At 35.1% G+C, this 65,255-nt stretch overlaps 5 protein-coding genes and 1 non-coding gene across 6 annotated transcripts; 2 read left to right on the forward strand and 4 right to left on the reverse strand.

Annotated features, from left to right (window-relative positions):
* Nucleotides 1-1,206: 1,206 nt before the first annotated feature.
* LOC113335632 (ethylene-responsive transcription factor ERF021-like) lies at nucleotides 1,207-2,105 on the reverse strand. The gene has a single exon (XM_026581659.1). The coding sequence runs from the start codon at nucleotides 2,060-2,062 to the stop codon at nucleotides 1,466-1,468; it is 597 nt and encodes a 198-aa protein (XP_026437444.1). The 5' UTR covers nucleotides 2,063-2,105; the 3' UTR covers nucleotides 1,207-1,465.
* Nucleotides 2,106-19,053: 16,948 nt separating this feature from the next.
* LOC113335685 (transmembrane protein 87B-like) lies at nucleotides 19,054-22,505 on the reverse strand. Its single transcript, XM_026581703.1, has 5 exons — nucleotides 22,207-22,505; nucleotides 20,475-21,390; nucleotides 19,985-20,080; nucleotides 19,741-19,877; nucleotides 19,054-19,578 (listed from the first exon to the last, which is right to left on the reverse strand). The coding sequence occupies exons 1-5, from the start codon at nucleotides 22,398-22,400 to the stop codon at nucleotides 19,410-19,412; spliced, it is 1,512 nt and encodes a 503-aa protein (XP_026437488.1). The 5' UTR covers nucleotides 22,401-22,505; the 3' UTR covers nucleotides 19,054-19,409.
* A 526-nt stretch (nucleotides 22,506-23,031) lies between these two features.
* LOC113335687 (sm-like protein LSM1B) lies at nucleotides 23,032-26,480 on the reverse strand. Its single transcript, XM_026581704.1, has 5 exons — nucleotides 26,217-26,480; nucleotides 24,327-24,395; nucleotides 24,035-24,150; nucleotides 23,883-23,945; nucleotides 23,032-23,462 (listed from the first exon to the last, which is right to left on the reverse strand). The coding sequence occupies exons 1-5, from the start codon at nucleotides 26,278-26,280 to the stop codon at nucleotides 23,385-23,387; spliced, it is 390 nt and encodes a 129-aa protein (XP_026437489.1). The 5' UTR covers nucleotides 26,281-26,480; the 3' UTR covers nucleotides 23,032-23,384.
* A 6,853-nt stretch (nucleotides 26,481-33,333) lies between these two features.
* TRNAW-CCA lies at nucleotides 33,334-33,405 on the forward strand. Its single transcript has one exon. It is a non-coding gene; the product is annotated as a tRNA-Trp (tRNA).
* Nucleotides 33,406-33,800: 395 nt separating this feature from the next.
* LOC113335684 (cytochrome P450 71B10-like) lies at nucleotides 33,801-35,080 on the forward strand. The gene is made up of 2 exons (XM_026581702.1): nucleotides 33,801-34,294; nucleotides 34,392-35,080. Exons 1-2 carry the CDS (start codon nucleotides 33,932-33,934, stop codon nucleotides 34,752-34,754), a joined length of 726 nt encoding a protein of 241 aa, XP_026437487.1. The 5' UTR covers nucleotides 33,801-33,931; the 3' UTR covers nucleotides 34,755-35,080.
* An 8,763-nt stretch (nucleotides 35,081-43,843) lies between these two features.
* On the reverse strand, nucleotides 43,844-46,399 carry LOC113335558. Its single transcript, XM_026581593.1, has 5 exons — nucleotides 46,186-46,399; nucleotides 45,923-46,004; nucleotides 44,659-45,236; nucleotides 44,299-44,485; nucleotides 43,844-44,201 (listed from the first exon to the last, which is right to left on the reverse strand). The coding sequence occupies exons 1-5, from the start codon at nucleotides 46,189-46,191 to the stop codon at nucleotides 44,182-44,184; spliced, it is 873 nt and encodes a 290-aa protein (XP_026437378.1). The 5' UTR covers nucleotides 46,192-46,399; the 3' UTR covers nucleotides 43,844-44,181.
* Between the last annotated feature and the right edge of the window lie 18,856 nt (nucleotides 46,400-65,255).

Raw genomic sequence — 65,255 nt, forward strand, 5'->3', positions numbered from 1 at the left:
TACAAGCCGATCCTACTCACGTGCAAAATTTCTGAAATTCACAAAACATATTCGGCACAAAACTAACACCATCGAATAAGCCGATTCTAAATATAAGTCTCTGTGTCACTAAGTTCAGCTCAAAACGGATCAGATCTACGCCGAGCCGTTCATATGCACTTTCAGGGTTCAGTTCCAAGAACAGCTCGGCGCACATTTAACATTTGTTTTACGCCAAACCATACCCTGTAACCGCCGCAGAACACATGATTTTGACGAATTAAATCGACCAAAACAATCAAAAACATCAAATATGAGATGGGTTTGTAGAACTAACCTTCTTATTCTCATTTCCGGAGTTGGTTCTTCTTCAATCTCTTCTTCCGGTTGATTTTGTGGTTGATTTTGATTTTGTTCTTCACTCTCTAAATCTTCTTCTTCATCAATAGGTTGTTCAATCGATCGATTTGAACGAGATACTTCCTTACGACGACTCATTATATAGATGAGTTTAATTGTCGATTAAAGTTTCACGAATCAACAATTAAATTTCCGCGATGAAAAAAAAAGAAAGGGAAGGGTGAATGAGTTCGGCTGTGGAGAGGAAGAAGAAGAAGGTGAATGAAACTGATTTTAGGTGTAGTTGATTATAGGTTTTGTATTAGGGTTAGGGATAGATTAGTAGTAATTTAAAGGATTTAAGGGCATATAGGTAATTGAACCATCCCATAGGATACCCCTTATAAGGTCACCCAAGTTAGGACTAGTGCTTTGTATGCTTAAGAAGATTTTGGTATGCCCAAAATCAGTGTTCAAAAAAATGCCTTCATTTGCAAAGTTCCATATACTTATCATATTCATCAAATTTGTATGTAAGTAAGTAACCATCAAAGCCTTGAGAATGTGACCAATAAAATTAATCCATACTATCATAATCCTGTAACTCTATTTGCGTTAATAATAAAGAAGAACTCAGATTATCATGAACAGACAATGATTATTGTCGACGGAAAAGAAGAACGACCAATGAATAACATACTGGTTGACTTATTTTGACATTGTAAAAGAAAAAGTAAATTGTGTAATTTAGGTTATATTTAAACTAACCATGGGTGGTATATAGTCACTGCCTTTTGGAAACTCCAATATCATTAACAATCAAAATAAAAATATAAGGAATTATTTTATTCCCATTACATTACACAATGAATAAGCCAGATTGGGCTAAAGAAAAGTACATCCAAATCAGGTTAAAACTTCAACTTTGATCCTAGAAAAGTAAAGAAAAAATAATGCGAAATTTCTCAATTTCTGCTTGTACCTCCCATTCAGAGTACAAAAAGAAATGAAATGAAAAAATATACTTGGGCTTCATAATATACCCTAGTTGTGGGCCAACCGAGCCCATATATTTGTAGAAAGAAAAAATATTGTCATATATTGCCATTAGTACTGCGCCATGAATCATTCTCCAGCTAGTTAGCTCTTATCCCCAGAGAGATTCATGTTCAATATCTTCCCAATCACTGATCTTGTTAACATCATGAGTCCAACTAAAAGATGACTCGGTTAGTAGGTTATCGTTAAAATTGCACCTCATTGTTGGCGAGTCCAGTGGTGCCTCGTTAATTGCTTGAATTTGACTCGGCGAGAGCCGAACCGTTTCCGGAACTGAGTGACTCGCACTACTACTACGGCCACGACCACCACGACTTGTTTTTGTATTCGGATCACCCATAAGCCTTGAAGCAGCTGCATGAGCGGCTGATCGAATATCCTCAGCCTTGGAACTACCCGGACGAGGTAAACTACTCATTAACTCAGGAAAGTTAAGTTGAGCTGCATGACCTTTAAGCTTCAAGGCGGCCACATCATAAGCAATCGCTGCCATTTCCGGTGTCGGGAAACTTCCTAACCAAATTCGTGATTTCTCTCCAGGTACTCGAGTTTCTGACACCCATTTTCCCCATTTCCGTTGTCGAACTCCTCGGTAAATTGGCACTCCAAACTGATCACCTTCGGGTATATTGTCGACCATAGTACTGCTGCTGCCTCCAGTGAGATTACCATTATCATGATCCATGCAAGATATTAAAATACTGAAGCTATAACAAGGAAACCTGCTCTCTTTGGTGATACTGAAATAAGGTAAGATTGCATTGTGTGTTGGTAGAAAACTGATTTCATTATATAGTGCGGGAAAGATTAACAGTACTGGTGATGAGATGAGATGAGATGATTGTGGGGTACGTTTTCAGAAATAGAGGAAGTGAATGAAAAAGATGATTGTTATTTATATTTTTTTCTAACATCTTTTGTGACAAGAGGTTTGCCAATTCCGGGTGAAACGTAGAACCACATTGGTAAGTCTAGAATTATTTAGAAACGTAGAACTGTATTGGTAACGGTGGGTCAACCTAAAAAAAACTTTAACGGCCGGTATTGAATGGCGGCATATAAGCTTGCTTGGGCGAAAAACAGAATTGGACTACAAGAATGGGCGACCAACAGTGTTTTTCCTATGTAACAACTGACAAACTAACCATTGGTGTTAAATTCTGTGTCGGGAACATTGGTGTTAAGGTTGGATGATGACTGATTGACGTATATTGAGGTAGGTAAATCAGTTTTTAACAGACCAGCTAGATTAGTACTGTCCTCCATTTTTGTGTTTTGTCATTATTTATTCTTTTGAAAATGCTTGATACTCAAGTCACCTTTTGAAGCCAAGAAGTTTGACTGTTGCCCCTACGTACACCAGGTTGATTGTATGGCAACAACAACCCTATGAAAGAATATCGATATACCATTTGTATACCAAAGAGAGATTTAAGAGAGTTTTGTTCTTTTATTTACCTTCTCGTGTGAAGTTAAACTTCTTTTGTGGGAAGTCGTATGTTGTCTACAAGCCCGCGTAGCTGGCCAAGAAATAAAGAAATTTTTCTGATATTCCAATACAAGTGGGATTTGAATTTCATACCTTTTAATTAGTATAACTGTCATGTGTCTGATCAGCTCAATTCTAGGATGCTTACATATCAAATTTGATGATTATTTGGTGGTAGAGGATCCGTTGACATAGTTATTCTGACATTATGTCACAAAGAGACCCCGATTATTTCATAAAATTCGAACGACAATATATTTGAAGCTAAGTCTTTGAAAATATATTTCTCTTATAAAACTCTACATTCTTAATTTTGAATATAATTGTTATATAAAGTTTAATGGTTACTTAGTTGTAGGAGGACATTTCTCATAATTTCAGCACCAATAATTTCATAAAATCCAAACGACAATGAACTTGAAACTAATCTTTTGGTGACGCATAAATCTCTACATTCTTAGCAGAATTTAGTGCATTTTGAAATGTTAGCACTGAACATTTACTATTTTTAGTTTTGATTGTTAGTTTTTAAGGGTTGATTTTGTAAATGGTAGATGATGGGGTTATGCGTCCCAGATCTTACTCATTTTTGGTAAGAATCTAGAGCATTGTAAGAGAATATATATACTACCTAAAAATTATGTTTAAGTTCATTATCCATCGGGTTTTATAAGAAAATTGGTGTTAATATTGTGAAACAATGCGAGAATAACAATGTATAGTAGAAACTCTATAAATTAATGTTGTCGGGACCATCAAAATTTATTAATTAAGCGATATATTTTAGATAAATTTCATGTCAAATAATTGGTTTCTACACAAACAGAATATCATATCAAATCTTTTATATTTCCTATATAAATACAATACCAATATCAAATCATATTTTTATAAACATAATATGCAATTATATATTTAATTTCTTATATAAACACAATATCAATATCAATGATAAGAAAAATTAGAGATGAAATTCAATGCGATATTGATTAGCAAAAAAAAAGGAAGACAATTAAACCATTTTTCAAAAAGTCTTTGTAAATCATTAACGTACTGAATATATATAATGCATTATTAATTTATATTTCAAACGGGGCTTACATAGGTAATCAAAAAAGTATTATCTTATAATTTTAGCGAATTATTAATTTGGCACGTTGTCTCCGACTCGGGACCGGCCAAAAATATTATTTAAGAGAGTTTATTAAATAATCGAGTATTAATTAAAAGAGTTTCCACTGTAGTTGAATGCTACCCCTTACTTTTTTAGTAAGGTGGTCGAAAACTGTAGTCATTTAATAAGAAAATACGTTAAAATGTTTGATTAAATTGTAAAATGTTTTAAACATGCAAAAACTAAATTAAATATAGATCTAAAGGAAAATGGGTCATTTGTCCAAATATTTTTGAAACATGGTTCAAATGGACGAGTAAAAATTAGTATGGGTGAAATGGACACCAAAAAAATAGCAAGGATGAAACTGGATTCATCCTGACTTAAACTTAAAAAATAGCAAGGATGAAACTGGATGCATCCTGATGTAAATTAAAAATAAAAAAAAATATTTGAAAATGGGTAGGATGAAACCGTTTACATCCTTGCTATTTTTACATTTTTGTCTATTTAAACAATATCAAAATTTAAATGTCCTTTTCACCCAGGAATTGTTGATTTTGGTCTTTTTAACCAATTTTGTGTAGATCTAATTACTTAACAGTAATTAAAGTGCAAGAAACTTAAGTAATCTCAGAAGATAAAACAATAGTTGGAAGACGAGCAACGAGCTGGGCTCCAATCCCCTTCTGAATATAGATTTATTTATTTTTGTGTAGATTTTATGGCATTGTTTACAATGTGAAATTAGTCTCATCTAGTACTTTATTTGTGTTATCATACTCAAAATATACCAAGGAGGCTCGTGATTAGTTTTGATGCAGCTGACCAAGTTTTATGAGTCTATTTCAAAGTACACTTTGGTCTATTGTCGCTCTGTCATAGTTCTTGTCGCAATAATCATGTCCCCAGGTTTCAGCTATCAGTGCGGTGGTTATCCCCTGAGGGAAAGTTGTCAGAGTCGTAGTCGTGGAGTCTCGGCAGATGAATCTGGTCCCGACATGCCCCGACTTCCCTCTAGACACCTCGTTAGTGTTTATTCTTACCCATTGTAGTATCGGGGGGAGCACACACTGCTGAAATTATTGTTGTGATTCATCGGTTACAGTTTGGATTTGCAGCTGATGGTAAATCTTGCAAAATAGGGGATCACACCTTTCTTTCCCAAGTGAATTCCTATTGCATCTAGGGTGGTATCTGAAAAACAATTATCGGATGTTATTGTTTTCGGCGATAGATAAACTCGTTTCCGGCCAGACAGGAAATAACTCGGCTGATGGGTCGTTAGCTTTGAGGCACAAAAGAAGAAATAGAAAGAAGTGACGATGAAAATATGTGCTTTTGTCAGCAAAATTTGGAGTGTTGTCTGTATGAAGGTTTAGAGGAGTGGAATTACTACGAGTATAATCACGATGGTTGGGCAGATTGGTGACAAGGATATTTCAGGCTGCCTCAGAAACTTGGAAATGGAGAAAAAGATGTATCGTTGTTTCTTTCGGGGAAAAGGTGGGTTTCAGTGAGGTGGATTTTTTGAATATGATGAAGGTGAGTAGTCCTTCATCTAATGGTATCCACGACAAAAGTTGTGTATTTGGTGGACATGATAGTGTACAAAAGAATGTGTTGGTTATGGTTTTCAGAGTAAGGCACTTGCAACCAGAAATAATTGTGTATTATTATAATTTTGTGGATGGACAAATAATATTATATGGGTCATATTAAGAAGTTGAATGTTTAAGATTGTTATAATGACCTGATTATCCACCGATATTGTTCCTACTTAGACACTGCGGTTATCTGACAGTGTGGGTTTTCAATGGGCAACCCTGCGGTCATCCACCAGTAGCTTCCCTGGAGGTCATGCATCCCTAGGTTACTCATGTCCGAGCACGCTTAACTTCAGAGCTTTTTTACAGATTCTGGAGCCAATTGAACTGAAAAGGCCTCGGTGTTTAGAAAGGACGGATATTATTTATATTCAATTCGACGAACCCTACCTGCTGAGTCGATGTATTACAATACCACCAATTAAATTGGAGTTTTCCTCGATTCTGGAATATATCCAAGCCAAGATCTTCGACGTTTGTTTCCCCACATAAGACCAGTACCTAACCATATCCGTCCAGCGTACTCTCTCACCTTCGGAAGGTAACTTAACGTCAGCTCTGAAAAAACGAGAGTACCCAAATACACCACAATCTTTTAAATATCAACCGATAAGTCTGATACCAAGTGTGATCGTCTATGGACAAAGTCGATACAATACGACATTTATGTTATTCACTTGATGTGATCGTCTGGGGATATGAAATCGAGACAATACGACAACAAAGTGATCACTTGATAATAGGTACGACGTTAAGCCGAAACTTTATAGGATCAATATCAAGTGACTAGGATTAATGTACGTGTGTAATTTACTTAATTATAATAACAATTATAATACGAAAATAAAGTAAATGACACAACAAGATTTTGTTAAAGAGGAAACCGCAAATACAGAAAAAGACCGGGACCTAGTCCAGTTTTGAATACTCTCAGAATTAAGTCGTAATACAAAATATAATACCAACTTCTTATAGTTGAGACCAAGTAGAATACCCCAAGCTACTTAGTTTCTTCGGTATCCATGCGCCTTCGACTTATAGGGTTACGCACGTGAGTCACCAATCCTTTTGATCGCATTCCAAACAGTAAAGGATATATCTGTTTGGTAACCACTCTATTCAATCTTGGTAATAAGGTATTATGAGTCGTTGACAAAGGATCTTCCATTGAAACTAATAAACTCCTTTATCTGTTTAGATCAACCTAAACTTTGATAACCGAAATAACCAAACTCTAGATTTGAAATCAATCAATATAGAACTCAAAGAGTAACTATAAGGTGATGCCGATCTCACGCAACTAGACAATCAAGTCTATCAAAGATAAATACGATTCGAGTTGGATCCCATCCAATCAAGGTTTGTGCACACAATTAACAAGATACGAAACTAATAAGAAAAACCTTATCGTCTTCAGATCTTCGTTTGTCTTCAATAATAAACTGCACAACACAATCGAATCCTTTTGTGATCAATCACACACAGAACGGAGTCTGTTAATAATGGATTATCACAAGATGTCTTTAGATCCGAAGATGGTTCTAAAGATCACGTCAATACTTTGATCTAGTTTGAGTGAACCTTATATCAGAAGAGAAGGTTCTCAAGAATAAACAAACTAGGTGCAATGAAAGTTTCAACAACCGTTAGTTAATCAAATTAATAAACAAAAATTAAAATAACAATGAAATTAATTAGTTTCCCACCAACGGTACTCGTAGAGCTTCTTGATCCCATAGAAGTCTTTAAACGAGCGGTCGTAAGAGATTTCTCCTAATTAGGGTGCTTTCCTCTCCGAATAGACGGCTCCACCAGAGACAACAAGAATGAAGTTTTCCTGGCTCTTAGGATAGTTTGCAAGAAATACAAACTCAAGGATTTATGGACCAAGGTTGTTTGGACAACAAGGAAATTCCAAAAACGAAAATATTCTCAAGATATTCACATTAAAGTACCTAATTTCGGTTTTCCTATTTCCAATTAATTACCAAACCATATTTCCGAAAACTCCCTTAGAAAACTTCAATTATTAATCTAGCATATTAACTAATAATATTTTCCAGAGGATGTGCATTAATTGTTGGTAATTAAAACATACAGTATGAAAATCATAATTAAATGTTTTTCAATTTTTCGGTATGGGGTCACCTTGAGTATCAACGAATATCATTGAATAATTAATGATAAGAGTTATGTACATGTTCAAATAATGTCGACATCTAGAATTTTCTTAGCAAACCCTAATTTCAAGCTTCACACAAAACATAAAGAGATATGTGAATATTGGAAACTCGATTTTGCTCCTTGGGATCGGTTCTACCATGACTCACAATGTAAGTTGTGATCGGTTATACCATGTTTCCCAAACTAGGTTGTGACCAGTTACACCTTTCTTCCCAGAGGTAGCTTGTGATCGGTTACACCTTACCCGAGTTATCTTGTGATCGGTTACACCATGGTTCCCGAAGTAACTTGTGACCGATTACAATATGTACACAGTATAGGCTATGACCGCTTATATCTCAAATCTCAACAAGTAAAGATAGGTTCTACTTTATCATCTTATATTGGTCATTCAAAAGATATTCAATAAAGAACCTGGCCTATCATGATTTCCTTTCGATTATGAAACAAGTTCATATATGTACTTCCTTTAAACAAATGTAATAAAAAATTGTTTCCTAGGGTGAAATCATACCTATATCTTACACATAATCAAGTAACAAAATACAAAGATTATTTTGATGTCATATTTACGAAGTTCCGAAAGATAAGCCTTTATACTTCGTAATCCAATAAGTTCCTTGACACTTTGATCATATTGATACGACCAAGTCTAACCATTAGAGTATTTTTTATATATAGCTTTGCATGTTATGTTTTCAATATAATCCGACTTGAAAGATACATTAGGAATGGAAACAAGAACAAACCAATATTACTAACCTCAAGTAGAAGGATGATGTCCTCGTTGTAGTAGTTACATCTTCACATTCTTCAAGTCTTCGGAGTAATACTTGTACGTCTCAACATTCCTAAACTTTCTAGTCTAACCTAAACGGAGTTGACTGTAATATTTAATCAAGAGACTCTACATGAATTTTAATATGAAAACCAAACTTGACATACCAACGCTTGGTGGGGTCAAACGATCTATGTCCTAACAGGCAATGATACCATTTGTAGTGACACGACCATCTGCCGATATTGTCCCCACTTAGATACTGCGATTATCTGATAGTGTGGGGTTTTTAAAGGGCACCGCTGCGGTCATCCAGCGACAACTTTCCAAGAGGTCACCCAATCCTGTACTACATACTCCCCCCCCCCCCCCCCCCCCGACCATGCTTAACTGCGGAGTTTTTTACCAACTCTGGAGCCAATTGTGCTGAAAAAGTCTCGTAGATTGGAAATGACAAACTATTACAATTATATTTCATTAGACGAACTCTACCCGCCGAATCAAGGTATTATAATTATTGTTGTTGCTACATGAGGAAGGTGGTCCAGCTTTTCATGGATCCCCGGTATGGGAATTGGGTCAATAAGTTCGGTTACTATGGAAAATTAGGGATTCATTTAGTTATTATAGGTATTGTGATGTCGTTCCTACTACGGTGGTAGGATATTCTTTGGTCATGGTAGGTATGTAGGAAGACAATTATTTCCATTAGAGACTTGCCTAGGTTGGGATTGGATTCATGTTTGAGGTATTTTTCTCTTCAGAAGGTTGTCCAAGTAGATTCTGGTTAGTCGTGGATGACCTGGGTTGTTTTCATTAGCACTGTTTTATATATATATTTTGTATTATTTTTGATGCCTAAACCTCCCTGTATTTTGGGTTTGGTTAATTTATTACATATCAACGGATGAAGGTTCCTATAGCAGAGGAGTCTTGTCCCCAGAGAAAATTTATGGTGATCTAGTTTATATACATTGTTGTTACATGGTTAGCAAGCAGTGTGTCTGCATTAGATGGTTAGTAATAGGAGTTGGGAAAGAATATGTAAGTACTAACCTTCCTGCAAGTATTACGCTTTTAGCCATTTAACTTTTGCTTTTCGAGCTACCCATTGAAGCAGGGGTGTGAACATATGAGTAGAGGATCTCCTTGTTTCAAGTGGCCGAGGTAAAGTAGAGGATTTGGTGTGGTCGATATGTTGAAATTTTTTTGTAGTCCATTGACCGCATTCATTGTTAGCTTTGGATAATCATTAATGGTATACTTTGTCATGTTAAAGTGGCCCATTAGTTCCCATGATTTTTTGGAATATCCTCCAAAAGTATTTATACGTTAAAGAAGGATTGTAATGAATCGTACAAAAGATGAATTTACCAGGTGTATTGAAGCTTCTCATATCTTCATACTTCGAAGTGTGTCTTTTAAAGCGCGACGCGTGTAACACCGACAGGAGGAGCTTTCATAAGAAAAGAAATAATAAAAATTGGAGATAATAAATGGAAGTTTTTATCCTATATACCCGTATAGAGGATAAGCATTAATTAGGCGTTAAACATTTTATTGATTCTACCATCTTTTTTTATCAGGAAAGAATATTTAAGTATAAAGTGTATTACTCTCATAAATATCACATATATTCCCTAATGTACCCTTATGAGTTAGAGTTTTATTTAATTTTCTTTTTTTATGTGGACCCCAACGACTAGGATTTAATAGCTTTTCTAATCCCTTCCATCTTCCTCCCTTCTCTTTATTCACGGTTAGGAAATAACTCCATTAATCTTAAACAAAAAAATTTCTGAAAATCCATTCGTTTAACTTAATTAGACTACCCAATCAGACTAAAAAATCATTTATAACTTATTTCAAAACTACCCAAATCAAGTTTTTTGATTTCTCAAAAACATGATTTATGTTGACAAAACCCTAAAAACATCTCAAGCAATTACAAATCGCAGTTCAATGCAGCGTCTTCCAATTTGCTGGTTCACCTTTTTCATCTTTACGATAGATAACCTCTACTGCAAAAATCAAGACCACAAATTTTTGGGAAATTTTAGTGAATGATTTTGCAATGATTATTACTGTTCTAATCTTTTAAGAGATGGGAATTATTTATTTTGCTGAACGATTGAAGTAACTGAAAGCAGAAAAAAAAAATGTTTCTGTGAGGGCTTTCTGAGTTCTCATGAATCTATCAATGGCAGAAGGGAAGATTCCCAGTGAGCTTCAACAAAAACTTTATCATACAACTTATTGTATGATCTGCATATGGAAAAAGGAAGAGGCAAGCGAGAAACATTAAGAAGATGAAGACAGTATAAAAATGGAGATGATGTCGACATTCAGAGAAATAATAACGGAGAAGAAGAAATATTTAAGGAAATAAGAGCGTCGGAATTGCTATTTTTAATTCTCTTTCATTAATAAATCCAAAGGTATCAGAGGAACATTAATCTCACGTACAGAGAAAATAAAATAATTATCATCTTAATAATTGATTTCTGTTCCTTATGCATTTTCAAGACGGCTATACCTCTGTTAACTTCTATACGGGTATACAAGTTAACGGGATCCATAATAAATTATGGGTCGCATAAAGAATCTTGGATAATAAAGTGAGGTCAGGAAATAATCTAATGCAAAATCAGCATCATCATTATCATTTAACAGCTATATTGCATTTACTAAGGGAGTATGATGTGGGGATTGGGAGTCACACAAACGCCGACTAATTTATTGCGAGTACTGTTGGTAATGTTGTTTTCTAAGAATAGATTAAAGCTAAACCATCACTTAAAGTGAGTAACATAAATTTATAGACCTCGCCCTCACTAATTGGATGGTGGAGGCCACCATGAGAAGTATGTTTTATCGGGATATAAAGCTAGAGTTATCGACTAACGGGTTGGGATAGGATCGGTTGACATGGTTATTCTCCCATTTTCTCATTATAGCTTTAATGTATTCTTATAAAAGCAAATAATAATGAACTTGAAGCTAACTTTTTAATGATATGTTTTACGTATAAATTTTTGCATTCATATCAAAAATTAGTATACTTTATCAATTTTTATTTTAACCGTTAATTTTCAACGTGATGGATGATAGTGTCATATATCTCAAATTGTGTTCCTATTTTTTTTGTAGGAACGTAGAACACCGTAAGAAGAACATATTGGGAAAACGTTATCTCCAAATTTATTATCGTTCGTGATTTTACAAATAAATTAGCATTAAAATTGTGAGATGGTGTGACTCGTGTGAGAATACAATATACTACATAATTGATTAATAAATATCGTTGATTTATAACATCTTTGTGTCCTGATTTCCAAGAAATTGCCATGTCTCTGAGGCTGCATGGTGTCTGCATTTCGTGTCTACACAGTGCTTCAAAAATATCTATGCGGACAAGACAACTCCAAAGACAAAGGAAACATATATATTTTAAGGTTATAAAGTTGGTTCACACCAGCTAATCACTGTCACGTTGATAGAAATAGATATCACATCATTTTGAAGGCTATATTCATAGTATCACTGAGTCACTGACTATCAAGAAAGAATATAAATTGAAAAGCTAAGCTTGATTATGACCGAGAAAGAAGAGGAAAACAGCTGCACACGCGCTTATGAAATTTGTCTTACCTTAGCATCTGATGATGATTGGTTTCAATATTGAAAAGCAACAATTCTTGTTATCATGACTAAAACTTTTGAATCAAAATATCATGTTTGACGATTTTTGTTAGCCTATGAACCCTTTTTTTTTTGTTTTTTTTATTTTATTTGTGAATGTTTGACCGGTTTCAGGGGGAAGAACGTTGGGAGAAACCGACAGGTATTCTTCATAAGGAAATTCTTGCTGGGGAAGGGCGGTGATAATGACTACACCACCATTGACATGCAGCTACGTTAGGGGAGAGCACGATTTCATATACGCGTTTTGATGGGATATAGGTTTTTGTTTTCCTCGACATCATCTTCTTTTGGGAAACATTGGATAAGGCCTGATTACTTTTTGTCGTGGGACTACGTACATTTTTCAATAGGTTAATGGTCTCCATTTTCTTCGATATGGTCTTCCTTTGCCCTTTAGCATGCACTTGTTGCAGCTAGGCCAGTCACATTGCTTATCCGATTGTCATTCCTAACAACGAAGTTGAACCTTGGCTTTATCCGTAGACAGGACTAGAAAAATGAGGAAACCAACTCTCTACAGTAGAAAATGATGCACGACTGGGCTTAATTCTTCCGGGCAGAGCCAACCAGCTAGGTCACTTCCAACTAGAGGTGTAAATCGTGCCCGCGCGGCATAGCCCACCCCACGAAGTCACGTACTTAACGTGTTGCGTGCTGGACTGAGCTGGGTTGTGAACCGGAGATTCATATGTGTTGTGTTGTGCGGTGTTAAATGGCGTGCCGTGCTAGCACACTTATTTTATGTTTTCCAAAATAAATGTTTTTGAGATATTTTAGTTAGTACATGTATTATTAAAGAAATAAATTAGCACAATGAAAATAAAATGTCAGAAATTAGCTAAAACAAAGATTTTTTTGTGAAATATGCATCAAACGTAATATATTGTGAAGTATTTTACAAAGGATGTGCGCGCGCTTTCTTCGTGTGCCGTGTTGTGATGTGCCGCGTGTTGTGCCATGCTGATGTACCTATTTGTCTGGCACAACACAACATATTAAACAAACATGACGTGCCCGTGCTGGGCAGGTCACGTGCTGTGCTCGAACTTTAACGTGTTGTATCGTGATGTGCTCGAACTTTAATGCGTTGTGCCATAAACGTGCTGGCCCCTCCCGGTTACACCTCTAGTTCCAACTGTCAGCCCCAACATACAAGAGTTTCAATAAAAAAAAGAAGGGAATCCAACCTTCCCGATGGAAATTGATCTCCTTACCTTCTCCTGCATTATGAATGAAAAAACATAATTGCTAAAGATGGGTACCAACATTAATGGGGTTGATACTATTCATATAAGATAAAATAAGACTATAAGCAATCCTGCAGGCTGTTAGATTACTCAAATGGTACCAGGTGACGCTTCAGAAAAATTGATTGAAAGCTTGTTTTTTTTCTAATAATGTTATTAAACTTTAGGTAGAAAAACAGAAATTGATGACTGACTCATGTGGAAGCACATATGTAGTTTAGAATTTAAGAAAAATCAGGCTAAGAAATTAAATTCCACTTGTCGTACTTCATAATAAACAAGCAAATGAGTCGTTCAAATGACTGGGAATTCCATCTTTCCTGATTGTGAACATGTTAAGGGAAAACATGAAGATTATGCCATTAGATGCATTTTTAGATTTCATTTTAGGAAGATATGTAACAGGAGCATGATAAGGGAGAATGCTTCCGGGTCAAAGCATCTATCGTCTTAAAACCAAGAATGCGGAGTAAGCCGAATGCATTGTACTAAGAACAAGGGCTATGTGAAACATTCATTCAAAGTGAAAGAGTTTGATCAAAAAGACAAAAGTAAGCTCTACTAAGGAATGGAAACACCCATCCATTCATCCAAAGTATTACCTACAGTCCTTCGTACGAATGAATGAGTGTATTACAGTAGAGATCGAGAGGCTGAACATATGCCACTTAAGTGAAACAGCTAAAAATGTGACGCTCAAGAGCAAAAAACACAACAAAAGGCTGATCATTAGCCGCTTGTGTGAATTTTTATTCCAAGCGGCACATGATCAGTCTCTTCGGTGATTTTTTAGTTCAAGTACTGGTTGAACATCAGCTTCTCGGTGTTTTACAATTGCTCTCCCTCGGTACAAAAAAACCATTTCACTTAGTCTCTCACTCGATTTAAAAGTGAACGAGTGTTTAAACAACTCATTTCATAGTCCTTGCTCTAAAGTCTAAAGGAATCTGTTTTATGAGCATTAACCAGAGGAAGGTTCTGATAATGTCTTCTTTACAGGAGATTACAAAGATGTCATGGACATTTTTATAACTTACAACAATGCTTCTGTATGAACCGCGGGTTTTGACCACATATAAACCGCTCACACATATAACTGATGGGGCCCGCCCTGCAAGGAAAAACAGGGGGTCACATTTAAGGGTTTTGCTGTGCGTGGGCGGTTTTTATATGGTGTAAAATCATGATTCACCAAGATTTTTTTTTTTTTAATCTTAGAATGCATCTTTAGGATAGAGGGCAAGGAAAAAAATTAATTTCTCTGAGTTCCCATTTCATCCTTTACTACTTTGAAGTTGGAACTTCTCTCGAAATAACAAAATTAGTTTCTTTGAGTTCTAAAGAATGTTCTTATTACTTTCGCTTTGCAAGAGGGGACGTAGTGCCTAGTTGTAACCAGATCCAATACTAAAGCGTCAATATGGCGCATTACTGAAGTCAGAGGCTGGTCAATGGAGCGGCATAGTCCGACGATGAAGCGACATTATGGATGAGACAAGAAAGACTACTTAACACATGCAATACTATGCGATAGTGTTGCATATCTTTGATTTAGAGTTAGCCTAGCTCAAGGAAGGAATTAGGGATGCAATGCAGGTCATGGAATCACTTAGGCATTGACCCAAGCATTGGCCAAGGCTTGGACAATGCATACGCAACAGTGGTGTTTCCAAATGCGACATTGTTGTCTATTGCTCGGTAAAAAGAATGCAAGTAATGCACCTAACATCTAAATTTGAGCCAAGCAGCAAGGCAAGAAATGATTGGCATGACTTTACTCGGATGTTGGCATCAATGTGATTTAAGTGCGTGGCCAGGATAATTATACCGCCAAGATAATTGTACATTGGCTTAGGCCAAGACGAGTATTGGGATAAGTTGTGCATTGGCTCGGGCAGAAACATGTGCAGCGCTATGTTAGATGGATAGTGGTTCAGGTTGTCAGTTACATGTTGTGTGCGCATCACATGCATGCTAGATCAAAGGAGTTGGTTGAGACGGTTATAAAACGAGTTTGGCATTCCCTAATCATTGAGAACAAGTATGTCATCATTCTACAAGGCAACACAAAAGCTAGCAGTTAGAAAGGCGTTGTTGCTGTTAGGATAACTGCCTATGGAAAGATGGTTGTTCATAGGATGTGTACTTGGTTGGACACAGATTGGCTTGGTTCTTGGCACTATAAATAGGCCAGAGAACTTCTGCAAGTGTAAGGTCGTCAAGTGTTGAGGCACCACATTGTGTAGAGAGTGCGTTTTAGGCTTACTTATAAAAAAAAAAAAAAGCTTGTAAGTTCATTTACCAATTTCTGTGAAGATTGTTGGATTGAAGATTGTCTTGGTGTTCTGTTGATTCGAAAGTACTCCCCAATTTCCGTGAAGCATAAACATGGCACTAACCCCTTGTAGTATGGGCTACATTGAAGGTGACGAGAAAATCTAAGTAAGTCTTTTGTTGCATAACTTAGTGTAGTGTTGTTGTTTGCATAAATGCAAACTTTATAAGGCTGGATTATGAGTGGGTGATAAGAGATTAGTGAGCTATTGTGCTGCTGGGTCATATTTGCGCAGAAAATTTTCTCGGAACATTTGCGGATGTGACACTAGTCCAGGTGGTTGTACCTTGAGGGTCTGCGTACGAATCCTATTATCAGCAAAGTTTTCGAGGATTTTCCTATGTTATTTGCCTAGATACAGCTGAGCTTTATAGGTAGCAAGTGTACTGAGTCAATGCCTTGGACAAAAGAATAAGTGGACGCAAAATAAAAAAAGACCTTAGGGGGTTAAAATCTACTCTAACATTAAAAACGGGGCATGGTCACCTGTGGGCAACACCCCAGTGATGTCGTTGATGTCTCTGTGGGTCGTGGTACAACATGTAAATCAAGTTTGTTTGTTTTCCCGGAAAAGACTTTGGTGCTAACGAGTATCATACTCAGGTCACATCTATCATCACCCAATGTAATTATCACTGTATTTACACTGATATGATGTTGTTAACCTTAGAAGTAAGGTCACATGTATCATCACCCAATGTCTTTACCATTGTACTTAGATTGATGTAATGTTGTTAATCTTAAAAGTAATGCATAGAAGTTTATTGACTTCATTAAGCATTTTGATATAATGTTGGGTGTCGTCAAAAGCTTAATTGAGTGTTATGTTTGATCAGCTAGCCAGCACTAGCAAGATGGCCCAACTGCAACCAATTCTAGTGGTACCTGATTTTTTATTTTTTTAAAAACAACCACTTAAATTGATAAGAGAAAAGATTACACAGGATAATCCAGGATGTTGGTTACCCTTATCTCTTCTAACTGATTTGAGATATTGGTGTCTACCAACATGAGATTATCTTTGGTTTGTAAACTAGACATATCAACTGAAATTGAAAAGCTTAAATCCGACAATAATATAGAGTTTAAAAAGAGAAGCATCAACAACCACTGTTGTTTGTGAATTTCCCGTTTGCATGCTTCTTTTGCCAAAATGTTTGCCGCTTCATTTCCCTGCCTTTTTGAAAACATAAAGCCCAAAAAATTATCACAAATCTTTAGAATTCTCACAGCTTCTGAGACTATGCCTTTGTTCCTCCAAAAATGCTACTTTGCTTGTCTTGAGCACTATATATTATCCTATAGCAGTCACCTTCTACCCAGAAATTTTTTAAGTTCATACTCTTTACCCAAGTTGTTGCCTATAGCATACTCAGAGCCTCTGCTTGTTCTGCTGTGGAGGTCCTGAAAGTCCCAGTTGTAGCTTGTATTGCATTACCTGTATCTCATCTCAAAATTATAATATATCCAGTAGGAGAAACATAATCAATCCATGATGCATCAAAATTAATTTTGAGTTGATTTTCTCGTGGTTTTGACCATCCATTATCATGTGTGTCTGATTGGTTTCTTAAAACAAAAAAAGAGTTAGAGATTACTCCCTGTTTTAATTGTCTTAGGGGAGACCAAAAACCCAGATGCCTCTGTACAACAAGGGATAGTTGAATGCTTGTGGTTGATTTGGATTGGAAGATTTTTAGACATCTTTCCTTCCAAATCAACCAACATTGAGTGGTCATGATTTCTATTTCAGAATTGTCATACACTCATGGTATCCAATCGGAGTACATTTGAGCAAAAGAGAAGTCTGTATCATTACTAGCATTTATACCTACCATTGGAGGTAATAAAGAAACTGATTTAGCATATGGACACTCGAAAAACAGATGCTTTAAAGACTCACATTCATGCTCACAAAAAATGCATTTCATGTCAATATTACCATGTGTTCACCTAGTTTTTTCCTAACAGGAAGAGCATTATGTATACACTTCCACAAGAAGATTTTGATTCTTTGAGAAACATTCAATTTCCAAAAAGATTTCCAGAAGGCAGTAATATCAGAATTAATGTTATCAATCAACGGATGTTTAAGGTTTTTATGCATTGACTTACAGTAAAAATCCCGTCATTTGTAAGTAGCCATCTTAACCTATCATGTTTCGGAGAACCATTAATATCAGTGAATATTCTAGTGCATAAGATCTTATCTGCAATTTCCGGAGCAAAGTTATTTCTAACTTTCATGATATTCCACTTTTTAGTATTAGAGTCAAGCAACTCAGATACAAGTGTTAAAATATTTTGTTGATCACCACAAATAGATATGAAATTTTGTTCCATACCTAGGATCCATTTATCTGTCCAAATGTGTATGGACTTACCGTCGCCTACCTCCCAACAACTGAATTTATGAATTAAAAAAAAACCCTGCATAATACATCCCCATATCCACGAAGCATTATAGTGTTTTTTGGAATAGAAAAATGGTTGAGTTTCTAAAGTATTTATCCTTAAGTACAGAGCCTAAAAGGGTGTTACGTTGAGTTGCAATTCTCCGTGCTAACTTAGCTATCAGTGCCTTATTCATTTTGCTTGCTTCCTTAAACCCTAGACCTCCTACTTTGATTGGTTCACACATGAAACCTTTAGAATGTTTCTGTTCCCCAAAAATCCCTTTGGACAACATCTATTTTGTCAGTGATTTTTATAGGTAGAGAAAAACATCTCATTTGATAAATAGGTAGACTAGACAAAGCAGCTTTGATTAGGACTTTTTGCTTGCTTGAACTATAGTTGTACCATTCCAACTATGAGCTGTGTTCCATGTTAGTAACAATCTTATTAAAAGTCTTAATTTTGATCAATTAACAAATAAAGGGGCTCTTAGATAAGAGTGAGTAATGCTAATTTCTTTATCTTCATAAGCCTAATCATTATTCATTGATGTTTAGAATGTATTCTTTTACTAAAGAAAATGCCAGATTTAGAAAAGTTTATGAGCTGGCCAGACGCATTACATAAACTGGCATTACATAAACTGGCCAGACGCATTACTAAATTGATTGATGATATTTAACAAATTTTTACAACTAACAAGCCTTTGAGAACAACAGACAGTCATCTGTGAAAAGTAAATGAGAAATAGGGGTACTATGTCTAGAAATTTTAATACCAGTTAGTGGTACATGATTGATTAGTGTTCATAGTCAGTTTCTTAACTGCAGAACTTTTTTTGGATTAATACACTATGAATGTGGTAAAATGAGCTAGGACATGAAAAATTACAGATCACAAGTTCAGTATTGTGTTAATGAAATGGTGCACAGATACATAACAAAAAGAAGAAGAAGAAAAATCTAACTAATGCTCACATCATCGTTTGTTCCGTGTAAACTCGAAAAAACAAAGCACCATTTACCAATGAACAGATGAACAAAACCTTTAGGCTAACATCAATTACAATTTTGTGGTTTGAGGTCTTGATTCTTCTCTGCAACCATAACATATCTGCGAGTATAGAAATGCTTGTTTAATTTTAAGAAGACTGGCACTTACTTATTCTGGTCATTTCTACTCAATTTTTTCCTCTTCAAGATCTTCATCTGCTGATCCATTGTTGATATGTATAGGTTTCGATTCCTGTGAGATAGGAACATCCCTTGCCGCTTGAGATGGTTTTATGAGGGTCAAATTTTCCTCCTTGTCAAACTCTTCACCTGCTTCGTCGGAGTAGGCATACCTACAGAAAGCAAATATATGAATACATAACCACTGTACTTCTGGGTCGAGCTTAGGGCTATCAATGGGTCAAATTGGAAGAACCAGAAACAGGGAGCTGGGTGTTCAAATGTAAGTAAAGTAAAATGTTGGCATCTAAAGAAGGAAAAAAGGGGGGACTCACCGTGTTGAGTTCTGAGATGGTGCCCAAAGTGCACATATGACACACAAAACAGAGAACGACAAGACTTGCCAGAAGGCTGGGATAATCCATGCAGTCTGCCACCGCTCATTGTATACGTCATTTGCCTTAAAGAACAGCTGCATAAGATACACTCAGCTTTATTTACTTAACCCTAGTTATTTATTTCAAGATAAAGATAAAAAATGCGATGAGAAGTGTTCAAACCTATACAAATGGAGATTACCTCATAAAAGAGACCACCAATGGAGAAAATAACAGCAACAACCAGTGCATTTGTAAATTTCCTATAAATTTCCAACTTAGCCATCATTCGTCTGGCCTGTATGACAAATCATAAAAGCAAAAAGTTGGACAACTATTCTCAAATTCCACGAAATTTAACAAACAATATCCGTATTCCTAAAGATGACAAAAAATAAAATAATACAGTGCATAAGGCATCATAATTCTCACTACCATAAACTACAAGAATGACAAGGCAAAGCCTTCCCAACAAAAAATCCTGTGAGAGTATATCTTAACTAAAAAAAATTTTTGTTCCATAACATGTATTACTTGATCTAGTGAACATTTCAGTTCTTGTCGAAAAATGAGCTAGCACTAGGATGGGCGCAGCTTGTTGAATTTCCATTTTTGGTGCAGCTTTTACACCAAACAAGCGGTATGCAACAACTATTACAAGCGATTGACGAAGTAAAAGAAAAATTGAGCACCTGAAGCTTATTGAGTGTGGTAGAGAGAGAAGTAAATATCCAAACAATGAAGAATGCATCCAAGATTGCCACAGGAAGAACCAAGAACAACCTTGCTGAACCAGAAAAGTCACTAATTGCACCAACATTTTCTACCAATTCAAGCACTTCAGACGCAAATAGAAATGTTCCTCCTAGCATAACCACCTTCGATGTAAGACCACCTAATGTAGGTCTGACAACACCGTAACCCATAGAAACCATAAGAATGATTAAACGTGCAACAGTGCGTTTAACTGTACCGAATGTGACAGCCCATACAGTAATCCCAGTTGGTCGAACTCCTGTCTCATTGAATTCAGCATACTCGAAGTACCAAAATGCCATTTCAAACATACCCAATGTAATTACCATAGTTATGCAATTCTGCAGTTGAACAACTTCTCTCCAATGCATCGCATACTGAGAAAACCAGAAAATCCCAAGTATCACAAATCCAAAAGACATTAACCCGTAGAACCTCATTAGAGGAGACATTCTTCCAGGAAGATATCCAGTAGAGTTTTTCCATATAGTCTTTCCCTCAATAATTACATCCTGGAGACTCGAATCACAATGCATGAAATACAAGTTGTACATCCCAGTTTCTGAAATCTGTATTGATTGTGATGGCATCGTTGCCACAAGATCATCTCCATCGAAGTTAATACGCAAAACCTGTGGCCAGTAAGGATTCTTAGTTGATGGGCGATGTATAATTTCTCCTGGAGGACAGACACCTAATTTTGCTAAATCTGGAGAACAGCAAATAGCTCTTTGACCACCATAAGCCGAACCACCAATTGTTTCCCTATCTTCCACCTCGAATACTATAGCTTGAATCAATGCAGCGCTCAAATTCCCAACTTCTGGTCTTCGAAACGATATCTTCTCAAAACTGGTTTCAAATAAACAAGTGAAACAGTCAGTCATTGCATCATTTCATAGCCACCTCATCGTAATCCACAGCACAATCATTACAACACCAGTGACTTGGGCACCTTAAGAAAAACAACAACAACAATGACCCATGTTTCTCTAATTTACTTTTTGTTTTTCACCAATTCGATAAATTATCCTCAAAACCAAATTAAAATCAGCTCATTGCAATACACAATGCAATCATTACAAAGTTAGTAACCCGGGGCACTCCGAAAACACGAGAATAACACATGTTTATCCAAATTTGTTTCACCAATTTCATAAACTAAGCTTGTAATCAAACTAAATCAGCTCATAGCAATCCAAAATGCAATCACTATAACGCGGGGAACTCCGAAAACACGACAACCCCACATGTTTTACTTAATTTTGTTGCACCAATTTGATAAACCAACCTCAAAATCAAATTAAGACATTTCATTGCAATCCACAATGCAATCATCGCAAATTCAATAACCCGGGGCACTCCGAAAACACGACAACCACACATGCTTATCAAATTTATTCACCAATTCAATAAACTAAGCTCAAAAAATCCCAAAATCACCTAGAACCAGATCCAGCAAGTAATTCACAACCAAATACACATTAGTAATATCAGATCTATACACACATTACAAACCCCATAACACCAAAACCTCAACCCAATTCAATACTCATACCCAAAACCCCAAAATTAAACTTGAACTCAACCGACAACCATAAATTAAATCAGAAAAAAAAATATATAGAAAAATATAAAAGAAATTGGAGAAGATTGAAGTATACATACCGTATGAAGCTAGAGGTGAGAGTTCCATTATTGTCAGTGAAAGAAGAGTAAAGACCTTCACTACCACCATGAAAAACAAAAGCATTACCTTTACTAATAAACTTTTCTGAACTGTATTCATGTACTGAACCATTGATGATATTACTAAAAACACTTAACCAACAAAATAATAAAAGGATTTTAATGAACCCCATTTCTTCTTGAAGATGAAATCTTCTAGAGAAGTGAAGATCTGATGATTATTCTTACAGTGAAGTGTTTAGAAGAAGAAGAGAAAGGCAGCTACTTTACTACAGTCCAGTTTAGTCAGGTGGGGTTTTGTTCACCTTGTGGGTGGTGAGAAAAATGTTAAGACCATGCAATGGAGTAAGAAATGAGTCAAAAGTATTTGGTAGCTTAGTTGACTTTTGTGTCCAAAATATAATTATTGCTAATAAATATTTGTCAGTTTTGGAGAATTGGGATTGAATCCTCTCTTTGGATCTGGGTTTGTTTCAAGGACAGATTTTTTTCTGATTAGTCCATCAGGGCAGAGTACTCCTCCGGATTGAGATTCTTGAGATTCTTGAGTTTAATCAATCAAAACATTGCAGAGGGAGTACTCCAAATTGAAATTCTAAACCAGTGAGTTTAATCATTGCAGTTAGACTCCAAAAATTTTCGCAGGATTCTAGCACCAAATCCTTGTTCTCATTGCAAACACTGAAAAATCACTCCTGCATTGTCCCTGGCTTCTTTTGTGTGGATTTGCAATTATTAGTGCCACATTTCTGCAAAACAGCTGATAAAATGCAACTTATTTTGAAGGATTATGGAGGCCAAAGTTTAAGAATCAGAAAGACACTCTTATAAAGTGTTTTGTGGAGAGGTACAACGAAAACAAACAGATACTGCACATTTAATAAATCGTTTCAAGTTGTCTATCTGACAATGGAAAAACAAACACCATCTCTACCAGTCTACCTCTCTTGGAAGAACATGAGATACACTAAACTGCCAAAAGAAATTAGATGAGCAAAAGAACTTAACAGTCAGCTATTGACCCTCTATTCCCAATTCCCTTTACTAAATCAGCATCTGTACAACACCAAAAAACCGCGATAATATTTGCGGAATCATGGTACTGCAATGTGATAGTGTTTTGTTGGTTTTCGGTCGAGGGAAATTTTCAATATATATCAATCCATATCAAGGAACTCCATTCTCTTTCTCATGGAGCCTTTCAAATCTGTAGCATCCCGTTCTGCTTTTTGTGCCTGCAGGGACCAAGATGATGGTTTAGAAGTATGAAATATTGCTAATGCTTAGTGTAATCTGAACAAGTCTCAATATATCCAAATAATGAACTACTGAGGATATAGTGAAATAGAATTTGAGGGTAGGATTCTCGTTTTTAATCTCCTGAACGTAAATGGATATTTCAAATAAGACTAAGCATGGGAGCAACACATATCAAAACAAGAGTTCCAAAGTATATTTTTATCTCGAGTAAGATTCCTATTCATAACCACAACTTGGAACCAGCAGAAGTTAATAACCGACAGTTTGGTCTGTCAGATAAAGTTGCCCATCTGCCAAAATGCATGATATCCATCAATTTAGATGGACGACAGCTGATGCATGCGCAAATAACGATTGAAAATTCACAGTGAAGATAGGGATCATTTAATACATACCCTTTTAATCTCTGCAGCTGAAACACGAGTCATGTGCTGCGGTAGCTCTTCTTTCTCGAGGTCCTATCCATATATAGAAGACACTTTGAAAATCAGAATGTGACCTAGATTATGCTAAAATCAATTACACGTTAGAGATAACGAATAGATACCAGTTCACCAATTAAAACAACATTTTCCCCACGGATGACATATAGGCCTAAGGGAATGTCACAATAAAGATCCCCCACAATCACTCGCTCGCACGCACCTTCAAGAACAGCATTTGCTGCGAGCAGTCAAAACAGCGCCGTTAACAAAGTTAATGCGAGAGAGAGAAAAGGCAAATTGTATAGTCATATGAAATATAGCATGTGTATTTCTTTCTTGCTTATCAAATTATTCAGTCATACGAAACGTTTGAGGTTTTGGGTTCTTAGAAGATGCCTTTTGAGAAGTTCTTACCAAATTGATCAAAAGAACGAAGTAGGCCCATAAGTTTCCGGCCATCACGGAGTAGAATGAGAAGCTTCCCTGCAAGTGTGTAAGTTTGTTTAGATCAAAAAGTTGTCAATGTACAAAAAAAAAAAAAAATTATCTTGTAATATTACATGTCAAAGAATGCTACGTGCCGGGTACCCACCCTAATCAGTAAGAAGCTTAATTCACCATAAAATTACCAATAGGTACAAGCAAAATCCTATTTCACCCCTAAACTACTACTTAAACTTCTAAACTACGTAACAGGATTCTTACAGCAACATTTTATGTATGCCAACCTGCTAGCAGATGAGGAGGGGAGGTAGGTGAATGTGTGGAATGCCCAATACACTGCCAAATTAATCAACATTTATAGGCTTTTGTCAAGGTTTGTATGTTTTTCTTTTCGGACCTAACTATTTTTTAAAACGGCAAGATCGACTCACAAAAAAAGTACTGCTGAGAAAGCACAAAAAAAGTTACAGAAGTTCATAGATGTTATCTCTTAACATGTCCAATCTAAAAATGAAATCACCACTCCAAGTTCTTTGTACATGGACGCTTTTACGAAGTAGAATCTAGCTACAGCCTATAGTTGTACTAGATTATTTCTACTTATTCTGCGTGAAAAATAATCCGAACTGTGAAAATAAGTACTTGATTATGAGAAGTCAGATTTCAGCATAGGCCTCCATCTTATGGACAAAAGCTGATTTGAACTACAGTTTCCGTGTCCACAAAAGCAAGCAATTATAGAAGTCCTAGCTTTGTTGAACATGAAAACGATAATCCAAATCAGCTTTTGTCCACAAGATGGAGGCATATGTGGAAATCTGTCTCCATTCTAGAATCGGTTCTAGAATCGGACTAGATTTTTCAATTCTAGAATGGAGACGGATTTCAGCATAGGCCTCCATCTTGTGGACAAAAGCTGCTTTGAACTACAGTTTTCATGTCCACAAAAGCAAGGAATTATGAGAAGTCACGACTCCGGCAAAATACCGATTCTATCATCATTCTTAGAAAGCTGTGATTTTCTCGTTTGTTCATTGGGTTGTATATGGCGAACTGTAAGCTTCTGAATTTGATGAGAATTGACCTTATAAGTATTAATTTTTCACAGTTCGTGATATTGTTCACGCAAAATAAGTGAATAAATGAAACAAGTCAATTACATGGTATTAAACTACTCAATTACATGGTCTCCTGAGTTAGTGACTCCTAAGTGTAATCCATAACCAAAGCAATAATTTACGGTAAAACCCAAATGGTTAATATACTACAAGTTAGTTAATCTATGACATAAAAGGCGAAATGACAGTCTAAGGAGTCAATTCAAAAGAATTGGAATAGTGCTGCTGATTCGTTGTCGTACAAACTTAAGATACCATGCACATCGATTTGACAATTTTCAAAAATTTAGCAAGCACCGAATTACCATGTATATTAACTAAGCTAAGCAAACAAAATATAGTTATCTCGGCTAAACTCGAACTCTACATAGTACATAGTACACATTACCATAAACTAAGAAGTGAAATTTATCATAGGGAAGGGCCAGATTATTTCAATTCGTTGACCTAAAACCTCAATTACTCGTACATCAATTGAAAATTATCAAACCATATAACTAAACAGACAAGTTTAGGCAAACAAGATACAGTGATTCGATTAAGCTCAAGTTCTACATAATCTACAACCAAAATTAACCTAAAAACCAAAACATGAAACCCAGAAATTCAGAAAACCCAAACCAAAATCCTATAAAAGATTGAATCTTTAAGTATCAAAATAAGTCAATGAAAACCCTAGAAAAAAAATTGAATCTTTAGTTAGGGTTTAGGGTATACCGATAAAGAAAGAGATAGCACTTACTATCAAGATAACTAGCAAGAGAGGTTGAAAGAAAGATCTCTTCTGGTCCTCCTCCCCACGACATTACTTCCAAATCTTATTCAATTGTTCTTTCTTTCTCAGAATTTTGTCAAATAGCATAATCAGATCCAAAACTAACCAGTACAGATTCAAATCGAGATTTTGAGAGATGGGTTTTGAAGCTAAGTTGGAGAGGAGAAAAGGGTTTTAAGGAAATCTTTATTTGGAGACTAGAAATTTCTGTGTTTGTTTGTTTCCTTTGGAGGAAAAGAGAGTAAAAAATTGGAGATATAGTGAATCTCAGTTGCTTATTATATATGAACGTAACTCAAATTACCAGAATAACCTTCACCATGGATTAGTTCAGCACAGTAATTTTTCGTTTATTTTAAGGCTGAGTTTGTTAATGCTTTTATTTTTGAAATTGGTGTTTGGTTAAAAAAAATCAAAAGCACTTAAAAACACATTCAAAATCTATATATGTCAATAATTTTTGAAATTGGTGTTTGGTTAAAAAAAAATCAAAGTGTTTTTCACCCAAAGCACTTTCCAAATTCCTCAATTTTCAAAAGCTCGGGAGGAGGAGCTTTTAAAAGCTACAAAAGCATAAGTTTTGGTCCCACCTAAATTTAATGCTTGATTTATCCTTTTTGTCCATATTTTATTTTGTAAATGACAAAAATTATCCTTAAATATATATATGATTAATTTTTTATTTTTTATATTTTATTCTATGATTATTTATTTATGATTATAGATAATTTTATTAGTCATTATACAAAGCTTTTGGTTGGTAACCTAGCAACAAGCTGGGCTCCAACACCTTTTTGAATAGCAACGCCTACCAAAACCACTACTAGCGTCGTTACTAACTAAACAATTCTTCAGGCGCTTGAAAAAACACAAAGTATCCTCACCCAACTCTCCTAGAGTAGAGAAAGCCAAAACACTCAATCCATGGCCATGTGAAATACACTTGTCCAAGTATTTAGAGTGTTTACGTGAAACCGCAATAGATATAGCTTTCCCTGGGACGAAAGAGCGAATTCCATCACCTGCGAAGGGCGAAACACCAGTGACATCCATACAAACATCCTTTCCGTCTTCCCAGTTAAGCACAAGAATATCAGCAGGTTTCAACTCTTTGTCATCATTCTTCAGAAATCCCAAAGAAACTTCCTTACGAGCAGGCACACTAGCTTTGAAGCAAATGTCGACGACTACATCACGAACAATATCATGTCGAAACTTTGCTATCGTCTTGGTATCCCATTGTTTCTTGAGAATGACTTGTCCATGGTTTTATTCTTTAAATATTATTATATTTTATTTTCAAACTATTTTATGATACCATTTCATTTAATTTGTCAAAAATAAAATAAAAAAATATTAAATAATTAGTTAATTTTAGTTTGATTTTTTGTTTGAAAATTATATATACATTAAAAAGTGGTTAAGTAAAATATTTTTTTTAACAATTATAATAATAGTAGCAATTAGTAAATTTAATATTTAATTTATTTATATTTAATAGTAAAAAAAATTATTTTTAAACTCAATAAAATTGAATAAATCTATTTTAAGAGATACTTCTGTTTTTGTCATTTGCCACAATAACAATGGTATAATTTGATATCTTATCAAATGCACTTTGAATGCTTTTTTAATCAACTTTAGCTTTAATTGATATTTTACCAAACGTCTAACTGTTTTTTTCTCACAGCAGAGCACAACAACGCACAGCAGAAAAATGCTTTTACAAAAGCCGCAGCAATACCAAACTAAGCCTAAGATTGGCTTTAGATTTTGTAAAGTTGTGAACATCTTCATAATCTAACCTATTTGCATACAACTCTAAATGTCGCTTTTTGACTTCCAGAAGAAAAAGAAATCCGAAATTTTTGTAAAGCAACATAATTTTTCTTTTGATTTCTACTTCTGTAAAAACAGAAGCACTTTTACTTTTGATATCCAAAAGCATTATCAGTCCAAAGATATTCTAAAGTCTAGTAATCGTAGAGCTCATTAGAACGTGATAGAGTTATCTATTACCATGTCATAATTAACTTGTCCAACACAAATTGTTATGCTCTGTCTTCAAATGATCTTCACTGACCTCCACATTGTAATACGGATAGGTACATTTCATAGCTGTCGAGACTATCAGAATCGTAATTGGCTCGCCTTGTTATGTTTTATACTTGGAACTCCCAACATATTTTCAGCATATTTGATGAAGATGATGAAAAATTTCCATCTGTGGTGGGGTAAGTCATAAAGCATGCTTCTGTAGGCTGCATGCTAAGAATGAAGGATATATCACCACTTATACGTCCTAACGTACGCCGAGAAATCAAACCTATAGATTGCATGTTGTGAACACCAATTACTGGATTCACAATCGTTTGGTACCATTCGAGATAATGTTCTTCAATAATATGCATTTGAGCGTTCAAGTCAAACCTCTCTCATGGAAGTTGTCGTAACCTATCAAAATCTGATGAGTAGATTTGCATATGTCTTGGGGTTGATCCCAATTGCAAAAATATGTTGTAACTGAAAAAGTAGTCTTTCTCTCAAATACCGAACACCTTTGTTCATTTCCATGTGTCAAAAACAACTCTTTGGAGTGAATAATCAAAGAATAGTTTGTACTTGGTGATCTTCAAACTCGATGAAATCACTATAAGGATGAACATTTGTGGCTCCATGTCATTTATTAATACCTTTGAACAAAACCGGAAAGCGCCCCTTCGTTATCAATGTCCTTTTCTCGTTACTCTTGTAGTACGTGTCTATTATTATTAGAACTCTACGTGTATCGTCCTTAAGAGTTGGCTTACCAACACAGAAATAGATATACCACCAATACTAAAAATTAATACATAATATAATATTTTGACCATGTTTGTTTTGTTCATATAAATACCTAATTTAAAAATCATAATTTAGATATTTACCTCTATAATGCCCCAAAACCAACAAAGTAGGCTACACCTATCGATGTTTTATCGAGGTTGTTGTACATTTCTGCTAAAATTATAGACCCTCAGTCATGATATGTGCACTATCAAGATCTTGTAATGCTTCATGCCAACCAACGTGAGAAACAGTGGTTGAGTTAGGAAAGAACGTGTAACCCAATAACCGCAACACAAACACTCTCCTCGTATTCAGCTACATTTGTTGAGCCTTCCTTAGACCTAGGAAATGTTTCAATGCTGAACAATGTATTCCACGTTCTTTCAACTCTTTATGATCTTCTCGTACATTTAATTTCACACAACAAGAGAATAAGCGTCTTCCATTTATCATTAGACACACATTCATTTTGGTGAATGGTACAGGGGCTCCCACACAACTTGGAATTCCATAAATGAAATACAAATCAAGGGGATAATTTTGAATGATATCATATAATTAATTGTTCTACGTTAATCAACAATTGTTTAAAAATAGATTTTAATTTTAACTAAACAAATTTACCAGTTTCAAAGTTCATAAAATAGAACATGTGTGTCGTAAGTCACCACCTTTCTACCAATATTCTCGTAAGCGTGCAATTGTGCTTTTATGATTTACATAATAAAACCAACTCCAGAGATATCTATCCACTATTTCTCGGACTAGAGGGGGTAGACCTATATAAACAACATTTAAATATTTTTGGATCCCTCTTGATTTCCCGACACATGACATGGAATTAATTTTGGAACAACAACTACACTCGGCAAAGAAAACTCTGCATCACGATTTTGAGAATAATCGACATTTGTAGCAGGCGTTGTTATTCTTTCATTTTTGATCTCTTTTTCGCCTTAAACTGGCCCTCATATTGGATAATTTATACTAAAAATTATAAATAAAAAGTAAAAGATTTTGTTTAGAGAAATTAAGAAGAAGAGAGTAGAGTGGTGTGAGTGAAACTGGTTAAAAAATGGAAGTATTTATAGGATTTTGAAATTGGAACCGTGGATTTTTTGCCATTGGAGGATCTTCTTAAACCACTCATGGATCTTGTCTGCCCTTCACCGGCTCTTTTGCGACTACCCATTACCTTTTCCATACTGGAAATCCACCTTCCCCATCCACCAGGCTTTGCGAAAACGTTTTTTGTTCAATTCCACTAGAACTTCCCTTACTCCGAGATAGTCCTCTTAGAAGTAGATATTTCCACCCTTTGCCTTTTTTTTTCTTCCCACTGCACTATTTTTTGAGTTGTGAATGCTTCTGGTTGATTCTTAGCTCATATCTCCTTGTGGGATGGCTAAAATAAAATTTTGAAAATCCTTCTACTTCATAGAAATGTCGTTTTTGTTGTTTTTTTGGGAATGACATCAAATGGGGGAGAATTCTTTTTGAACTTGTGCTTAATGATAATGTCTTTGTGGGGAGTGCGGATGTGGAATTGTATGATATGCTTGTGCCTTATGTCTCCTTGACGCAAACCAAGGTTACCTGGTGAAATTGTCTAAACTAAAAGTTGGTATGTGTTCTTTAGTCTTGAATACTCTTTTGATTAATTCATTATAATCCTTATTTTTCACCTTTGCATATTTTGTTGACAAAAAAGGGGGAATTATTATGTAGTACCTTATCAGAACATATGGCTTCTTGGAGCATTATGTAAGGGGGAGTGGATTATTATCTATAGGTTTACCTATTTTTCAGAAGATGTAAGTATCGACTAAGGGGGAGAACATATCAATGTAGTATTACTTCAAAGTTTTAGTAAAATTCAACTTTGAGGAACGTGAAAATACTATGTTGGATTTTCAACTTGAGTATTCTCATAAGTTGTGAATATGCTACGGAACTTCAACAAATACAGAATGAACACGTGCAGAATCGAAGATGTTGAAGGTTCCTTAAATCAAGAACCAAAGTGGTATAAGTACATATGTAAAATGCTTTTGATACTAAAATTGACAAATGGGGAGATTGTTAGAGCAATGCTCGGTTGAACCAATTAGCATTGGTATGTCAAGTTAGTTATCAAATTTAGATGACAAAACACATTCTTGATTAGTTTACTAATTAAAGTCAGTTTCAGACTAGATTAGTTTTAATAAGTAGAGTACTGAATCAAAGTTATCCTTGAAGAATGGAGATTGAATACTACACGAAGACATCTATGGAGAATTTGATTGAAGGTTAGTAACAAATACTTGATTCTCTAATGTATTTTACATCTTTATCTATCGAAACAAGTGGTCACTCTAGAACAATTCCTATGACGAAAACTATAAATTTATATATACACTCGAGGATATTTGAGCCCATGACTTTTGTGAGAATGTCCTTGATCACTAGAAAGGTCATCATGTTGTAGTGAATCAGAATATGAATTGAACGAGCCAAGAATCACTCAATTCCGAGTTATAACGAAGAAGTTATGACTGATTTATTAAAGCAACACTTGTTATGTTTTGCTGAGGCAATTCGTGAATAGGAAATTGTACACGAAATTTTTGCAACAGTTCGTGAACCTAAACTGTGAATATGTGACCAAAAGCCTTTTTTTTTCTCAAGTATTTGGGGTGTTTCCTAACCTAGACAGGATAGCTCTGTTTCCAAGCAACTTATCCTTGATCATTCATTATAAATAGAGGTTTCATGTAACCACATAACCTATCCCTTGGAAAATTGTGTTTGGTTGCATAAGGTTGCTTTCTATATTTTTGTTCTTCACGAACAAGAGTGAGGTTTCAAAAGACTTTACTTGGGGATCGTAAAGCACAAGGAAGCTATCTTCTTTGATAATTACCAAACCTGTTCCTAGGAGTTTTTCATAAACCCTAGATTGATAGATCAAGATAACCCCTAATATTTTCTAGGTGATCTTAATTAGGGTTACGATTCTGTGACCTAATTCTTGAGGAGTATTTTCTGAAGAGAATTGGTGTTCTGCCAGAAGATTTTCAAGAGTATTTTCTGAAGAGAATTGGTGTTCTGCTAGAAGATTTAAGAGAAGAATTCCTAAAGAGAAATGGTGTTCTTCTAGGAGTTGTACATGTGCGCGAATACAACTGAAGAAGGTATTACATCTAGTCTGAATAGGTAGTAGGTGATTGGTGTAACAACTTATAATCAGTGTGTGTTCAATATGGCTTAGGTCCCCGGGTTTTTCTACAAGATTGTAATTTCCTCGTTAACAAAATCTCTGGTGTTTGTGTTATTTCTTTTCGACATTATATTGTTTTATGTTTATAATTGAAATATCACAGGTCATGCGTATTTAAAACTAGATATATTATTAACTCAATTGTACAGATTCTACAAAATAGTTCTTGTTGAATTCGTATCTTGAAATATAGATTACAAGACTTGTTCTTGTTGGAATCGGTTCGTGAACAGTTCGGGAATATACCAGGTTTACCTTGTTAAAATAATCTTAAATACAGTTTCGTAACCGAACATATAGATTGTACAAGGACTGTTCATATAGGTTCCCGAATGAAAGAATTGATGGTGTATTTGGTACCCCTGCGCTTTCATCAATATTATTTTGCAGAATCATTTAATCCTTCCATATGACAGAGCAATAGTAAAAGATTTTCCAAGATGATCTTTTAAATTTATTAGAAGAAATTTGCATATGTCGGCGGATAAACAAGTCAGGCATGCTAAACAGCTAATGCTTTAAAAGTTCCTAAATTTGGAATCATGTACCTTTCAACTTCATATGTATATATAGTTGTCGGATCTTTTTTAGCTATTAATGAACTGTTTTCTTTGGTATTAACAAAATAAAAAAAGAAAAAAAAAACAAACAAACATTCGATCACAAAATATAAAAATCATCAAAAAATTATTTGTAATAGTTAAATAATCAACAATTTTACATGAACCGTCATTTTGAACAAGACAAAAACCGTGCAGACACGTGAAAAATGGACCCCATTCCGAGAGAAAAATAAGGTGTCCCATTTTTGGGGTTTGTTTATTCCCACCGGATTCTTGCTTAGTCTATATGAACTGTCCATCAAGAATTTTTGCTAAATAATTCGATCTCAAATTGACCAGCAGCTATTCTAAAATTAGAGGTGAATTTTAAACTTGAACACAAGAAGAAGATGGATACTTATCTTAATAAGACCAGCCAAAAACATCAACTGGATCTGTGGCGCAATGGTAGCGCGTCTGACTCCAGATCAGAAGGTTGCGTGTTCGATTCACGTCAGGTTCATACTTTTTTTTTTCTTTTTTTTTTAACAAAAATCCATCTTCTCTCATTCACTAAAGATAAGATTTCTCAGGTTTAGCACTAAGTTATAACTTTAAATTAGTGGAGAAATCCTTTTGAATAAATTAAATACACACATTTAAACCTTTAATGATTGTGTTTACTCTAGAGATCCTGGTGAGCAGTTCACAGAGTACTCATTTCAAAAGCAGCAGAAATGATGGTCCACTTCCTCCTCCTGGTCCTCTCAAGCTTCCAACCATAGGCAACTTGCATCAACTCGGAAAACGACCACCTCATCAAGAATTATGGCGCTTATCTCAGAAATACGGTCCTGTCATATAATTACTTGGATGTTATTTTTGCACCATATGGAGAGCACTGGCGAGAGATTCGGAAAATATGTGTGCTTGAACTTTTAAGTTCCAAAAGAGTGCAATCTTTTAAGGTGATCAGGGAAGAAGAAGTTGCATCTGTAATCTATTGTATTTCGGCCTCGGCCCCGTCTGCTTCTATTGATGTTTTTGAAATGTTTGCTAGGTTCACAAATAGAACTCTTTGTAGAGTTGCTTTTGGGGGCATGGCATTTGATGATGGTAAACTTAAAGAAACTCTCAAAGAAATCACAAGTCTAATGAGTGGTTTCTCGGCGTCTGACATTTTTCCTAAAGTAGGCTGGATTATTGATAGGCTCACCGGAATGCATGGGAGACTTGAAAAATGCTGCCATGATTTGGACAAATTTTTTCAAGATATTGTAGATGAACATCGCAACCCGGAGAGATGGAAGCCAGAACATGAGTACGACCTCATAGACGTTTTGTTGGAACTAGATATGGATCTAACGAGTCCAATTTGTCTCACTAACGACCATATCAAAGCGATCCTTATGGTAAATTATGCTTATTTATTAATCGAAATCGTTCCAATTGATTTTTTTTTTTGGTTATGGTTAGAAATTAAATCTGACATTTCATGATATAAATCAGAATGTATTTCTTGCGGGAGTAGACGCATCATCTGTGACCATGAATTGGGCAATGGCAGAACTAATAAAAAATCCTGCAGCAATGAAAAAAGTACAAGACGAAGTTCGAAATTACGTAGGAAGAAACACTGACAAGGTAGATGAAAAAGACCTTGATCATTTGCAATATCTTAAAATGGCGGTTAGAGAAACTTTAAGACTACACTCTCCGCTTCCAATGTTGCTTCCCAGAGAAAGCATGAACAACTGCAAGATCGATGGATACGATATAAAGCCAAAGACTAGAGTGCTAATAAATGCATGGGCGGTTGGGAGAAATCCGGCTTATTGGCATAAACCAGATGAGTTCTACCCTGAGAGCTAGGTTCATAGATAAGTACTCCAATAGTACTGATTATGGAGGACAACAAGATTTTGAGTACTTACCTTTTGGAGGTGGTCGAAGAGGTTGTCCTGGGATCAATATGGGACTGGTAACAACTGAACTCGCGCTCGCGAATATGTTATACTGTTTTGATTGGGCATTACCAGCAGGGATGAAGATTGAAGATGTAAGCATGGATGAATCATCTGGTATGGTTGTCCATAAGAAATACCATCTTCACCTTGTACCGATCAAAAAGAAAAATCTCTAGTTCTCTAGTGTGTATTGGGCTTCTGAGACTAAAGATTCAACCACTATTTGGAGCAGGCCTCATTGTAAGGTTGTATGAGACATTGTAAATTCAATCACAAGGCATTGCAAATGAGAACCCTGATTTTGGGCATACTGAAATCTTTCTAGGCATACTGAACAAACACAAAAAAAAAAAGGTTGTGAAATAACAAAATCAGATATCCCCTTAACCCAAATTTTTTTAATGGCAAATCTACCCTTTACGTATTAGTGTTAGTAATCTGGATTAGTGATTAAATATTTTGTTTAGTGATTAAGATAATTTTCAGAATTATAAAGGTTGTTTAGATGAAAAATTTTGGGGAGGAAAAAAAATCAAAGTTTTGGTTAAGAAGGAGAGAAAGAGAAGGAGAAAGTGAGAAAATTTTAATTCTTGATTCTTTTTAAAAGGATGAGGAGGGTCATAATTCATATAAAAAACCTAGGAAAATACATATCAACTACAACAATGATTCCCAAATGGCTGATTTCTTAGATTATGAGAATGATTTTACACAAACTCAAACTCAAGATCAAACTCAAACACAAACTCAAGATGATGATTTTTATGAGCCAAATCCAGATGATGAGTACATATATGAGGAACCCAATGCTTCTAATACACAGGTACACTTCTATCTTATGCTCAATATCACTTCTATAGCTCGAAATTATCAAAAGTTTAGATTTTTGCTTCATGGTTCGGCGAACCAGGTTGAGGTTCGGTTCACATCTATGAGCCGAATCAAACAAATGATGAACGGTTCGGCTCACTGAATCTGTTTACAGCATGCGCCGAACCTATAATTTTCAATTCCAACCATTTTGCTAGACACTAGTTCGGCTTATATGAAAGTTTCATAGTAAGCCGAACAACATCCTGAATAGCCTAGAATAAAAATAATTACTAGTTCGGCTTATATTTTCAAAATTGTATGAGCCGAACATGAATTTGTTAATTTTTTGGGTTAAATGTTGTTATTTGTTCGACATATATTGAGAATATCGTATAAGCCGAAACCTTTAAATGTTCAAGGTTCGGCATATAATATGATTACCGTATGAGCCGAACATAAATTTGTTAATTTTTGGGTTAAAATATTGTTCGTGGTTCGGCACATATTGAGAATATCGTATAAGCCGAAACCTGTAAATGTTCATGGTTCGACACATAATATGATTATCGAATAAGCCGAACATTGCTATTATATTCCTTTTGTAGTATCTAACCTTGTGATATTCTTTGTAGATCGTGCTTGGCGGACCTGTACCCATGGAAAATCAACCTGATCCAGTAGACATAATTCACGAGGATACCAAGGATCACTTCCAAAATGATTTGTTATGTAAGAACTTTTTGTTTACCTTAATGTTGTCGGAATATTCCAAAGTTTTTCTCACAAATTATTTGTTTTGGAATGAACGTAGAGATGGAAATCTAAACCCGAAGTTCTTGATTGTGTTGAGGAACACGCGATGAAGGTAAATTGTGTACTAGTTAAAGGACAACAAAGCCGAGGGGATCAGTTTGAAATGATTTGTGAGAATAGTGGAACCGGCGCTAGCAAGGTTAAAAAGGGTACCGTATATGTTTGCAAGACCGGTAGAAAGAATAGGACGAAGACGAAGAAAAGTAATTGCCCTTTCAAGATCGTTTTCAACATCAAGAATAAGTCCTTGAGCAAAGAAGATCAATATTGGATAATGAATAAAGATATGGATTGTCTTCATAACCAACCACATCCCAAAGACCTTCATGGACATGCGAAAGTAGCGCGACTCAAACCCGACGAGATGCTAGAAGTGGATAAGATGACACGAGCACGTTTGCCACCGTCTAGGATTCTTAGCAAATTGAAGGCGGACAACAAGAATAACAAGTCGACCATGCGAACAATCTACAATGCGAGACAAAAGATTAGAAGACTCAATTTGCAAGGTAAGATGGTGATGCAACAAGTAATGTGGTTAAGGGTGAAGAATAACTACGCTTTCCAAAAGAAGTTGGATGACTTCGGTCAAGTCACACACCTTTTCCTTGCCCACCTGAAATGCGTCCAATTGGCTCTATGCTTCCCACAAGTTATTATATTGGATTGCACATACAAGACTAATAAATATGGGATGTTGTTGATGAACATTGTGGGGCATACTTCGACAAAGGCACCTTTCACCGTGGCTTTTTGTTTCTTGAAAAATGAGAAGAAAGAGAGTTATGTTTGGGGGTTAGAACAATTGAAGTTAATCTTCATGGAGGGTGATCTTCCTAGAGTGTTCGTTTCTGATCAAGATTCATCGTTGATGTATGCTATTAAGAAGGTGTTTTCGGATGTATTCAATTTTATTTGTACATTTCACATATGGTGCAATGTGAGGAAAAATTGCCAATCGAAAATTCAACCACTTAAGTTGAAAGAATTAGAGAATATTGCTAAACTACCGTTGGAGACACGAGTAAATAAAAAGAAGGAATTCTTGAAAGCATATGAACATAATGAGATGTTGTGGGCTTATTTCCAAGGCGAATGGGAAGCTTTGGTATGGTCAATCACCGAGGATGTCTATGAAGAAAAATTTAAAATGCTTATTGAGCATTGGAAGACCGACTACCCCGATGTCATTACTTACTTGGTCAAATATGTGTTGGAACCTAATAAAGAAAGGTTCGTGGGTTTTTTCACAAATCGACACAAACACTTCGACAACCAAGCCACAAGTATGGTAGAGTCGGCTCATTATCGGTTGAAGAAGAATCTTTTTGGATGTGTTGACACTTTTGTCATGGTTTTTGATGCAATTGATGAATATTTCAAAAGTGATGTTGTGAGAATTAAAGACGCGTTCGAGCATAACCTTATGTTTAGACACAAGCATTATGGTAGTAAATGGCTACGGGAATTAACTTATAGAGTCTCCCATCTATGCATCGACTTGTTGACGCAAGAAGTGGATTTGATTAAGACATTAGGCGCCAACTTGGAGGAAGAGTGTGTTTGTAAAATGAAGACATCTATGGGACTTCCATGCCGCCACGACCTACTTTGGTACAAGGATAGTATCATACCATTTGAGTATATTGATCATTTTTGGAAATAATTAAGCTTCGATCCTCTCCCAACCGAAGACGACGAGGATGATCTAGAGATATGGGACACGACAAATGGGAAAAAGTTGGCGGAGATGTATAGGAATATGTTCCGAGCTCAAAAGAAAATCCTATGGGACAACATGATGCCTGTCATGTATCCTTTCACCCAAGAAAATATTTTGGAACCGGAGAAGAGTGAACCGAAAGGTAGGAAGAGTAAGAAAATGAATAATTTTCAAACTAGACAAGCCAACAAGGAACTATTGGCTACTAAAAGGGATCCATCCGGCGTTGAGTACCATGATGCAAGGTATGAAAAGGCAAAGAAGTAAATTGATAAGTTGATGAAGGAGGAAGAAGTCAAAGTTCCAAAAAAACGAGGTCGTCCGAGTATTCAAAAAGCCGAAACAAGTAACAAAGAGGTGAATGCTTGGTCCTTTTAAGGAAGGGAATAATCCGTTGCCCCATGAAAGTGAAGTGAACTATATTCGGCAACGATTGTTACAAACCCTACGTAAAAACAAAGAATTCTATAAGACAATGATGAGAACAGGTCCAAGAAGAGATGCAGGGGTGGCAGCGGAGTACATTGCATTCGAATGTCGTTTGCATGGGGATTTTATCATTACCGAAGAACATTGGATGTCAATGCCCATTTGTGGGTTTTTAATAACGGAGACATTCGATTGCGTCGTACACTGTTTCGCATGGACGGGTAGTATCTTTACTTACGCGCCTCCAACAAAACCTTGCAATGATGGTGTAAAGAATGGAAGACTTGTTCTTGGATTTGTTCAAAATTGTCATTTTATCGGCCTCAAACTTAGACCCGGTTTCCCATTACCACCCTTGATGAGTGCAGCCTTTTTGCCTAGATTTGGAAATAATTTTACGATGGATTGGTGTGCAAATTATGCGACGGAAATGGATCTTTGGATATCTTTGAATGTGCAGCCTCCAAGTGGACAAGTAATTATGTTTTCAAGTGATGAGGATGAAGATAATAAGCAAGAGGTCAGTGAAGATGATAAGAATGAGGTCAGTGAAGAGGATGAGACAGAGGTCAGTGAAGAGGATGAGATTCGTTTAGGATCTCCATAAAAATGTTTCATGGATTTATCCGCGTATTTTGTGTCTTTTGATTTTCGTGTATGATGAGGATGATATTTTGACTAGAATTGCAGTTACATGTACCCATCAAAACGAAATACTTGAATGATTTACTTTTTGGTTATGGAACGTGTCGTTTTCTGGAAACTGGAACCATGAACACAGGAGATGGTTCGGCTTGTACCATTATTTCAAGGAAAGCCGAACCCGACAGAGTGACTAAAATCCAGAGTTTTTCTGTCAGGTTTGGCTTGTAGTATTATTTTTATGAAAGCCGAACCTGACAAAAAAAAACCAAATTTTTTTTGTCAGGTTCGGCTTCTAACATTATTTCACTGCAAGCCGAACCTGACAAAAAAAAACTCAGAGTTACTCTGCTAGGTTCGGCTTGTAGTGTATTTTTGAAGAAATCCGAACAATGGATTTCAACATTCGGCGCATAATTACCGGGTTGGCCGGTAGCACCACCTCCACTTGTACCTTCACTAACTTGTCGAGACCTCTTAATGGTAGGCCTTTGTGCCGGTTCTCGGGTCCTTGTCCTTTGTTGATGATTTCATCCCACTTGTCGTAGAGGTATTTTTGTTCTTCCACGGTCATTGGTGTTTTGCAACCAAGTTTGACCTTCATTTTTTTCAACATCTCCCTACCCGCGACAACCTATTTTTTCATTTGTCAACAACTTATAACCGTGAGGTTGAAGACATTTTTACCATAACTAATATATGAAAATAGTATAAAGTGAACTCATTCTTACCATTATCTTGAAAGAACTACATCTTCGGAAGTAGACTTGTTGGTGATCTTGATTGCCTTCGCCTTCCCCTTATCAGCTACCTTTTGACTTTTCTTATTGATAATGAAGGGATGAGAAATTTGGTTATACCAATCCATATACCCCGGATCCTCTTCACATGGATCATCAAGTAAAGTTGTTAACTTGGACGCATCTATTGTGTGATCGTCTAAGTTATTCCAAAACTCAAGGGTGGGGTCAGGATCATACTTTGGTCCCCAAGATGAAGTGGTGCTTTTAGTTCCAGTACCACTCTTTGGTAACAACCTGAATTTCTCATCAAACAAAGGAACCTTTTGGACGCATCCTAATTGACAGAGTACTCGCCGAGGATCATATATAACATAACCACCGGGATAAAACAATGGCCCATGATACATACTTACCGGCATATCCTCATCTTCAACAACTTCATCTTCTTCATCTTCCTTCTCATATGGTTGAAAAACGACATCATCAACGCCCATTGGCTCTAACATCTCTCTCAAACTTGCCACCAACTTCTTTTTATTCCTTTTCTTCGAGTCCTCGTACGCGTACCGTGCTGCAGTTGGCTCTGTATCAATATAATCGACATTCTTCTCAAATACTTTGGCCAAAATCAAAATTTGGAAATGGTAATATATCCACACCTACATCCAAAGAATCACATTCAAAAATCAAATGAAGTGATAGAAACAATTTTTACTTGGAAACATCAAAGTAAGAATAAAGTTTGCAAACTCAGAGAACTGTTCGGCTTATATGGATCAAGTATTATAATCTGAACCAAATAAATAATAAGTTCGACTTATACGATTTTATGGTTATAAGCTGAACCATACTCTGAACTCCCAAAAGTTACCTGGAGCAAAGTGAAGTTCCCTCCGATGTTTGTACTTGTCAACCTAGACGCGGTGGAAAGTTGGTCCAGCAGGTAAGCGAGCGTAGCCGTTCCCCAAGCATACTTGTTACAAGTTTCAAGATTCTTTACCAATTGGAGATAATTAGCATTTACCTTGTCTCCGGTAAGGTCGGGAAAGATGTCTCTACCAAGAGTATAAAGAAAGTAGGCAGTTCCGGTTTGCTTCACTTTGACGGGATCCATTACCAACAAACCTTGCTTTACTCTCTCCTTTGTGTTCTCAAATTCCTTTTTCAAGTTAGTCAGCTTGATCTTCTTATTCTTATTATTTCTGCCATTGACAGTGCATGCGGAATCGACATCTTTAACGGATCGACAAAACTCCAACTCAGTTTTGTAATTACCCCACCAAGACTTTCCCGGTACAAATTGTAGAGATCATCCCAACTCATGTCATAAAAATCAGCATCCACACTTCTACCCCTTGGTTTAAGGCATGTAATCTTACTAGCCTCATCAGGAGTGATTGCCATCTCTCCAAAAGGTAATTAAAATGTGTAAGTTTCTGGACAGAATCTCTCGGTAAAGGAAGAGGCCGAGACACTATCATATTCCTTATTTCCATAATTGATGACATGCCATAAAGCACTGGCTTGTACGTAAGCAATCACCTCAGGAACCTCTTCATCAAGACTCCATTCTGCTGCCCTCTGGTATCTCAATACTCGGACTTCACGGTTATGATCAGGAGTCTCATAAATTCTCTTCGTCGAAGATTCGGAATAACCAATCAACACATTTCCTCCATCTTCCGGAACACCATGAGTAAAACCATTTGATCGGAGTGTAATTACGTCATCTTCATCAGGAATGTGTAAACCAGTGATCCATCGATCATCATCGTCCTTCTCTGCCACCTTCTTACCTTTCTTGTCTTTCTTGGGTTTTCCTTGGGGTTGTGTTTCTTGATGAACTTCTTGATGTTCTTCTTGATTATCATCAACTTCTTCATCTTCATCTATTCCTTCTTCTTGTCTTTCAACTCTTACTTGTTCAGCTTCTTCTTATAAAATTCCTCCTCTACCTCCCGCCTCCCAATTTTTTCTTACCTCCTCGAGGATTGGGAGTTTTAGAAGTAGAAGGTGTTACCTCCATCTTCTTCCTCTTTTTAGCTGCAGTGGTCCTGACACAAGTATGAAAGTTATAAGACTACTTCGAACAACAAAAGAACACAAACTATATGAAATATGGATTTGAAATACCAAAAACTTGTCAACAAATAAGAAGGTTCAGTTTACCCGAAATAACACATATGCTCCGAACTATGTTTTAAAATTTTCATTATCTTACACAGAGAGTGGTTCGGCTCATACGTACAAAATAATTATAAGTCGATTCTACATATTCGACTCACAACCAAAATTACAAAATAAGCCGAACCTATAATTATAAATTGAAACATGTATTCGGCGCTACATGATATCATATAAATAAGACAATCCTATACCCTTGTAAAATTTATGGAATTTTAACAACAATATTCGGCGTAACCCTAATACTATCGAATACGCCGAATCTACACTTATGAATTGAAACATATATTCGGCGCAAAATGGTGTCATACAAATAAGCCGATCCTATATACATGCAGAACTCATGAAATTCAAACAACATTTATTCGGCGCAAAACTAGTACTACCATATAAGCCGATCCTATACACATGCAAAACTTATGAAATTGAAACAACATTTATTTGGCGCAAAACTAATACTACCATATAAGACGATCCTATACACATGCAAAATTTCTGAAATTCAACAAACATTTATTCGGCGCAAAACTAGTACTACCATATAAGCCGATTCTATACACATGCAAAATTTATGAAATTAAACAAACATTTATTCGGCGCAATACTAGTACTACCATATAAGCCGATCCTATAGACATGCAAAATTTATAAAATTCACACAACACAAATTCGGCACAAAACTAACACCATCGAATAAGCCAATCCTAAATATAAGGCCCTGTGTCATTAAGTTCGGCTCAAAACGGATATGCATTTTAAGCCGAGACGTTCATATGCACTTTCAGGGTTCAGTTTCAAGAACAGCTCGGCGCACATCTAAGGTTTTTTTTACGCCGAACCATACCATGTAACCGCCGCACAAACATGTTTTTGACGAATTAAATCTATCATACCAATCAAAAACATCAAATACGAGATGGGTTTGTAGAACTAACCTTCTTATTCTCATTTCAGGAGTTGGTTCTTCTTGAATCTCTTCTTCCGGTTGGATTATTTGTGGTTGATTTTCAGTTTCTTCTTCACTCTCTAAATCTTCTTCTTCAACAGGTTGTTCAATTGATAGATTAAAACGAGATACTTGCTTATGACGACCCATTATATAGATGAGTTTAATCGTCGATCAACTTTTCACGAATCGACGATTAAATTTCGGTGATGATGCGATGAAAAAAAAAAGAAGAGGAGAGTTGGTTCGGCTGTGGAGGGGGAAGAAGAAGGAGGGTTTGAATGAAACTGATTTGTTGGTTTAATGATTTTAGGTTTTTGTATTAGGGTTAGGGATAGATTAGTAATTTAACAGATTTAAGGGTATGTAGGCAATTCAGTATGCCCATAGGGTACCCCTTATAAGGTCACCCAAGTTAGGATTATTGTTTTGTATGCCTAATAAGAATTCAGTATGCCCAAAACAACGTTCTTGCAAATTTGTTGCTTTCTTATTTATTTTAAGGAATTTTTTTTTCTACTTTTGGCTTTTGCTTTTGCATATACCCAAAATACTGATTTGTAATATGAGAATCAGTCACCTGATCAACTGGTCTGGGACTCTGGGATAATATAATAAGGTTGTGCGAAATTTTATTTACTCAATGGTACATAGTAATGATATTACATATGAAATACATGGAGAAAATTCTTATCGGAGAATATGACTAGTTTCTATTACAAACGTTAAAATTCCTTACAAAAACAAAAAAAAAAAAGAAAAGGAAAAAGAGAAAGAAAAAGAAAAAGTGTTGCAACCAACACAAAATGTACTCAACAATAACCATGATCAAACAGACATTAATGTCTGCAAAAAGAAGAAACGCCGCCGCATGAACGCGAACAGAAGTTTCTTCAAACAAGAGTGTAGTAGTAAGTTTCCAAATATTTGTATGTAGTCCTAATCATATGCTCCAACAGGTTAATTCTTCAATATATCTACCAAATTACCAATAATTACGCAATAATATAACGAAATGATAAATGGATCGATGTAGGATTTATATTTCCAGAACTATAACTGCATTTCAAAAAAAAAAAAAAATAGTTAGATCGTTAAATTTACACATAGTGCTAGTATCTTATATTAAGAAATTAAGTTTGTTTAGCAAACTTACATTCGGAATCAGTTTTATCCCATTTTGATGATCCATGGCTTTCTGTTTCCGAAAATTGAGATTCCAACTCCATCTGAATATTTGCTGAAATATGTCTACTATTATTATTCTCGAGATATTTCTTGTTGGATGTTGCAGCATTGGAGCCTTTTTGGTGGATCTTTTTGTTTAGAATTGCCCTTAAAAGCTGCACAATAGATTTTAAATAAAGATTAGCTAGATTTATAATGGTTTAAATCACTTCATCTGCATCATAATTTACTGATAAAAAAATATATACTAAAACACCTGATAATGACATACTCATGCATGCATGCATTTAACTAAGCTACATAAAAAAGAAATGGTGTATATGTTTACCTTTTCCATTCTCGACTCGGGAAGTTGCATTTGATCGCGTAAGCTTGGAGCAACAGGTGCGAAACCACTCGAGCAAACAAACATCTTCTTAAGAAGAAAAGAGATGGATTTTTTCTTGATCGCGCCGTTGTTGTTACCATCAAAACAAACATCCTTAGCTTTACTACCTAATACTACACTAATACTTCTTCGTAGATCAGCGATAACATCTTTACTGTCATCGGAAGCAACTGAAAGCTCATTACATATGGTTCTATCGACTTCCAAGCTTGATGGGCAATTAAGAAATTTATCCAAGGGGAGAGTACTGATCCCATTTCTCCGTTGACTTTCCGTTTGTTCGACCGGTTTACGTGATAATAATTTTGTTAATTCTTTTTGTAATTTTCCAACTTCTTCTGGTGTGAAATCTAATTGATCATCTAATGAAGAGGATGTAATTTCTTGTTCTTGTACATCTTCCTGAGTATCATGGACTATGATCTCGTTGTCGCGTTTTAGTGAATCTTTGGTGCCGAATGTACCGATTGCTAGTAGTGCATTAGGCCAATCACTGAATTCTTCATGCAAATTTTGACCTACAAAAGTATTCATCAAAATTAGAAACACAAAAAATAAAATTGCATTTTCCACTTTCATGTAATGGAGGTTTTAATTGGGCCACCATTTAATATGGGCTGGATATATTTAGCAATGTCCGATGAAAGACTTGAAAGGCCTCTTTTTGAAAAATGAAGAAACTTTTTTCTTTGTACGCATCAAGTAAGGGAAGTAGGTCAATTTTAGTATAAATTTAGGATCCATAAAAAGCAAAAAGATTTTACAAGTGAAAAGAAAAAATCATCCCACAAAGTCAAATTAACCTTAAATTTATTTTTATTTTTAAAGCAACCTTAAATTTATTGAAAACATACCTTAAATTTATTGAAAACATAAATTGAAAAAAGAATGATTTTTATTAAAAAATTAAAAAACCAAATAACTACTTAGACAAAAATTACAATTTACGCCAGAAATACCGAAAGAATGTCGCTAGGAACAGATTTGACATATACCGTACCCATAACTATGTCTGGCTCGAATAGTCAGTGAGTACTTGTTCTTACCATGTTTCATAAAAATAAAAAATTATATAGTTCATGATATGTAACTATTGAAATAATATTTAGACAATTTTGGACGAGTTAAAACAGTTTTTTAGGCAATGAATGAAATTTATGTTTATGTAAGTAATTAAAGGAACTAAGAAGTTGAAAGTGCTTACTCTTGGTAGAAACCACATTGGTTGGTTTCTTAGTAGCAATAGTTTGTTTTCCATTGAGCTTACTTTGCATCCAACCAAAGATCTATTATATCACACAGAATGTAACACCAAATCAAAAAATGTTTAAGCAAATAGAAAAGAAAGTAATAAAAAAATATTCCACCCATGACCTGCTTGAAATTAATAAAAATAAAAAACTGTTCATCAATGAAACTTCACATACTTTCTCAATTCTCACTCAAATAACTTAGTAAATGACTTACCTTCATCTTCGTATAGATTGATGTATGATGAAAGAAAAATCTTTAATTAAAAGGAATGAATTCAGAGAGAGCAGAGGTATTCTGAGTGATATTAATGGAAGTAGTAGTGGTAGACCAAAGAGGAATTGAAACACACTCTTTCAAAAATATTATGTTACAAAGAAAGAGATATGTAAAATTTATGATGATGATGATGATCAAATCGGGTATGTAATGGAGGTATGGAGGAGAGGACCCTAAAACTATGAAGCCTTATATAAACTAAAACTATGAGACCTGAGTGTATATATAGTACTAGACCACTAGTAGCTACTACTAGCTAGGAAGTACCTTTAAGCTTTGGGAAATCCCATCGCCAATAGATTAAAGAGTGAGAAAGGGAGTATTGTAAAATTTGTTCCAAGTACCAAGAAACTATATGCCAATCTTTTCTTCTTTTGTTCACTAAATTTAAGAAGTACGTTATCTTTCTAGTTTAATAGATAATAATAAATAAAAAACAATCAGGATGACAATTTTTATTTCTATTACGGCCTAATAATAAAATTCTTCAACCTACCCAACCGGCCCTCAAGAAGTCCTCTACTGTGGTACTTGGAGTGGTTACAAAATAATTTTATTATGGTATCAGATCAAATTATGTTTAAAAAAGTTATTAAAATGATTATACTCACTGTGATGTTCAGAGCAAGGAATGCCCGTAGTTTAGTGATGTTATATTTATGTGTTTTCTGCTTAATTGTGACCGAGTCTGATCATATGCTGAGTCATTATTCTTTTTCGTCGAGTATGTTAGTAATTAGTAATTCCATTGCAACCGTCGGGAAAATGGTTCGAACTCGACTCACAAACTGATGGTCAAAAATTATATTTTCCTCGATAGCCACTCTCATAATGAACCTCTCAAGGATTAGGCATTTGCTCTGAGAAATCTGGATACTTCGAACTATGTTGTTTCTAACCAGTTTTATCATTGATTTTAGCATGAACTGAGCACACAAACATTCCATCTGATTAGGATTGATTGTGATTTACGATCGATTTACAAGATTAATGGTACAAAATTTTGTAACTTGTTTAACTTCCCATAAAAGTAAAGTTCTTACTAGAGCGTCACAAACGGTGGCATCGGTACTTCACTAATTAAACTCCTAAAGTTGCTTTGAAATTGTAATGTACTATGAACCAAATGAACCTCCCATTGCGCATGTTATTTTTAGGTCCTATAAGTTGCACTACTGCCTAACTCCTCGAAGATCGCATGCATGTCAACATTTGCGGCCTTAACTATTCTTTTCAAACGAAGTTAGAGAAGGTTAGACTGAGCTTGCAAGTGTGATCCACTTTAAAATTTCTTGTTTCTTATCAAGAAAAATCCTGCTCAAATTAGATTCTTCGTTATTCAGGTACAATATTTTTGGAACTAGGCGAGATATGTCTTGCGACGATATCTTCCGAAATGATGCAAAGCGCAACGACGAATGCAAATTACAAAGGGCACATTTCCAGGTAACTTATACGTGTATCTAAACATTTCTACAGTGTAGGCATCCGTTATAAATCGTCATTGATTTTTTCTTTATTTTCGGTCGATCATCGTAGATATCGTTTTTTTTTTAAGGGTGTGATCACTTTCCATTTTTCTCTTGGTTATACAGTAATTTGTTCATCCTTGTGTCTGTTTTGAAACTACCCCAATTATTGATAAAATGCAAACTAATGTACAAAAGAGTGCAAGTAACAAGGAAGTTAAGGGATGTTGCGGGACAGACCCTGAATCAAAGTATGGGTAGAGTACTAAGCACAACCCACCATCCCATGGGACTGTCTCTTACTTACCGGACCATCTCATGGAACTTTCATAACATTTTCTCACCACCTCCATTCTCTCTTCCTCTCTTCTCACTGTCTTAGGGTAGGCATTGGTTTAGTACTTTCCATCTTTGTTCTTATAATTGTACAATACTTTCCATCTCATATACACTTTATTAATACACTGTCTTATAGTACTTTTGAACACCATACATTTACTTGATTGTCTCTTTGTTCATTTGTCTCTAAAGAGGGGCATACAAGATGTAGACATGGCACATAGGATTTGAAACTTTGTGTTTGTAATGTTGATTGACATACTAATTAAATTTGCCAACCAATTTGGAGCTAATCAAATATTAAGAAACTAATCAAAATGTGAGTCCTTTTTGTAGATTGTCTTGTTATTGTTAGATTGTTATTGTACTCTTTGTCTCTACTAAAATACTAATGAAAGTATACGTACGTGCACAACTTTCTAAAGGAAACATATAACTAAACTAGATTTGTACATGTACAATAAACTCTTAGTTAATTATGTTAGTATCCATTAAACTGCATAGAGAATTATAAATGTTCAGAGACTAAATTAGGTTTGTACTTGGTAGACATACATTTGATTTGGGTTTGTACTTTGTAGACATACATTTTGAGTTTTGAAGATTATGTAATATTTTGCTGATGGATGTCTGGACTATTAAGAAGCAAATCAACCCTCTAAACAAATTTTAAGAATATCTTAATGGCAGCCAAGTTGGAAAACTACAGCATCTTTTTAGATTGTATCAAGTCAAAGTTTGAAAGTATTGTATTGAGTAGTAGGTTTTATTTAGTTTTTCTTCTCTTTGTTATCTTTTGAGGTGTGGGTTTGATTCTATGTGTTGTTTATGCTTTCATCAGAGTAGCTTAACAAGGTCTCCAAGGCCGATTCCCAAGCGATTAATCGCAACTCGCTAAATGATTTTGGTAATTCCGATTCTAAGTTAAATCCGAGTTTGACCGATTAAATAGGTTTCCAAGGCGGATTTTAGGACCAAGCCGATTTTCTTTCCTAGTTACTTTAATGTTGAATGTATGTTATGTTGAACTTATATATAGTTTGATGTTACTAATAAATACATGATAATCTTAGAATTTTGATTTTAGTTAGGTACAAGTCATGTTAATAGAAATATATATGATCAGCGGGAATAAGTCTCTAAGAAATTAATCCGAGTAATAGGCTGAGTTTAGGCGAGTTCCAGGAACGAACTCATTGATCCAAGCTCCTCAACCGAGTAGGACCTTGGATCGAGTTAAACTACTTTGATACCGATGAAAAAAAAATCATATAATTTATTCATATTCCATTTAAATTGTTATTATATTATTAAATAACGATTATTACATGAAACTAGTTGGAAGCCTAACAAGCTAAGTTCCAACTACGTACTGCTATATTAATTTTCCATTTTGATAATTGTTTAATTAATTTCACTAATCAGGGTCCAAAATCTCACATTACACATTATTCGTTCTTCCTCACCTCGATTTAGAGTCTTCAAAGTTTGATACTTAAATCCTAATGCTATTATTTGCTAATAAGCCAACACCTTAATTTGAATGACGTACGGTCATTGTCAATATGATATTGTCTTATATTTAGGTTAATTTTCCTCATTACATTCATCTCTTTGCTATCAATCAACTATTAATTATAAGCTTTGCAATTTAATATCTTAATCTGTCCACTCACAGATGAATTCTAAAAGTTTTATCTAGATGACAAAAATTTATAATTACAGTTGACATAATTAATTTTTCAAAATCTTGAAATAGCGTAAAAAAGTTACCTGATGTGCGGACCCTGAATCTGTAAAATACATTCTCCTTCATTTTCAGATTATTGTAGGGGATTGGATTATTCTTTTCAATCACTTATCAAGTAAAGGTTATTTACAAACAACATGCACTCTATCCATCTCAACCAATCATCTACAATCCCCAACTACTAAAAGAAAAGTACCCTTTCTACATCATTTTGGTTGGCTACGAATGAACTCATTAACCGACTAAAACCTCAATAATCGGCAACCATTGTTAAAATAACACTCCCACTACCAAATGATTTCACTAGGAAAAATAGGATGTTACCTCCTGACCTTCAAACATGCAACCAGAAGTAAACACCAACGGCCTCCTACTTACTTCAATCATATAGCAACGGGTTGGATATCGTTGAACCCTGGATGGATTAAAGTAACATATGCAGGTCTCCTAGAGCGCACCCGTCCATGCTTGAGGGGGTTATATATGTAGAAATCTCGTGTGACGCATTAAAATTTTCTCCTCCCGCGTTATGCTACACAAGCCGAGACTTCCCGATATGCCACTCGTAGCGCAGTGATCGGGCCATAAAAATTCACTTCTCACCATGCAATGCATGTTGATTTTCCTTTCTAAGAATGTTATGAAAGTATGATATTCGAAACGTAGTTTCCGTACGTAGGTCCTCACTATTCCATCTTACCCTTTTTCTGTTAAGGGTTCAAGGTCATAAAGGCAAATGTTGATGGATTTTGTATGAATCACTGACTTCTGAGTCCTATCAGGGCATGAGGAATGCCTTTGGCTTGCATCTAGGCCGTTGAAAGCCTATTTCCAACTTATTCCCTTCACTTCAGTGTTGAGTTGAAAGCATGCACTACCCTTGCTCATGTAAATGGTGTATCATTCAAGCTCATGTGATCCTTGTCTTGCATCATTCTTGTGATGCAAATGGCTTATGAAAGCTCTGCTAACTTGCATACTTTTTAACATCCTTTCCAGGACATGTCCAGTTTGTAATTGGTGCAAGTCAACATCGAATGACTTGATAAGAAGTATGAGAATCCAGTGAACGGACTGCAAGTACTTCATCAAGTATGACAACAATCATCTTTCGCCCGACGTTTGCCAAGCCATATGATATGAGTTATCAAAATGTAGCAATCACCTCTCAATTAGATGATATAAGAAACAAGGTGTTTGGCCACAAATGCGGTGCATTGCGTCAACCTACGTACCCAACCCGTACTTTGAAGGGATTAAGCACGAACCATAACTCATCCAATTCGGATTTATTAACTAAAGTCAACTCGTGTTTGCAAGGCTAAACATAAGCAAATCCTAGTCAGTATTGGTCAAAGGGTCCTTCGAAAGTAATGCAAAAAAGTGTGCAACATTGAGGCAATTTATTCGCAGTATTCGTTCTCTATGTCGGGACATACAGATAGTGCAACGTTCACCTTTCATTCGTTTGCATCATTGTGATGCATGCATTCTTGATAAAGCAACACAACAATGACAATGCATACGCATCATAAAAATCTCTCGGAGAAGCAATGCTGCATAATGATGCTTTCACATTATATGTACTTCACCGTCCATTTCCAAATGGCCTAAGAGTGTGATACTTGCTTATGAAAAGATTATAAGGAACTTCTTGTGGTCAGGTAATCCAGAAAAAAGGAAAACTGTTACTCTTGAAGGGGAACAAACTTGCTCCCCTATTGAAGAAGGTGGATTGGGATTAAGAAGAATTGAAGATATCAACAAACCTCTCTTGATGAAATTAGTATGGAAAATTCAGACAATGGATGAAGAATGGGAAAAATTCATGCTAGCAAAGTTCAAAAATAAGAATAATGAATGGATTACTCGTTACAAACAATCATCTGTATGGCCAGATCTTAAGTAGGTAAAAAATGATCTAGATGTTGATACTAGATGGATATAAGGAAATGGCAATCCAATCAATGTTTGGAAGGATGAATGGGTCATAGATTCTTCTCTATATGAAGCTTTTCTGGATGATGAATTTATCACTCAGAATCCTAATATGAAAGTCAGTGACTTGATAGTAAATCATCAATGGCAATTCCAGAGGCAACGTTAAAATACTTCTCTATTGAAGACCTTCCTACTCTAGACAACATAGATGATAAAATGATTTGGAGTGGGCATCATTCTGGTCAATTCACAGTAGCTCATGCTTTTAATTGAATAAGAAAGAAAATTCCTAAACTCAGTTGGTACAAAAAGATAAGGAAAGCCTGTGTACATCCCTCAACTGCAAGTAATGTCTGGAAAATATCAAGAGATATATGTTCTACAGGTGAAAAACTCAAATCCAAAGGATTCACTCTTGCATCTAGATGTTATCTATGTTTCCAAGATCAAGAAAATATGGATCATATACTTTGGCATCGCTCTTATGGTCAACAACTACGGAATTGGCTTGGAGCTATTTTCCACTTCTAGAATCCATTATCCTTTAATGATATACTTCAATTTGCTAGCATGAAAAGTCAAGTCATCAGAGAAATCTGGTATATTGCTGCCTATTGCACCATGGTTGGAAATCTAGAAATGCAGATTGTTTTGAAGACTTACATATTAGCTCGAACTCATCCCAGAAGAAAATTAAAAATATGGTTCATGAGTGCAAAATTAGACTCAAAAGTGATATGTGGAATGACCCTCAGATATTTTGATATTCCTTGCAGACAAGTTAAAATAATACATGCCATTGAACTATACTTTTATCTACCCATGGAACATACCATCTTACTTTGTTGTGATGGAGCATCAAGAGGAAATCCTGGGAATGCAACTTTTGGTTTTCTTGGAAGAGATAATACTGGTGGGTTTGTCATTGCATAATGTGGAGGTATTGGTCTTGCAACAAATTTTATTGCAGAACTGGCTGAAGTAATAAGAACACTACAATGGGCTATAAGAAATCACTGCAGAGAGCACTGATTCAAACTGACTCTTCTTCAGTTATACAAGCATTTCCTCAGAACAAAATTCCTTGGATATTCTGGTCAAGATGGAAAGTGTGCCAAGATGCTTTTAATATACAATTCAGACATGGATACAGAGAAATAAACTTTGTTGCAGACAAATTAGCAAAAAGGGGTGCTGGTATGAGCAGTGGACAGAATTGTCTATTTACAATAAAGCCCAATTTTCTAAATTTTCTAGAGAGTTCTGTACAACCTTACTATAGGTTTGCATGAAAATTTTGATGTCTTTGAATTATTAATGGATTATATTCTTTCTTTTTACCATTTTCAGTTGTAAAATAACAATTTTGAAATTAATATATATAATTGTTTACTTAGCAAAAAAAATAAAATAATACTTCACCGTTAGTTTAAGGACGCATCTTCACTTAATGCACCTTCAATCCACACCCCTTCCCTATTTATGTCATATTAGCATTTTTGTAAATAAGTATCGGGGAGTAGGTGGTCATATACCAAGTCTACCTTCTTCCTCAATAATAAATTTCAAGAAGATGCATATATCACAGTGATGCATATCCAGTTCTTAGCCAATGCCCTATTTGTGAAATGCATCATAATGATGCATTTTCTCTCTTGGACAGCGTCTCACTTTCGTGACGCACCATAGTGATGCAGTTTCAGTTCTGGGATAACATGCTCAACACAAGACCTGAGATGAAACTTCATCTCATTCAATAACCATCTTCGAGCACGCACCATTTAAAAAATGCAGATGTTACATTATGCGAAACGAACAATCATATCAATTAATAACACAAACTAGCATTTTTCCAAATGACATCTCATGTGAGGAATGGGTTTCAGAGAGTTTTCTTCTTTTCTTTTCTTTTCTTTCTTTCTCGCTGGGTGCCAAGAAATTTTGTTTCGGAAATAACTTGTAAAGCGCATGAGGCCATAGGTTACATTGGGAAGACATGAAAGTTCACGTGTAATTGTCGAATCCAGCATGTGAAATGCCACATCAGTAACCAAGTGGGGATTAGTTGAACGCCATGTGTCACGACATTGATGTTTATGATTGAGCTAGGATTTAACCTGGGATTGGTGTCGGACTACCTCGTCAACACGTGTGTGTTACAGATGTATTTGTTGCCGTAAAAGGAAGTTTTCAGGAAATTTAAGGAAAGCTTATTGGTGAAAATATCTTTCCTTACCAAACACTTGACGTTTTCTCCCAAGTCTTTGGAGTTTTTCAAGTAAAATTGTTTGGAGTAATTAGCGGTTGTTTCTAATCGAAAAATATAATCTAAGATTCAAGGGTGGCAGACTGGCAGTGATTATTGAATTCGCAACTTGTTTACAGTTTATTTAAACGATCACTTGGTTTTTCACTCATTTTATACATAAATTCGCTCGGCACATTTCTAGAGTTGCTTTTAATTGCATCTAATTCCATGAAATTAGGAACCACTTCTCCATGAATGAAAATAACATGTTTTCTGTCATTTGATTACAAATTTATTTTCATAAAATTGTGAGTCCGATTTCAAAAAGGTCGAAATTGCCTTTTTTAGCTTAATTCTACAAAATTTCATGAAAAGTCATTTCTTACCTTTCTCGGGATATTATTTGCATAAAACACATTTTTATGAAATTACTTCCTTTCTATGATATCAAATACAACCTAACAGAATTCAAAAAATCCCTATAACTTAACTTAAATCAGATTCAAAGGAGCTAGTTGAAACTGAAAAAAATAAAAAACTTGTACTCTAAATCAAAAGTTATGATATTTTTTTTATCATTAAAGACTTTAGTGTTGAAACAGAATTCAAGGCAGTGATATCATCACTCAATGTCTTTATCATTATTAATAACCCAATAATTTTACACTATTCAGTACCAATTTGTCTATTTTTGGATTTTCTTTTTTTGTTTTTTTTTTTGGAACTCACCTGTAACTCAATAATAATAGTGTGTGACCTCAACCTATATAGGGAAGTGAGTTTAATTGGAATTTTCCTAAATAGGGAAGTGAGTTTACATTACTGATCTCTAATGTACCACGAATTACCCTAAACCATTTTGATTACTGGTCCCTAATGTTCCACGAATTAACCCAATCCTTTTTAATTAATGGTCCCTAATATTCCACGAACTACCCTAAACGTATTTGGTTCTAATGTTCCACAAGTTAACACAAAGACAAAGACATACTTTCTTAGATCTAGCCAATTAAGCTCTCATTTCATTGGCTTCTAAAATGATCATGAAACAAGAGTTCTACCTTCAAATAGATGCCAAAGTGATCACAGAAATAGATTCGTAATGGCCGAAGAAAATAATGAACAAGTGATTGATCTAGCAGAAAGGTTTAAACAAGCAGCTTTGGACCTAGATAAGGAAGATGATGCAGTGGAAGAAGTCAACAATGATGTTGTAGAGAACTGGGATAACTGCCTCATAGGTATGATTATCATTGAAGATGGAACTACGGGATTCAAAGCAGTGGAACATCATATTAAGTTTGCTTGGGCACACATCCCAGAAGAAGAAGTGAAGGTGGTGGAGATTGATAGAAACATAATGGTTTTTAAATTCAATGATGAAGAAACAAAAAAACAATATCTTCATAACCAGGCCATGAAGCATCAACAAATACTTGGTTGTCTTACATCACTACAACTCCGAAGTCATCTACAGGGATATGGACTGGGACCATCAATGTTTTTGGATGCAATTAAAGAAGCTACTACCTGAACACTTGAATGTAATTTTTGTTACTAAGATTGGAAAATTAGTGGGTGAGGTTGTAGCAATTGAACCCAAAGATGCAATTCCGGTGGATAAAAAAGGGGTTAAGGTATGTGTCAATATAGACATAAACTTTCCACTAAGAAGAGGAGCAATGTCCAAGACTAATGCAGGGTGTACTAGATGGATCAAGTTCTTCTTTGAAAAGCAACCTCACAACATCTGTCCTAAGTGCTATGTTATCAAGCATACCAGTGGCGCATGTAAGGCAGGAGAATATTTTCTAGCAAAAGCTCATCCTAAACCATATTGGTTTGGAGCTGGCAATACTGCCAACAAGAAAACACTAGAGAATGGAAGACAAGACAACATAATTCCTAGATGCCCAAGGATTAAGGAGACTAAAAAGACAAGATTCATCCCTCCAAAGGATGGAATAATTCTAGAACCAAGGATTTCCAGCTCACCTCAAATGGAAGATCCAACTGACTCAACCAGATTGGGAAAAAGGATAAGACTAACTGCACCTCAGGATTCAAATGATGCTGGCACAAGTACTCATTCTCATGATGGAGGACAAGTGGAGACACAAGCTGCAGATGGACTCACAACAAAGGAGAAACATTCTGACAACACTATGGAATTCAGAAGGTATAACATAATAAACTCTTTAGAACTTTGAATTATCTGCATTTCCCTTATAATCATTACAGTACTTACTATTTTCAAACTCACTTTGGTTTAATTCTCTCTTCTTACCCACTTTTCTTTGCAACTATGAAAATCATTTCTTGGAATGTATGTGGATTTGGAAACAAGGACACTAGAAATCATCTGAACATGCTCATTAAAACCCAAAACCCTGATATAATTTTCTTATGTGAAACAAAAAACCAGTCAAAAATAATGGGTTTCTTGATTGAAAGATTTAATTATACAAACATGACTCTCTTAGATCCTATAGGTCTTTCAGGAGGTCTTTGTATTTTATGGAAAGATGGTATTGATTTACAGATTATTGATGCTCAACTGAATATGATAAACTGCATTGTTAAGCTAGATAGACAAAATAATAGTACTCTTTTGACCTGTATTTATGGTGCTCTAAATGTCATTGATAAGGAAAACCAATCGAATCACCCCAGTAACATTATAATTACCTACAATAATCCTTGGGTTGTGATAGGCGATCTAAACTTCATTCTTCATCAAAATGAAAAAGAAGGTGGAAATCCACAAAGTCAGACTGAAATTGATGCCAATAATCTGCTTTTGGATAATAATAATCTGTCTAGTATGCCTTATATAAGAAATCCTTTTACTTGGACTAATAGAAGAGATGGTAATGATCTTATACTAGAAAGGCTAGATAGAGCTGTTATCTCTTATGATTGGTTTAATTGATATCCTAATGCTGCTTTATATCATTTAACTGTCTTAGGAAGTGATCATTGCCCTATAATGCTAATCACTAGAAAAATGGAATGCAATACCAACAAACCATTCAGGGTGAATAAATCTTGGTTTAGACCCTACTTGCTCTGATCTTATCAAAGATGGTTGAAAAGCTAATACTAATGGTTCTGCTAGTTTTATCCTTGCCAATTGTCTTTACAATACCAAATACTGTCTAAAAAACTGGAATTATCATCACTTTGGTAATATTAATTCTCAGATTTCTAATTTGGAATTTCAGCTTTCTAATATTACTAGAACTGTTAGAAACCCAAATGATAGTAGGGTTATGGAGCTAACAAAGAAACTAAAGTACTAGTATGATGCTGAGGAAGATTTTTGGAGGCAAAAAGGTAAGGATGATGCTATGCTCCTAGATGATAGGAACACTGCCTATTTTCATCGAAAAGCAAACTTTAGAAGACAAAAAACTCAGATAGAGTCTCTTCAAAATAATATGGGAATTTGGTTAGATGAAAGACAAGATATAGAAAATGAGCTCTTGAGACACTTTAGCAATATGAGTAGAACTACTCATCCTCCTAATCCTGATGCTTTTCTTAGCAATATAGAAGCTTGTATTAATGATCATGATAACTCCATGTTAATTGCTATGCCTTCTTGTGATGAAACCATAAAAGTTGTTTTTGATATAAAGCCTTGGACAACTCCAGGTCCAGATGGTTTCCCACCAGGTTTTTATCAACTAATGTGGGACTCTGTTGGACCTAAAGTTGTAAAAATTGTGCAATCTTTCCTTCATTCTCACTATATCCTGAAACAATTGAATTCACAACTTCACTACTCTTATTCCTAAGAATAACTGTCCCAAAAATGCTACTGATTTTAGACCTATAAGCCTATGTAATGTGTCCTACAAAACTATATCTAAGTTGTTAGCCTCTAGGTTAAAGAAAGTTTTACAAAAAATCATATCTCCAGCTCAGACTGCTTTCATTGCTGGTAGGCTAATACATGATAATATTATTATTGCACATGAACTGATTCATTTTATGAAACAAAATAAGGCAAAAGATGGTTGTGCAGCAATTAAGCTTGATATGTCTAAGGCTTTTGACAGAATATAATGGTGTTTCCTTCTTGATAGTCTCAAAAGCTTGGGTTTTCTCAGGAGTGGTGTAGTATGATTAATCAATGCATTTCTACAGTGTCTACTTCCATCCTTCTCAATGGTGCTCCAGGTAAAGTTTATTATCCTCAAAGAGGTTTTAGACAAGGTGATCCCTTGTCTCCATATCTCTTCATTCTTTGTATGGAAGATTTATCTAGAGGTCTGATCCAAGCTGAAAATGATAATCCCATTCATGGTTTCAAAGCAAACAAACATTGTCCCTCTATTTATCATCTTTTCTTTGCTGATGACTGCCTGATTTTCATTAAAGCTAGAAGTAGAGATGCCAGAAACCTAGCTACCCTCATTGAGCAGTTTAGTAGATTCTCTAGTCAGGCTGTCAATTTTGAAAAATCTGCTCTAGCTTTTAGTAAGAAAGTACCCAATTCTGTTAAGAATGACATTGCCAATATCTTGAGAATTAGAAGAATGTCACTAAATGAGAAATATTTAGGTGTTCCTATTCTCTTACAAAAAAGAAAATCACAATCCTTTAGTCATCTGGTTGATAATGCGAAAGGTAGACTTGCTCATTGGAAACCAATTTATTTAGCTCCTCCTGGGAGAACTGTTATGAACCAATCAGTTCTAGGTAGTTTAGCTAGTCACCACCTAGCTGTTTTCCCCATGCCTAAGGAGATTACTGATAAATTGGATAGCCTGCAAATGAGATTTTGGTGGGGTAAAAAAGATGAAGAAAAAGGTTGTTATACTAAAGGCTGGAAGGACATTGTTCTCCCTAAAGAGTTAGGAGGTTTAAACATAAGAAGAACTGATGTTTTAAGTCTTGCTCTCCTTACTAAAATAGCTTGGGGATTGATTGAAAACCCTGATGATAAATGGACTGCTATCCTAAGAGGTAAATACTTTATGGATTCTAACCCTTTGTGTGTCAGTGTTTCAAAACAGGGTTCATGGATCTGGAATGGTATTTGTAAAGGTTTGGAAATTGTTAAAAAGTTTCATGTGTGGGAAATTGGTAATGGAAGTTTGTCCATATATGGAAACACAATTGGATTCCTAATATGCACAGACCCCCTTCATCTCAATTCTACTCTTCTAACATGAAATATGTGATCCAACTAATTGATCAAGATTTGAAATGTTGGAAAGTAGATACTATCTCTTCAATTTTTGATAAAAATACTGTGAAGGAAATCCTAAAGATTAGAATACCTTTCAATGGTGAAGACAAGATAAGATGGGAAGCAAGTAGTAATGGCCATTTCACAGTTAAGTCTGCCTATAAAGTGATATTGAATGACAATATCTTATCCAGACCTAGTAAAAACAACATGCATATTAATTTGAAAGCTTTCTGGAAACATAAGCTACCTCCCATAATTCAACATTTTATGTGGAAGTTTTTGCATGGTTGTCTGCCAACTAGGGTTAAGCTTGCTAGAATTACTAAACACAAGGAAACTGCTTGCCATCTCTGTGATCAGAATGTGGAATGTTCTCAACATCTTTTTATTTCTTTTAATGTTGCCAGGAGTATTTGGATTAAGATTGATGACAGATTATTTAATACAATTAGTAATTCTGATCTGCATCAGTGGGTAAGTCACTTTTTCCCTACAGGTAATAATTTAACTACTTTGGATTTGAAACAGTATGAGTTTGCAGCTTTCTGTATGTGGTCAATCTGGAAAGCACGCTGTGCTAAATCCTTTGATAATGTTCAACCAAATGCTAACAATATTGCAAACACAACTATGGTGCAGATGAATGATTGGAGAAGTGCTCAGTTGGCACAACCAAGTGCAGTTCATGTTTTAACTCAACCACAGCATTACTAGACTCCTCCAGATAATGATTGCATTAAATTAATTTTTGATGCTTCTTTTGTGGATGATAATGCTTTCTCTGGCTGGGCTCTAATATCTAGAAACTCTGCAGGTGATTGCGATGGACTGCGAGGAGGTGCAGCTCACGCAATAGATCCAGAACAAGCAAAGGCGCAAGCACTTTTGGAAGCAGTTTTATGGGCAAATCAAAAGGTTTTGACAAAGTTGCAACTGGAGGGCGACTGTTTAAATGTCATAAATGTTGTGAATGGATCTCTCACAGCTGTGAAGTGGACTACTCATAACCTAATAAAAGATGCACTAGACATCCTTAGTTCTTTCTCTTTTTGGTCATGCACCTATGTGCACAGAGATGCAAATCATATAGCAGACAACTTAGCTAAATTTGCAAGATCTCAAATTATCTGTTTTCAGTATTACAATGATTTTTCTGCTTGGATTCAAACCTTGATTCAGCAGGATAAAACGCTTAAGTAAGTTTATACAATCAATCTATCTTTCCTATTAAAAAAAAAAAATCTTACTAAATTAGTTAAAAAAAAACAAAAACAAAAAGGCAATAAAATTATCTTGAGTAGAATATTTCATTTGGAGGGACGTGCACATTTCTAGTTATATATGTTTAAATGTCTATATCCGGACCGAAGGAAATCCTTCTATGTGTTCATTGTGGGGCTAAAAATAGAATTGCAGGCAACACTTCTTTTTTTATCTTTAATCGATTCAGTTGAATAGGAATTAATAGTTTTTTTTTTCCAAAATTGGTTGGATAATCGGACGGTGATCATCCCCATGTGTTGTTAAGCGCTATAAAATTGATCAAAACTCGAATTGATTATCGATAGTTTCGGCCTAAAAATCATGAAAAAATATGGCCTAATACAATTTGCAACAGTTTTTTTCAATTTCATTGAATTCGATCAAATTTAGTTAAAATTGATCATCTTTTTCCAAAATTGATTTGATAATCGAACAATTGGTGTCCCCAATCATATTTGAACCCTATCAAACTGGATCAAATCGGTCGATTTCACCCTCAAATGGTTCAAATTAAACCAAAATTGACCATGTGTTAGGTATTATAGTAACGAATATATGTGTTGCTAAATTATTTCCTATACAAAATCAAAACAACTATTGACGGATGTTATTCTTAGTTAGACGACCGAAAATTCGGTAATCCCCCACTGCTGAGCAGTAATCTAGTAGTTAGCTCATGAACTTATGGTGCGCGGTCCATATATTAACAAATGCATGCATATGTGCTCTGTTCTTTTTTGTATTACAAGGCACGCATGTTTTATGCTTTCCATTCTTGGTACCATGCTATTGTGAATAAGTTAATTCTTTTACTAATTAAGCAAAGGATTCATACAAGATTGAACCAATATTTTTTTAGAGTCCAAATGACAATGAATTTGAACCCAATATTTTGATGATATGTTCCTCCTATTAAACTATAGATTCCTACAAAGTGAGCGCAACCTGAGACGTATAATACCACATCTACCACTTTGAAAATCAACCACTGAAATTAACAGTCGAAGTTAAAATCGGTAGATGGTGAGGTTTGATATATCGAACTGCGTTCATTTTTGGTAGGAATCTAAAGTTTAATAAGAGTAAATATCATCAAAATATTGGGTTCAAATTTATTTTTATTTGGACTCTAGAGAAAAATTGGTTCAATCTTATATGGATAGTTTACATATAAGATTGTCCATTGATCCTCCCTCAAAACGAGGAAAAGCTAAATTTTAGAAGTACCTTTCCTTTGAAAATACATGGTTAACCATTTTTATGACATCTATCAAAGCAAAAAACTTTATTGCTAGATATCCTGACTATATATGGAAACAAGCTATTCGTTGGATTCTTGGAGAAGCAGTTTCATCGTTGAGTGCTTCAACTGGTCTAATTATTTGGTCTACTTAGTTAGCTTAATTTGCTTGGGACCAAAGTAAAAAACTACTTTAAAAAGTATTTAGATTACTTGGGACCAAAATAATTTGTGTACATACAAATTAGTTCACGAACTTACTTAGGATACAGATGATAATTGCATGAATTTTAAGCAACCTGGCCTTATTTATCATTATAATATAAGAAATAAACTATATAATAATACTTTTGTAATAAACGTCTAAAACCTAGGTATAAAAGGTGCGAAGAAGATTTGGGGAGGGAACCTTAAATTCCATCCCATCCCTTCCCCACCCCACCATCCACGCATCACTAACTTCGGGATCACCCATACCCGATGCATTTTTTTTGTGCGGGTAAAACCCTTCCCAATATGTGTGGGTATCTAAGGGGATGGGTTTGGGTGGGAAAATTATCATCTTAATGTGTTATGCATTTTTGTTGTTGCAAAGAATCATCCTCCTTAAGCCTATGTTTCCTCGAGAAATATAAATAGGTTACACCATTTAACTCTCTTCACTTGGGATTTATTAAGGCAGACTAGATATCTTTTTTTTTTTTGATAAATCTTTGGTAATACGAAACTTTTCTTGATTATCGTAGTTCTTTTCTATTCTAAGGTCCTTATTTTTTGATATAAGGTCATTCGGGAATTATAGATTGAGAAATAATATTTATTGAAACTGCAAGAATTTCTTCGGCTCAGACCTTGCAAGTTCAACAAAATTACGTCTAATGTTGTACTTAGATAAATCTTGTGAGGTAGAATCAATTAGGTATCTCTATAAATTTTTAAGATTTTATACCCTAATTGTTGATGACTGCTTTGATAACTTTAATACCTGGATTTTCCTCTAAGGAAATAGATTTTTATTACCTCAATATCATATCAACATGAAATCAAATAGGTGTCTTGTTGGAGGCATGATAGAACGAGTCTTCATGAAGGACTGTTGAGCAACTCCTAGGATTGTAAATAACGTCAGTTAGAGGAATCACGTGCGTAGGGTCTTGTGAGATCAACTTCAGCTGAATAACTTGGAGAGTATATTTGGTCTCAACCACATTCCAGTCTGAAATTTGATAGTAGCTAGGCTAGTGTTTAGAATACATTGTAGTTTTCCTCGTTAACAAAATTTTTGGTGCATAGTATTATTTTCTTTATGCATTATATAGTTTATTATATATTTGCTATATCATAAGTAGGACATAAATAAACCAAGACAATTTTCTTGTGAGTCAAGATCTTGCAAAGCTTGTTCTTGTTGAATTCGGATCTTGGAATATAAATCAAACAAAAGAAATCTTGTTGAATTTGGGTCTTAAATTTTCGAAATCATAATAGTTCGACTTTGTGCATTTGTATCTTGGTTAGATCATCCAAAAGTATCATTGTATTTATAATCTTGAATATTGCTCTCGTCAAAACTAGTACTTGCTGAATTAAGATCTGAACATATTGATTGTACAAGGATTGACAAGTTCACCAACGAAAAAGTTGTTGGTGTACTAGGTACCCTATAATTTCGCGTATTTCCACTGTATATTCAGGGAGGCCAATACAACAACGGATCGATGTGTTAGCCAATCATACAACAGAAGGCAGTTAGCATGGAACCTTCTTGGAAACAATCTAGAAACTTATAATTCCTTATTTATTTAGCTAAATTGTACTGAATGATCCTAGGGATTTACCCTCATGTACTCCTAGTTTTATTTGATATATTCTTCTTTTATGCTTCAAATGGAGTTTCTAACATGATATTATTTTTTATTTTTCATTTAGAATTGAAGGAAATCTTTTTATTTTATCTTAGTAGTGAAATGTGAAGTAAAACTAATGTTTGTCTGTACGAACCTTTAGTTCATATTTGGCTAATATATATTCGAAACCTATAAAGTTTTAGAAGATATATTATAATATCCAGAATAATTGTATATTTTATTTTACTTAATTATTGAATATTATTCCGACATCAATTTTATTACGAATATGTCTCCTACATAATGCCCGAATATTCTCGGCCATTTTGGAAATTTCACTTGAGCATTGGTTTTGAAGAATTTATCTGAAACTTCTTCGATTCAGGTTATGGAAAATTGTAAAAAGATATACTTTGACCTTCCTTGACAATATTACAACTTAGTCTCTTTGTTGCACTTCAACTCAGATGATGGTGTTTTGCTATCATTTGCATGTATTCTTTTCTCCTTTGTTGGGTGATCCATTTATACTTGTACCCTTATTTTAAGAAGGCTAATATTCAAGGAAATATCACAGTTCCAATAAAATATGGCAGAGCCAAAAATGATTCTGAAAATTTATGAACTTCGATATAATACAATATACGAAGACCCCTTTATATGTATACTATTTTTTGAGGTGCCTGTATATTCATATTTTACATACTGGATACTATTTTTGTCGTTAATTTTGTGTATTTCATTGTTTTTCAATTAAAATAACAATTTAAAGATTAATTTTGTTAAACGCGCACCCTTATCAGCACGATTGCTAAAGGCGGTTACTAGTTTTGTTGGGGGTGACACCAATCTAGAGGGCTAGCAGTTAGGATCATGTAAGTTTGTATAGATTGGTACCTTCCTTTAACAATCGTGCTTATCAAGTCATTTTCATTCTCATTAAGGATTTCAACTTCGAACTTCCAAACGAATAAACGTTTTATCGATCTTTCTCCTTTGAAATTCCAATTATATCGAGTCCTTTTCAACAATCTTATCATCAAAAACACTACTATGAATGCTACGATGATTCAATTCTTGAAATGCAATTAATTAAACTATTGTAAGAGAAGTGTGAATTGAACGTTGTGATTTTTTTCACCGTGATTGCCTGGTCGAACACCATATGATAAAGTTAATGAGTGGGATGTAACAATTTGTAGCTGGATAACCTTTTATTTAGGGATACCTTTAGCGTATCTCGAACTGTTAAAGTTGTAAAGGAAAGTCTATACTTTCGCTATAAAAAGCTCCAAATTTTTTCCAAAATCACCGTTTTAATCTATTAAAATTTGGAAAGAAAATATAAATCTAAGATATTAATATGTTTGGTGCATCCAGGTTCATTTTGATCTACAAGATTTTGAGCAAAATACTCCTTTCTTTTAGAAGCATCTTTTATTGAAGAAGAAGAAAATCAGATTAAATGGTAGAAATTGATTCCAAATAACACCATCATCCTTCCCTACTATATATACAGAAATTAGATATCGTGTAATTGATATTTTTATTTGTATTAAGGTTTTGATTATTTTGTACTTTGATGTTTTTGTTATTCTTGTAAGCGATTATGTAATCACAATATTAATATAAATAAATCCAAATATGTTGACAGACTAAAAAACAAAAAACATTTATCCACATGTGAAATAATATGAATAAAACCAT

The sequence above is a fragment of the Papaver somniferum genome, unplaced genomic scaffold, assembly GCF_003573695.1.
Source record: "Papaver somniferum cultivar HN1 unplaced genomic scaffold, ASM357369v1 unplaced-scaffold_15, whole genome shotgun sequence".
Taxonomy (NCBI): Eukaryota; Viridiplantae; Streptophyta; class Magnoliopsida; order Ranunculales; family Papaveraceae; genus Papaver; species Papaver somniferum.

Bases quoted from the DNA above. Each gene is read 5' to 3' on its own strand.
- LOC113335632 (XM_026581659.1), bottom strand. From the start codon at position 2,062: ATGGATCATGATAATGGTAATCTCACTGGAGGCAGCAGCAGTACTATG.
- LOC113335685 (XM_026581703.1), bottom strand. From the start codon at position 22,400: ATGGGGTTCATTAAAATCCTTTTATTATTTTGTTGGTTAAGTGTTTTT. The intron at 21,391-22,206 runs GTATGTATACTT...ATTTGAAACCAG, and splicing joins CTCACCTCTAGCTTCATACG to TTTTGAGAAGATATCGTTTC. The intron at 19,579-19,740 runs GTGAGTCCCCCC...TGCTTTCTGTAG, and splicing joins CCATCTCAGAACTCAACACG to GTATGCCTACTCCGACGAAG.
- LOC113335687 (XM_026581704.1), bottom strand. From the start codon at position 26,280: ATGTCGTGGGGAGGAGGACCAGAAGAGATCTTTCTTTCAACCTCTCTT. The intron at 23,946-24,034 runs GTATCTATTCGT...ATATATGGATAG, and splicing joins TTGTTTTAATTGGTGAACTG to GACCTCGAGAAAGAAGAGCT. The intron at 23,463-23,882 runs GTATGTATTAAA...TGGTCCCTGCAG, and splicing joins CAGCTGCAGAGATTAAAAGG to GCACAAAAAGCAGAACGGGA.
- LOC113335684 (XM_026581702.1), top strand. From the start codon at position 33,932: ATGTTTGCTAGGTTCACAAATAGAACTCTTTGTAGAGTTGCTTTTGGG. The intron at 34,295-34,391 runs GTAAATTATGCT...GATATAAATCAG, and splicing joins ATATCAAAGCGATCCTTATG to AATGTATTTCTTGCGGGAGT.
- LOC113335558 (XM_026581593.1), bottom strand. The intron at 45,237-45,922 runs GTAAGCACTTTC...ATACTTTTGTAG, and splicing joins CAATGTGGTTTCTACCAAGA to GTCAAAATTTGCATGAAGAA. The intron at 44,486-44,658 runs GTAAACATATAC...TCTATTGTGCAG, and splicing joins CCGAGTCGAGAATGGAAAAG to CTTTTAAGGGCAATTCTAAA.